General features: G+C 39.6%; 1 protein-coding gene across 6 annotated transcripts; it reads right to left on the reverse strand.

The window, feature by feature from the left end:
• Positions 1-10,914: 10,914 nt before the first annotated feature.
• LOC104018646 (transient receptor potential cation channel subfamily V member 6) lies at positions 10,915-43,613 on the reverse strand. 6 transcript variants are annotated; one of them, XR_015704859.1, is made up of 17 exons: positions 41,255-43,611; positions 31,411-31,508; positions 30,745-30,867; positions 29,659-29,799; positions 29,019-29,117; positions 28,622-28,797; positions 27,590-27,736; positions 22,914-23,126; positions 22,496-22,582; positions 21,288-21,364; positions 20,821-20,986; positions 20,470-20,536; positions 19,607-19,875; positions 18,564-18,670; positions 16,354-17,118; positions 12,682-12,759; positions 11,092-12,547 (listed from the first exon to the last, which is right to left on the reverse strand). XR_015704859.1 is itself a non-coding variant. In XM_087758188.1 (16 exons), the coding sequence occupies exons 1-16, from the start codon at positions 41,383-41,385 to the stop codon at positions 10,934-10,936; spliced, it is 2,235 nt and encodes a 744-aa protein (XP_087614314.1). In that variant the 5' UTR covers positions 41,386-43,613; the 3' UTR covers positions 10,915-10,933. The 6 variants fall into 6 exon arrangements, 5 of the variants coding, with proteins under 5 accessions (XP_087614314.1, XP_087614313.1, XP_087614311.1 ...); XM_087758188.1 differs by lacking the exons at positions 11,092-12,547; positions 12,682-12,759 and adding an exon at positions 10,915-11,034 and having other exon boundaries at positions 16,886-17,118; positions 41,255-43,613; XM_087758187.1 differs by lacking the exons at positions 11,092-12,547; positions 12,682-12,759 and adding an exon at positions 41,062-41,172 and having other exon boundaries at positions 13,582-17,118; positions 41,255-41,380.
• Between the last annotated feature and the right edge of the window lie 20,707 nt (positions 43,614-64,320).

Here is a 64,320-nt window from a genome sequence, read left to right on the forward strand (position 1 = left end):
GTGCAATACTCTCATCTAGTGGCTCTACTAACCCTCATTTTGTCCATTAAATGCTTGGCACCTTTCCTCTCTACAGCTTTAACAGAACAGATCCTCCTACTGCTTTTTTTACTTTTAGTATGTTACAAGCAGATGTTCAGTCATGGGAATAAATTCCCATGATACTATGCTAAAGTTCACTCTGAAGCAGACCAGACACTTCAAGATCATATAGGATGCTGATGAAAAGCTCAGTTTCAGCTTTCTTCCTTTGCTTATGCTTCCATCATCCATGGTAACCTGACTTTAATTCAGATGTGTGCTTCTATTAGATAAGGAGAAAGTAAGAACGCATTTTTGTGCTGAAGGAGGATGAAATGTGTACTCACCGATTAGTAACCAAGAAGAACAAAGTTACACACATGTACCATGATGACATTACAATTGCTGAAGGAGCATCTTTCAGATTTTGCTTTGTCAGTCAGGCCTGTGTTTGCTGTGGATAGATTAATACAGGATTTAAGGAAAAGATGAACATCATCCTATTTATCCCTACTTCCAGAGAAGGTGTGTCAGATAAACACCAATAATAACTGGGTCTGAGCTGCCTTCAGAGCATAAGGCTACCCATACTCAGACACAGACTTACTTCATTTGCATTCAGACTGTTTGCATAAAAGATCATGAACCAACAAGGATTTGGGCAAGGGGATAAGGACAGAGAACATAGACCCAAACATGGAATTGTTTAGAGTATGGAGAGGTCAGACACCTTCATTCCCCTTTAGTTAAAGTCTAGCACCAAGTACATCCCATAACATTTTGTCCTTGCTCAGCACTGGGTAATAAATAGGGCATGGCTTTGTGGATGCTCCCTTCTCGTTGCTGTATGCAGCAAAGAATGATGAGGTAAACAGGACAGCCTGAACTTAGCAAGGGCATGCTGTACTTCAGCACAGGTACATTGGCTTAGCTGGCTTTCCAAGGGATAAGCCACTCTTTAAGTCACCACACACAGCCAAGGTGGCCTATCAAAATGAACTTAGGAAACCCTCAGCTGCAATAAAATACACCTTTTTTCTTGACACTTTGCTTCTCTTGGTATAACCCCTAGTATACCTGATGGATGCATTCAGTATATTTTCATTATTATTATGGTACAATGCCTGAACGTCGGTGGATAAGAAGTTTCTTCTGAGAACACCGCTACATCATTCCTCTACTCTGACATGGGTAGTTTTTAGGGAGCATGGAAGAATACTGTTTGGAGGCAGAACAGAGAGATTACCGTCACGGTGTCTTGTCTCGTGTCAGTAACTTGTGTTGATTCATTTTGCTTGATATATCAACCCCCCGAATCACTTAGATAACTAAGTGCCCAATGTGTTACATATATTGTAGGATTACATTACAGATGACAGCATCTATTCTTAGGACTTACTTTGCACACCTTTTCCAACTGAAGGCACATTCATTCCAGCACAAAACATTTCACTCTTTTTGTCACTGTAGTGAGATGTTATCAAATAGAGAGTAACAAGTACTGACTAGGAAAGGATTTTCAAGGCTGCAAACATCTCCATGTACCCTAAGGAACACAAACCCTATTTATTATATAGATCAGTATAGGAATTTACATAAAGCCTGGCCCTGCAGGCTAACTGAGCAAAACCACATCCAGGAGCACAGGAAAACTGGGAGTGGAAGGGCTACCTAAGCCCAGTGCTGCCCACATGAAAAGAAAAAAAAAAGGCTATTGTTTTGTCATACTAAATCAGTGAATCTTCAGTTAAACTCTTGTTGAGTTATTATGCAGCTACAATGAAAGTATTCTCAGAAGGACTTGATAGGCAAGAAGAACTGGTTGCCGATGTGATAATCAGTGGCATCCTTGAAATAGGGGAATTCAAGATACTGAAGGCTGTGAGAGTGGCAGAGTACAGACCCTGGATTTCAGGTGAGCAGATTTCAATTTACCCAGGAAACTGGTGGGTGGGATTCCACAGGAGGAAGCTCTAAAGTGAACTCTAAAGGAGCTCAGGAAAACCTGTAGGTCTTTAGGGACAGTATCCTCCAAGTGCAAGAACAGTCCATCCCAGTACTCAGGAACACAAATTGATGTCTCAGGAGATTGGCTTGGCTAAGCAGGGAATTAATGATGGAGTTCCAATGCAAAAAAGCAGCATACAGAAGTGGAAGCAAGATCAGGTTACAAAGGAGAAATATTGCATAAACAGGTAGAAATGGTGTTAGGAAAGCTAAAGATCAACTAGAGTTGACGCAAGGGTATCAACATGAACAAAAAGAGCTTCTATTGCTATGTTAGTAGTAAAAGCCGGAACAAAGGAAATGATAGCCTATTGTTGAATAGGTGGGTAATTTAGAGTCAGTGGACATAGAAAAGGCTGAGGTACACAATGCCTTCTTTGCTCAGTCTTCACCAACAAACTCTCTTAGGCTTCTGTGCTTGGCAGGAGAACTCAATGAGAAGGAGAACTACCAGTGGAAGACTGAGTCAATGATCACAGGCTGGGGAACTTCAAGCTGAATAGCTTCATCTTAGTCACTGGACAAAATAATGGAGCAAGTCCTCTGATGACATGAGGAAAAGGTGATTTGGAACAGTCAGCATGGATTTGCCAAGGTTAAATCACACCTGACCAACCTAATTGCTTTCTATGATAAAATTATTTGATTTGTGGATAAGGGAGAACAACAGATGTTATTTGCATGAAATTTGGCAGAACCCTCAATGCTTTCTTGCTGAAGTATTCTTGTATTCAGTTTAGGGCATTGTGGTCTGGATGAGTGGACAACTACATGCATAAAAACTGTTTGAAAATCAGGCTCAGAAGGGACTGGTTAATTGATCAGTAGACTGTATTCTTCCTGGAGACCAGTAACCAGTGGGTTATGGCAGTGGTTATTCCTGCAGCCTGCCTTGTTCAACATCTTTATCAGTGACCTGGAGGAGGTGACAGAGTACTTGCTCATCAGCTTTACAGATTATGCCAAATTGAGAGGACCAGTTGATACATGTGGGAGCAGGACTGCCATCCAAAGGGATGTAGACAGGCTGGAAGAATGGACCAAAAAGAAGCTTCTGAAATTCAGCAAGTGTACATTCAAAGTCTGCATTGCTGAAGTGCAGGCTGGGAACTGATTGCTTGGGGAACAATTCTGCTGAAAAGGATCTGGGGAGTCTTGGTAAACAACAAGCTGAATATGAATCAACAGTGTACTCTGAGAGAAAAGGAGGCAAAAAATATCCTGGGCTGTATTCAAAGGCACATAACAAGTATATTGGGAGAAGTAATTATTCCCCTCTATGCAGCAATTCATCTAGAGTACTGCATCCAGTTTTTGGTACCCCAATATGAGGAAGACAAACTGAACGAGAGAGAGGGAGGCCACAAACATAGTCAGAGCAATGGAACATTTGCCCTGTGAGCAGATACTGGAGGAATTGATCTTGTTCAGCCCGGGCAAGGGAAGGCTTCAAGCAGACCTAACAGTAGGCTTCAAGTACATATGAAGAAGTTATTGAGAAGATGGAGCCAGGTTCTTCACAGCAGCACATGGCGGGAGGACAAGAGGCAAGAGACAAAGCTAAAACAAGAGGTTCCAACTGGATATAAGGAAAAAGCTTTTCACTATGAGGACAGTTCAACATTGGAACAGGTTTCTCAGAGGGCTTGTGCAGTTTCTTTCCTCAGAGGCTTTCAAGATCAGATTGGAGAAATGCCTGAGCAACCTTGTCAGACCTCATAGGTGACCCCACTTTGAGCAGGAGTATGGACAAAATAACCTCCTGATGTCCCTTCCAACCTGAATTATTTCATGATGTTATGATCCTAGCTCTCTACTCACAGGAACTTGCCCCAACAGAGACTATGTCAAACAAAATAGATTGTACCCTGATCTATCCATGTTCTGTATCAACTCCTAAAGGTACAGAATAAGATGGTTAGAGAGAAGTTCTACCCATAGGCTTCCCTGGCTAACTCTTGAAGACTCAAAGTCTCCTTTAAAAACTAAGTTGTCTCTTCTCTTGTAGCTGTATGATCCATATCATGAAATGAGGAGCTATTCCATGCTAAACAGCTCTACCTGGTTAGGTTTCTTTTCTTATGACTTTTCAGTGCCAAGACAATGGATGAGACATCACCCACAGAAAGGTTAAATAGTGGTTAATCACTTTTGGATTTGTTTCATGCATTTGCTTTCCTTCAAATCACTTTTTAAAAACTCTCGTGTCCTTAATAGATTTTGTTTTATTTAGTGACATGTAGAACAGGACTCTCACCATTGCTGACTTTATTTCTTTTTTATGTGTGACAGGGCTTTCCCATTCTCAAAGGTGAAATATATTAGTAGGCGGCAAATAAAAACATGAAAGGCTAACTTGTATGCATACTGAAGTTTGTAAGTGAAGAAAATGCTCAGTGGTTACAAACAAGCAATTCCCACTTGTGTGTATGTGGGTGTGTGTTTGATGTGATCAAAATGAATAGAAATAGACTAACCAAGTGTCCAAAGGTTCATAAATCTTATTTCAAAACGATGCAACTCATAAAACAAACATACTAACGTGAAAATGAAAGAAAGACGTAGAAATTGAAGATCAGTTCCAGATAATAGAACTAAACCAGCATGACTAAGGAGCACCCTGAAAACATGAACCTTAACTAATGGAGACAGTGAAGGTAAATGGAAACAAGGAGTGCATAATAATAAGCTACCTGAAATATTCAGAAGGAAAAAAAAAAAAAAAGCAAAGACTGCAGGAATTCAGATACCATTATTCAAGAGAACAAAAAACACTGAGCTGTCATATTGCACTTCTCTTTACTTGATCTCATAGTATTTTACAAATAATGATGAATTTAAGTAAAATCAGATCAGAGTACAAGTAAAACACTAGTAAATTTACTCTGAAGTTTGAGTTTTTAAGGCACTTACTTGGTGTTCAGAAGGTCAAACACACATCTGTTTGTCAATGACTAATTACAGAAAAGTTGAGTAGCTTCATAAGGATAGGCTGAAAGGGCCACAGCCTAGATGTAATGGTTGTGTATTGTGGCTTTGTATCTTGAAAATAAGTTGAACCATTTTTTAGACCCCTAAAAGTCCCCTAAGTCCAAGGAAGTTTTGAGAGCTGCTGACATATCTCCCTTTGATTTGACATTATCTGTCAAGAATATGTAGGACTGTCTGGTCATCTCTCCTCCCTTAAGCATTTCTTATTTGCTGACTCAGATGGTTTCTCAACCAAGTTTCTGTGAAGCATGAATTTCTTTTTTTCAGTGTTTCACTGTTGTGAGTTAACCCTGGTAGGCAGTTAAGGCCCACACAGATGCTTGCTCACTCCCCCCTAGCAGGATGGGGGAGAAAATTGGAAGGGTAAAAGCAAGAAGATGTGTGGCCTGAGATAAAGACAGCTTAATAGAAAAAAAAAAAAAAAAAAAAGCTGAATCCACAAGCAAAGCAAAATAAAAAATTAATTCACTACTTCCCATCGGCAGGTAGGTGTTTAGCCATTTCCAGGAAAGCAGGGCTTCATCACACGTAACAGTTTCTTGGGAAGACAAACGTTCCCCCCTTCCTCCTTCTTCCCCCAGCTTTTATTTCTGAGAACAACATCATACGGTATGGACTATCCCTTTGGTCAGTTGAGGTCAGCTGTCCCAGCTGTGTCCCCTCCCAGCTTCTTGGGCACCCTCAGCATACTTGCTGGTGGGGCAGTGTGAGAAACAGAAAAGGCCTTGATGGTGTGGAAGCACCGCTCAGCAATAACTAACACATCCCCGTGTTATCAACACTGTTTTAATCACAAATCTAAAACACAGCACCATACAAGCTACTATGAAGAAAATTAACTCTATTCCAAGCAAAACCAGTACATTCAATTAATTTTCTCTCTATATTATTGTGCAGGAAGCCTAGATGGCTGAATGACAGCAGAAGATACCAGTGTGGGACAAAACCCAAAATTAGTCAGTACAATAATGATATAAGGCAAGAGCCCAGCCCTCAGACCTCCAAACTCAGCCCAGATGTCTAATGAAGTAATATGCAGTCCCAGGAGAATGATTTAAAGCAATCCGCATTAAGTATCCAGTTATCTTATGTGCTTCTATATGCTATTTGCATATTCTTCAGGTAAGCCTACAGAAAAGAAAATACTATGGAAATTGCCTGAGCTTTTCTGTAAGTCCTATGTTACTCTGTAGTTCTCAAAATGCTTTTGAAGCTGCTATGCAATTACCATTAAAAATAAAGATTCTAATAACAATGTAGCATTTGTGTCTGACCGTAAAGACAAGTTCAAGAGTAAAAATCTGCAGTTCCTGAGAAGAAAATAAATATGCTTTGTATAAACAGAGGAGAACTTAGGTATAGGTGTCTTGCAAAAATAATGGTATGTACAGATAGACTTTTTAATGCATTTCAGCAATTAGGAGTCTGCAAAGATGATAATGAAAAACTGGTTTGTAAACGGGTAAGCTATCTCATTTCTGACCTTCAGCAATGTCACTCGGGATGACAAGTCCATTATGAGGAGGGACGTGGTAGCTTTTTTCACATTACTGGGGAAAATAAATGGTTATGCCTTTGTTCTCATCGGCCCCATCTTTTTAGTATATTATTATACACAGCACTACAACAGGTGCAGTTATGCTTCTCTTTATTTCATTTTTTTAAATTCAATTCCTTTGCTTTTTATTATGAGCCTATACTGAATGTACTAGTTTGCATACCTTTTGCATAGGGCTCAGTGCGTAAGTGGAGGTGCCCCACAAACAAATACAGTTCTAGGCTTCCTTGAATTGTTTGTTACTCCAGAAGAAGCTTGTGTCTGAAGTTGAAATGGATGGGATTAAGAGGTAGACAGAAGATTAGGAGAAGACCCAGGGGAAAGTATGTATGTGAGAAATATATCAGAGGGTTGAGATTTTTTCTGTATTTTAGCCCCAGGATAAGATCTTCCTACAAAATCTCATTTTCTAACAGGTTATGCACATTAGTTTCAGTATCAGGTTGCATGTGATATTAAAAAGGGAGCTTTTATTTGTCACAGACCTGCAAAACCCTCTAAAGCAGCTTGTAAGTCTATCACGTAATAAAACTAGGGAAAGTCTTGATCATATCTTTTCTTGTCAGGATGTGGCCCCAGTGCTACTGATCGACAAAAGGCATTTGGGATAAAAATAGCGGGTTTTAAAAGACAAGCTGGCAGATTGTTCCATACTCAATTATATGGAAGTATACAGGGAAGGAGCTGCTGGAGTAGTGAACAAAAGAAGGACAGAAACAGAAAAATACTTCTTCCTTTCTACTAAAGAAAATCGAGACATACAGGAAGTTAAAATATGAAGACAAATGCACATCTCGAGGAAGTATTTCTCAGCATAGACCATCAAAAGGGGTGTCAGAATCACTTATCACCACCAACACAGACACAACTGTTGTGAATTAAAGGATTTATTTAATTAGCTATTAGCAATATCCTCTGACCAGTCAATAGGAGAGCTAGTATCACATAAGCAGACACACTTAAATATAAAGACTTTATTACTTCAGCATTCAATCATATGCCTGAGTCTTTGGACTTACGTCTTTGGAAAGCATTGGTGGTGTAAGGTTTTAGAAAAGATCTTCCCAAGAAAATAGAGTTCCTGACTATATCACGTTACTCTTTTGCTTTTAATAGTGAAGAGTTGCGCTGTAGTTAGAAAGTGCCTTCACTTTTCAGCATTCATATATATTTGAGTTTAAATAGGTCACCTATTTTGTGTTGTGAGGAGGTGGTTCTGATACTAGATCATTTGGCCTGTATTGATTGTTCTGCCAATAAGAGAAGCACCATTGTGGCTGCATTTGTACTTTCCTAAGGGAATGCTCCCTCAGCTCTCCTAGCACCCAGCTCACCAACTACTGATACGGGAAAGCCCTCTTAAAAACACTCAAAAATCACTTCCAATGATGCTCGCTTTACCTAAGCAGTGTTCAAGGCTATGGATCAGATATTCATGAAGGAAAAATGTTGAACAAAGCCATAAATGGAAACTCCTGTTTGGAGTGATGAAGAAGGGGGAAATACATTGCTATCATAAGTAAAAAGCATTTCAAATTGTCCTATCTTTGATCTTCACAGAAAATAGGAGGACAACATCCAGGCTTGTTGTGAAAAGGTGGTGGCTAAAGATCTTAGCACAACCAAATAACCTGGACTGACCACATGCCTTCTTTCAGTATGGATTCCACCAGACCATGACTCTGATGAAACTGTTGTTCAAAGTCCAGCTAGGATCACCATCTGCAAGCTGATGAGCCACTCCTGCCATCAGCCCCTCCCTGGTGAATTAGTATTTGTTGAAGGTCTTTTGCTTTAGAATTATGACTGACACCCACATATGTGTGTGCAGGCTGTCCAAAGCCAGTGCCAGCTGTTGACACAATGCCATGAACATGACCTTTTGCATATTTATGATCCATTCCTGATTATTTCACATGTGGAATGTCATGTGGTCTTACCAATGGGAGTTGGTGAGGCCCATCCCAACCATTGAGACATAGGAGGAATAAGCATGCCAGTGTTCTCAAGCATCTTAGCTACATCCCCAGTGTATCACATTAGAGCGAGCCAGTCTCTGTTGCTTCAACAGTCCAGGGCAGTGTCCCTGGGAGACCAAGCAAGCTAACAGTACCATAAGCATAGCCTGAATAAAGAACTACTCTTATCTGAATCCATTAGATTCTGTTTCATATCTGTCATAAAGCATAATATGCGGAAGCAGTATGTACAGCTACGTGCAGAAGCAGCATAGATGGAGTTCTGGGAAAATTATGAGCAGCTGTAATCTCACTGCTTTGTAAAAATACATTAAAAAAGGAAACTTAGAATCATAGTTCAAATTCTTCTGCTTGCCTCTGCCTTGTACCTCCTTAAAACCTGTTCTTGTCATTTTATTATCTTTCAGTTCAAGTGCAAGAAAATTATTTATATCCCACTTCATCTTTTCATCTTTGAAATGTTTGGATTTGTCACATTTATTCAAGTTCTAGCATTTGCTGTGTAAATCATCATCATCTACAGCTAAAAGTTTATAGCGGTTTCTTCAGAAACCTAGTCAGAACTCACAGTTTATAACCAGTTTAAACAAATAGTTGGAGACAAAATTTTCAGCCTATAATGCATTTTTCTCATTGATTTAGTGTAAAAATTGCTTCAGGAATTGGATTTATGGGATTCTTTTCTCCTTTTCTGACTATAGCAGTACTAAAAAAAAAAAAGCTTTTAAGGAGATGTTTTTGTATAGGCAAAGTGGCCCTACTGTCATTTATTAAGAATGGATTTTGCCTTGGTCAGGTAACAGCATGTCAACTCAACTTCAGCACTTCAGATGAAAAAATAAGTCATATAGACCTCGCTTCCCCCACTTCCCTCCCTCTCTTTTCATCCTCCCTCCCTCCTTTCCTTTCTTCTTCCCTCTCTCTCACCTTCCCTCCCTCCTTCTCCTCTTCCTTCCTTCCCTACTTCCTTCCTCTCTCCTTCCCTCCTTCTCCCCTTCACTCCACCCCTACTTCTTTCCTCCCTCTCTCGTTCTTCCCTTCACTCCTTCCTACATTCCTCTCTCCCTTCTTTTTTCCCCTCCCATCCTTCCCCTCCTTCATCCCTCCTTCCTTCCTTCCTTCCTCCCATATGACTTGATCATATCACAAACAACCTGATATCTAAACACCCATGTCTGTTCCTTGTTAATCCCCAAATGTCTGCATTAGCACTTACTAAATTTTTATGATCACTAAATTCCAGTCTTATTTCTGCCAAAGGAGTGTTTCTGGGTTTTGGAATCTATCAGTTCAAAGTTATTAAAAATGTACCACAACATTCCAATATTATAAAGCTGTATTCCTGCTGTAAAGCAAAGTTTTAAAATGGTGAGCAACTTCGTCTGAAGTCAGGAGCTAAATAGTCATTCTTCAGTGTTTACCCATTTTATTGTCCCAAAGTTTGGAAACAATGTTTATAAAAAAATCAACTTTCCTGACTTATTCACAGGGGCACTACTCTGAAAACTGTGTGACAGTATGACACAGCAAGCAGTTTCTTCTACAGCATGTACAGGCCTAATCAACAGTACTGACACCTTTTCATTACTCTGAGCCCAGCCATGGCCAGCAAGCTTGAGTAGACCTTGGGGTAGTGTTTTAAATGTTACATGTATGTGCTGTAAGCTTGGTGAAACCAGGGAAAGGCTGAATCATGAAAAATTGCACTTGAACTACAATTGAAGAAAAAGGTGCCAAGCTAAGGTGGGGCGCAGATTCAGTGACTTAGGAGGAAACACTCATGCTTACTTTAATGACATGCCAAACTATTTATGTCACATAAACTGCGAACTTTGCAAAATACGGTGAGCTTAGCACTTCAGAAAGTCTTCTTTGAGGCTACAAAGCAAAAACAGCCTTCCATTGTCTTGTTCATGTGCCTTAAGCAAGACTCCCAGGGAGCACAGTTTTCAAAATTCTTGTTCTTGTCCTAATTATTAATATACGATGTTTTGTATGAAGCCTACTAGGAACTTTATGAAGACCCATAACCTCCAAATTACTTCCAGAGGCCTTTCAGTATGTTTTGGCTGATGTCCTTCAGCAGGTAAGGGCTTCACAACTTACTAGTTTGTAAGGTGACCCATAAGGCTATCTGAATGGCACTACCAAGTATATCCTTAAACCCAGGGGATGCAAGATTATTGTTCATACTGGGGATCAGAAAAACACCAAGACAAATGTGCCTATATAGGCACAAGACCAGATGGGAGAGGGAAAATTACAGAAGACAGTAAAGATGGACTTGCAATTTAATTTTATTTTAAATCTTCATTTTCTGGGGGGTGAGGATTCAAATAAAGAAGGCTATTAATGTCTGAATAATAAGGGACAATGATCAATTGTGACTTGAGAGGTTCAGGTTGGACAGTAGGAAAAGTATTCTCACCACAGGGGTAGTGCAGCACAGAAACACAAACACAGAGGAGTTCTGGATCTCTGTCTTTAAGATTTTCAAGACTCTGGAAGATAAAGTCATGGCAGACACGGTCTGATGTTGGATGATCTCAGATGTCCTGTACAACCAATTCTTCTATGAGCCAATGGATAAATCTTACTAGAAATCCACTAACCTCAAAGCTTTCATTCATTTTTTTAATCACTTGTTTTTCTTATATCTTCAAACCCAAGCGGACTTGTAAAATTGTCCCATAGAAAATGCCACTGGTTTGTGATCAGAATCACTGGTATTTATTTGTGGAAAGAATTAGTCCAGTCTATGTCACCTCTAGGTGAAACTCTAGAGCTTTTTTTGTCAAGCACTGAACACTAAAAGAAAGGGTGAAAGGTGAATGAGTTAAACTTACTCCCAGAAGGGTTTTTCTGGGCAAGCTAGTGAATTTTCTATTATTTATCAGAAGCATAATGGGAAAAGCCAGAGAACAGTTTACAATGTAGATGAGAATAGCACTGGGCAAGTACTTTTTTTAACTTACTCTTATTTCCTGAAAGGCAAGACTGTTTATTCTGCTCCATAGAATTTGCCATAAATTTTTTTTGATGCAGAATCAGATCTTGTCTTTTCCTATTTAAAGTTTTCCAAATGGAGATAATCTGAAACAGTGAGGAGGCTATAACTAATACCCTAAAATCTGGCTGGGTCTGTGGGAAGCCTGAAACCACAGCTACAAGAGGTGTTAAGTGCCTCCCTCATGTCAGTCAAAGCTTTAGCTGTTCTGTACTTCAGCAGCTGGGCAGTTTGAAAATTCCTTTCTCAAGATGCTACAGAAATCAGCACATCTGACAAGGAATCTGTAACTTTTTCCATCTGGTTGCTGACTTTTAATTTGCCCAGCTATCCCCTTGGGAATTCTAGGAAGATACCACTTTCTCTTCAACTTTCCCTCCATGTCCCAGACGGAAGTGGGGCTAGACTTTGCCAAGTGGCTGTCAGTCCAGTTTGACTATACCAATAATATAGTTGGTTTGTATGTGTTGCAGATATTGTCCCACTAGAAACTTTAATTTATTGGTATTTTATATTAAAATTCCTAGATCAACTTAGAACTTCTCAGGAGTTTTAAAAAATCATTCATTCTGATACTATAGGCTGGTTGAGCTTATGGAACACTGTAGTATTTTCTTCCGCAGTTCTGCTTCTTTCTGAGATACAGTCTCAATTAATTCGTTGTAACAAAAAGAGAACATCAGCCAACCAATGCATTTGAATAAAGAGGAGGAAGGTGTTCTAAGGACAAGGTTTTCATGTATACAGAAGGATGATGGTAAAGTGTGCTTCTGTTGGAGCAGCAGAGAGGAAAAAATAGCAGCAGATCCTACATACTTTGCAATTATCAACCCAGCATAAAACAGTAGCAAGACCAGAGACTTATCATATGACCCATCTCAGAGACGCTTGGTTACATCTTCACTAGTTTCTTGTCTTGGATTGCAGATTTCTCAAGGCAGGCCCAAAATTCTTGCCAAAGAGTTCTCTGTGCACAGTTGAGACCTTTTATTTCAGAAATAAAAATAGCCTTATTCTTAAAATCAATAGTTAATAGCTTTAAATATTACCATAATATTCTGTGAACTAATATTTGTTGAATTGGTTTATTCCCATTTAGAAAGCTTTCAAAAAATCACCTTAAAGTGTTGTTTCAACTTCTTTACTTCTATACACGACATAGATCAGGATGGCTTTGTTGTTGGATTTATAAAAATCTGAAAAAATAGCACATATTACTGCGGATGAGGTTAGATACTGCAAACAAGAGAAAAAACAAGTGCAAATACAAAGCCCAATTAAACTATTGTTTCAGTATATAAGCAATTTTAATGATATCTAATAAACAAGCAAGACCCTTTCTTTACAGCTGAGTTTCTCAAGAGTACAGAAGGCACTTCAATAGCAGTTTATGGAAATTCATTAATCAGGCTTCACCCCATTAGTCTGACTTGCAGTTTGCTTTGCTTTGTTTGCTTTAATGCATAATGTAAGATGAAGCCCTTAACCAGGCTAGAAAGGAAATCATAGTAGTCATTTAAGAAATGGTGTAAGTGTCAAATTCAGTGAGCCATAATTCTACATGCCAAACTGGGCTATCTGCATCTGTTTTGCATGTGCATTACTGAGAAAACTCATTGTACCTATGTGTATTTTATTGCAAGCAGCTATAGCAAGGACTATTGTCTCACCGTCCAAAATAGGTCATTCCACCAACATGAAAATTTGGTTTCTTCTCCAAAAAGCTTGTACTGCAGTTTTCACTAAACACTCAATGACTTTAAAAGATAAGCGCCTTGATAGTTCTTATTTTGAACTGGAAATCAGTATTTGAAACTCTATACAAATCTTGTATAAAGAAATTTCTGCAGTGGATTGCTATGAAAAAACAACTTTAATCCAAAATATTTAACATGGACCCAAACATGACAATCCAAACTACTTGTCAACTAATGTCCATGATGGCTGCTAGAGAAACAAACAGAAAAATTGTCCCATGATATTTATTTTAGATACAAAGAAGCAGAAAAAACACTACGTATATTTAGTATTTTTATTTTCAGCAAAATACTTCTCATTTTACTACAAGCAACTGGATCAAAACATTCATTCTTATCACATTATCATAAACTCAGAAGTTGCTTCAGTAACATAGAAGATAGTTTGAGGTTAGCAGTTTCAAGGAGGGGAGGAATGTCTGCTTTGAAATTACTGCAAAATTGTTAGGAGGGAGAGGAAAGGCACCTTGCAACAGCAAGGAGGAGCAATACTGTTTCAGAATTGTAGGGTATAACTCAAAATGCAAAAAATTGAAGCAAATCCTGAAGCAGCACATTCATGCAGAATATTACAGCAAAAGTGCTTTGCCTTTGTTTGACTGTAGTCATTGCTGTTTCCAAGTGTGAGCCAGTTTGCATTGAACCAGCTCAAATGTTAGTCTAGTGTCACCTATTACTTCATCATCTGAGATTCACATGGGCACAGCTCGTGTATATGTCCTAATGAAAGAGGGTAGGTATTCCACATTTACGTATTACATTTAGTATTTCCAGTGTCTGGTGTGGCCATTATATCTGCTGACTTTTCCCACCTCAAATTTTCGTCTATAGCTGTTTATCCTCCAGATTAAATAAATTATGCTAAAAACCACTCATCATCAACAAAAAGATTATGCAAAGTTGCCTGGGGAATCATTTACTATTGGTAAAATATTCTGCCCCCTTTTGTATAAGGACTTTTTCCAGGATTTTTTTTTAATGTGCAAGTCACCTCAGAAAACTGGAAGTCAAATTCCAATAGCAGTCAGGAAGACATTTTTTACAATGAGGGTGGTGAAACACTGGGACAGCTTGCCCAGAGAGGTGGCAGATGCCCTATCCCTGGAAACATTCAAGGTCAGGTTGGACCGGGCTCTGAGCAACCTGATCTAGTTGAAGATGTCCCTGCTCATTGCTGGGGGCTTGGACTAGATGACCTTCAAAGGTCCCTTCCAACCCAAAAAATCCTATGATTCTATGATTCTCTATCTTATTTGCATTAGGCAACTCCAAAGACAGGAAATAAATCACACAGTTCTGATGCTGTTCTGTGCATGGGTTCTGTGCAAGGAGTTTGAAAGCTAACTATTACAGAATGGAATCTTACAAGACAAGGCACTTTTTAAGGAAAAATGCCTGCTACCATCTTTTTTATTTTCTTTTTATGGAGAGCAGATACAGAAATCTATAAAGGCCTAGCACTGTTAACTGGGTTCTGTTCTGCCTCCTGCAATGTCAATATGTTTGACATTATTATTATTTGACAATTTATTATTATTATTATTATTATTATTATTATTATTATTATTATTATGTCATAAGGAGAAGTCCTTTTGTATAAATGGCTATATGTGGCTCCATCTTAATTGTATTTCTGCAGGTTTTCAAACTAGTTGAAAAGACTACTACAGTTGGGGGCAGGGGTAGAAGGGAGAAGCCATCAGTTCTCCCCTTCCTGCTATTTCCTATTCACTAGGAAAGAAAATTAATCTACTATTAGAGCAGCAATTCACAGTTCTGGTTAATGTGCCACATTGTTCCCATCTCCATAGACCACCAGTACAAACCCCAAAGATTTTGGGAAGGACTGACAATGCTTAAGTGAGCGAGAACAGGCAATGCTTTCAATTCAACAAAATGAGTCAACTCAAAAGTATGCAGTTGAATTCCAGAGAGACAGTCTTCTGGCAGCCTTCCATTGGATCATAAATACACATTCAAGTAAGAGAAAGAGGACATTTAAATAAACACACATAATTGCAAAGATCATGATGCTCATTATAGCACCTGCAAGACAGGAGATGTAGGAGATGTTTGCTGTGATATTTCAATACAATCAGAAATCCACTGGATTCAGCTTCTTCATTATCTGCTTTGTTTATCACAGGGTGATTTGGCTCAAAGTCTAATGCTAGATAATCATCCTTGGTTTCTTAAAAAACAAAGTTTCCGTTACTAGTCCTGTTGGAAGGAAATGTTAAGACCATGGATTGCTTTCCACTTACTTCTGCTATTGGAATGAAACTCCACACTCCTGATAATACAAAAAACCCTGAAATGACAGTCCATTTCTCTGAGAATTTCTCCATTTTTCTTGAAGTGGCCCTAGGCAGATGACAAACTGACAGACTGGCACAGCATCATGCCCGATAGAGAACTGTGTGGGATGACTCAGTTGTTCACTAGATAGTTTTAGACTTTCAGAGAGAGTGCACCAGTTTCTGAACTGCCTCTGCAATAGTTCTTATTCATCTAGCCAACATTTCCTCTCCATTTCTTTCAGTGCTATATTGTAGCTCACTACCCAACCTTGATGGCTCAGTAATAAGTTAGAGAACTATGGTTCAGAATCTTACGCTTCCACAGAAAACAAAAGACCATCTTCAGCTCATTTGGGACACTAATAGCTCTGCTGAAATTTCACACTGCTGAAAGTCGCCTAACCAAGTCATACATGCTCTTATTAGGAAAAGAAGTTCCCACTTCAGATCCTTCAGAATCCTCCCAGGAATAGCAATCACTTCAAAAGCTTAAAGTGCATTCATGTGACACCAAAATAAAACAAACAAACAAAAAACTCACCACCAAAAAACCCTCAAACAAGAAAAACCAAACCAAACCAAAACCAAAACCAAAACCAAAACAGTCCTGCTAAGATAGCAATATTGAAAATACAGCTAAGAGAGACTACCTTTCTTCAGAGGGCAAAATCTGTCAGGCCCTGAATGCCAGCTGAGTAAAGTCCTTTTAATCATCACAGTGTCAGCAACTTACCTTCATTCCTGAGTTTAGTTACAGGGTTTTTTTTTTCCAGTTCTGTACCAAATCATAAAACAGAACTTCAGTCAGCTCTCTTTGCTATGAAAGCATTGGGATTTTGTGTAACTGGAGGAAGAGATTATACTGTATGTAACAGTCTGGGAGAGCTTACTGATCACTTCTTGGTAAATGGATGAAATCCCATTGCTGGCTTCTTTTGCTCTTTCTGTAGGGCATTACAGAGCATAACAGACCACCACAGACCATAGCTCAACAAGCCCACCAGCTTGGTCAAGTATCAGTGCAACAGCAGGGACACTTAAAGGTAGGAGAGAAAAGACTGCATTCGTGTATCATAGCATAGATGCCATGAACTGTTCATGAACTGTTCATGAACTGTTCACCAGCAGAGTTCTTCAAGGCTGATGAATGTGTGCAGCATGCTGGAGTGTGTATGAACAGTTGGAGAAGACAGCAGTTGTGGCAAAACTGATCTGTGTTGTGGAGGCTTCCTAGACATCATAGACCTCCTCTTCCATGGCATGACCAGGCTCTCCACGAAGTTGGTGGAAGGTGTTGCGCCTCAGGATCTCCCAGCCACGGTGAGAACTAGTCCTGGATGTGCTCCGTGACAATGACAGAGAAGACAGTTCCTTCTTGTACAGGATGTTTCCATTGATTTCCAGCTTTTCCAAATCTTTGTCATAGTTATCCTGAGCCTTAAATGCTTCCGTGTACCGCATCATCTTGTGTTTGTTGGGATCAACCCTGTCTTCAACTCTGTAGGAGGATTAAAAAACATAAACTGAATGAAGTAGAAACGTGCCAGTTTATCAACAAAACCAAGCAGCCACAAGAAGCAAGCTCCTCCCAAAAATATGCCTACTGACACACACATTCCAGAAAATCTATGCAGAAACAGGAAACTGATTATAGGCATGGTGCTAGCAGCTGCTAGCACACAATTATCTCCTAGACCTTCACCCCTGTCATTGACCTCATCTGCCTGTGGTTTCCTGTCCTTTAACTCATTTCCCAGTCATGATTTGCCCTTTCCCTTTTGCCAGCTGTAAGCTATTGTCAGACCTACCCCACCTGACTCTAGCTCCGGATCCTTTGTACATATGCATATATTCATCCATTTCCTTTGTTCTTGTCTTTCCTCCTCTGATACTCCATGGTTGCTAGCCTCAGGATGTCACTTATCTTTTGCTGAACTTTTATTTAACTGCTCCACTTCCACCAACCCTTCTCTGTATTACTTATAACTTGTCTTCTGAAATACTATCCCACACTATATACAATGAACATACATGTAATTTGACAGAACTAGATCACACCAACACTCTTTTCTCATAGCATCCAATGAAGAATTGTTGCTGGGGTATTGCTCTTACAAAGTTACATTCTGCACCTTGGACTGAAGGTGTACATATTGGTACCACTTCATGTCTGCTTGTTCTGCTCAGCAAACCTGAAAATCCACAAGGTAAAACCTTCAGAAAGTCCTGTTTCATACAGCCACGCTCCCCCTTCTGGCTTTATCAGCAAAAGATGACACAGGTAGAAAAAACACATGCCCAAAGTTTAATCTTTGCTCACCCTGGTATAAATACTGATTAAAATCAGAAATAATGAGTTTTCTAGACTACAGATAGTTTGTTTGTTATTTCAGTGCCTAAACTGAAATCCTGGACCTAAGACTTTGCCACTTGATGCAGTCTTTGCGAAGTATAATATAATTAGTAGGTTCACACCAGAAAGAAATCTCACCTTTAATTATTCCTGTTCTGGTTTTGAATCATCTGCAGTGCAGTTCATTGCTGCTGAATGCCTATTTGATTGATTCTGCCTCTGCCATTTCATGTGTCTAATAGGTAGGAAGAGCCAACCAAGCACAGCAGTGAAGCTTTGTGATACTCGTTATAAGAAATTTGAAAGAAAAATTCAGGCCTTGTAACCCATGCAATTTCAGGGATCTGTCTCCCTTGACTACGGGGTAAGAAAACATCAGCTGATTTCACAAGGAACTGCACAGCAGAGCTTTCTGAGGGGATCAGTGCTTGTCTATCAATCACAGACAGAAAACATATTGGGGTCTGTATTGTGGAAGGGAAGGACTCCCAACAGTCATCCCCAGGCCACTGGAAAGGCTCCTTATTAATATCCATACACTGGATTCTTCTTCTGGGATCCTTACGTGCACACGCTAGAAGAGAACTCACCTGAGATACCACCGGTCCCCTAGCCCATACTCCCGCCCACAGATTCCAGAGCGAGGCCATAGACACCGTGGCAGTTTCCGCTCCAGCATGACAGTAGTAGCAACAACCTTTAGAATAAAAAAAAAAAAGAAAGAACTTGAATTAGAAAAAAATCAGACTCTCTTTCAAAAGTATCAGTTTCATGAGTACTGACCCATTACCATACTTCATTACAGCTCCATATCTAATGAAGAAAAATCAGAGTCAATACTCCGTTTATTGTAGGACAAGTCACTATTTTAGTCCTAACTGTGCCATGTTTTGAGGAAGCAATGGTGCTCTTAAAACAGTTATACCTTTTATACCTGATGGCAATGAGTTGGGTAATTAATGTGCAAGCTAGAGCAGAGGACAGTATTTATATATCTGCATTAGCTATCACCAGAATTTACCAATGTGGCCACACAACTACATTTAACCATTTGATTTGTTGCTTTCTCACAGAAAAATACTAGGAAATGGATTTCCTGTTGAGCAGCTATATAACTTATCTGGTTGAATTTTTTTGCCTTTTGAGCAAGAGAGTCGGACCAACTTCTCTTAATGGATCTAAAGATGTTACTGACCTACTTGTAATCATTACCTTGCATTCTATCTCCCCTCAGTCAATCCCTATAATTATAACTTAACTCGCAGTTACACAGAAATGTGATTTGTAAAAAAAGATGCAACTTTAATTCTATTTAACAAGAGATTCCATGCATAAGGAACAAATAGCTAAGGAGACACAGGATGGACAAGAAAGGCTGGATGGGGCTTCTAGCTGCTATTTGAAATAAGGTAGGAATACCCGCATAGCGGCTGGTGTACAGAAGCTGTAAAACAGAATTAAAAGGACATGGCTTATTGTATTAGCCCCTGAGAAAAGTGAAGGCCAGGGAAAAGTTTTATAGTACCTCCTTTAGAGCATGGTTGGCAGAGTAAGTAATTGCACTGTCTAGCACATTTTCCCTGAACAACTTTTCCCCTTCTTTATTCAAAGCAAACCACCTAAATTAGATTACCTGGGCTCTCCAGAGCTCATCCTGCTCATGGGCCACTCTCCAGTGGGTGTCACCCATCATGGCAATTAACAAGTTGAGCATAAGGAGGGTGGCAATGATGGCGAAGGCAAAGTATACCACGCTGTACATAAAAGGCAGGTCCACATCGTAGTTTGCAGGGCCATCAATGATAGTAAGGAACAGCTCAAAGGTGGTGAACAAGGACATGGGATAGTTGTAGAATTGCCCAAGGTTTTCAGGGTTCTCTGTCTGGAAGATGATGTAAAAAGCTAGAGGAGAGCAATGGGGGGGAAAAGAGAGAGAGAGTTTAGCAACAGGAATCACATTCCAAGAGCAACAACAGGGTCCCATAAGAAATGCTGACAACACAAAGTGGTTGGGAAGGAGCTGCATGTGTTTCTATGCTAGTGCAGTACCCAGCATAACAAGGACAAATCCCTGACTAGAATCACTGGTCTCCATTATACAATGACTCAGAATGACTTTGATTATTATTTGTTCTCAAAATGAGTGATCTTTTCTTCTTCAAGGATATACTAAAGCTATATGTGTTAATCTCATTTTCCAAAGAAAAACTTCATAAATGCAGTATGTTTTTAAGCCTTGACTTACATATATGTGGAATTATCTGGATAGTCCTAATTTCTATTACCCTGGAAAGAGCAAGAATTGAAAATCAAACTCATGAGAACAGAAATTAGTACTGTAAAGTGGCCATGCTCAAAGAAATAGAAGCTATACCTCATCACCACCTTTGCCAGGTGCAAAGGGCAACCTGAGAATAAATCAAAACCCACGCACTTAATTCATACTAAAGAAGCTGGCAGGGGTAAGATAATGCTGTTTTCCTTTTGGAGACTCACCTGATGCAAAGCCTAGTATCACCACAGCCATGAGCCAGCAAAAGCGCATAAGATCTCCAAATATCATCTGTAGAGCAAAGACAGAGCCACCATAAGGCCCAACTGTCCCACCAAGCCACAATGCAAGCCTATGTAAATGATTTTCCAGATTCTAAGACCATGAGTGGACTAAAGGAAACTTCTGCACTAAAGAGAGAATGTGAAAGTCCCAAACCTTCTGTGCAGACAAGAACTTGTCCATTTGCCATTAATGCTAGTCCTGAGGGAGAAAAAGTATCCTTTCAGGTCTCCCTATCTGCAAAGAGGTGTCAGGATGTGTGTAACAAGCCCATATTTGTTTGTGTCTTATACCTTCTGGATCATGATGGTAAAGGGTCCAAGCATCTGGAAGCCTCGTGCGAAGTACATGACATTGCACCATCCTAGCACCAGGGCAAAGGACATGGGCACCACCTCACCAGTTGTGCTGGTGAGACGCATCACCATGGTCACTAGAATCATGCAAGCATATGTGATGCTGCAAAGGAAGAAGAGACAGTAGAAAAAGTTCAGTAAAGGAATCTTACCCTCCTTTTCTTTTCAAAAATTCCAAGACAGGCACATACAGCCACCAGCCCCATAGGCAGAGACCTCTCAGCACTATCAACTCTATCTGTCCACTTGCCTGGCTTCCTACACACCAGTCGAGCCAGTAAGAGAAGTAAATCAAGAGAAGGAATACTCTAAAAGAATGCAGAAAGTGACTCATCTGGCAAAAGAAAGCAGTGGGGAAAATGAGAGACAACATATTTTTTAGACTTAAAAAGTGATGTACTTACACAATTATGTGAAAAGGTCCTCCTAGGATAGTTTGTCCAAAATATTTTGCTGCTCCAACTCTAAGGATATCTGGGATCTAAGAGAGACATCCTTTTGACTTTAGGACTTAGACGGATTCCATTATACTATTAAATGTCATGGTAACCACCAATATTGGCAAGATCTTGGGACCAGCCGCATCTGCTTTGTGTACTGCTTCACACTTTGATTTCTATATTACTTTAAAAACTGAATGATTGAGTCAGGCAGGCCCCTCTTGGGATGTGACAGAGATTGCTGGAAAATCTAAGAATGCTTGGGCAGATTAAGAGACTTTGGTATGTGGCAGACAGATGTCGCACAGAGCTGTGAACCTGAAGTTCATATAGATTACTGAGAAGAGACCAGACAAACAGCTGAGTCTCAGAAGTGAAGACTAAAAAGACCTTCTTGGGGAATCAAAGGAGTTTGTTATAATTCAGACTGACTGTGTTAGGTGCAGTGTAGCCCCAGAGTCCTGATCAAACAGAGGAAGAAGAACCTGTCCTTCTGGGCAGAGATAAAGCTGTTTACAAGCCCCATTTTACTTCGGTTCACCCTGGCATCGTCATTTGAGTTCTCTCATATAAAAGTTTCAGTCCTCTATTTCATGTTATAATAAAATCAAGTGGAGGATGTATTTGTTTTAATTTAAAGAACTTTTGCTTTTTTTTGAGAGAGAGTTCACGGTAAGGAGAACACCTGAACATGTCCACCTCAGAACTCTGGTTGAGTAAGGTTCCTTTTATAGGCTCATACAGTCATTGATCTCCAATTAAATATAAACTTCTCTGTGTACACACAGAAATCACTTCAGCCAGCACCCCTAAACACATGAGTATTTAGGGGTGCTGGGTGAAGAATCTCTAAGAATCTCATGCAAGAGTTTGGATTCAGCTGGACCACAGATAGTCCTAAAGGGAACTGTGGCATTACCCTGCAGATAGTATTTGATAGCTCAGCCAGTCTTTCTAATTGCTTATTCTACACCTGGAGTCTTACTAGTACGTTGTCACAGTTTGTTTCACCCAATAGATACTGTTGACAGTGTCTATTGTCATAGGTGCATATCAAAGCACTAACTAAGCAAATAACCCCTACCAAGCTGTGAGTGCAAACTCACGTTTGTCTAGTAAGTAAAATCTGTCTTGATTAATCTCGAGACTATACAGCTCACTGTTTCCCTTACCTCAAGGATCAAAATTACTACAGCTCCAATGACTGTGATCAGCTCCCCCACCAGCCTCAGCTCGTCCTCATATGTCATATATGATTCCTGAAGAAAAGAAAGAGTGAAAGGAAATTAAAATTGAATTTTAAAGGGATTGAAAGGAAATTAAAAAAGAGGATGGGGGGAAAGAAGGCCCACTGTCAGTGTAATAAACATGACTAGGCCTGAGAAGGTCACAGGAACCAGCCCAGCCCCAGAAACGGAGAACGGCCCATACTCCTTGTTTCTCACTGACAAAGGTCAGCTGGCAGAAAGCGAGAAGGAGGACAGCTGCAATAGTTGGCAACTGGAGAAGACATGGACTTTCCAGTTAAGTAGGTTAGATTAGAATTGCCCAATGCTGCCTATGGGGCCCTGACTCCTATAGACACAGTACCTGCAGCATTTTCTGGACATAGACTGTATTGTCTCTGCTGCTTGTTTTGTTGCCTGTTCGGGGTTTCAGTGGTCGGTAGACGCAGCACATAGTAAAGCAGACCATGTAAAGTATATAGAATAAAGCCAGGAAACAGAAATAGGGACGACCATACATATTCCACTTCAGGCTGACCAGCTCCTTCACAGGTGTTAGGTCCAAGATCTGGCGTGCCTGCAAAACATAGGAAGAAGGAATTAATTGCCATAAAGACATTTGTTTATAAGCATCGTTCACACTGTTTCCTGGGAGAATGTTAACAAACTATTCTCACCTACTCTATTCAGCATTAGAAAGCTGAATTTATTTTGCAAAAATGGAATGCTCAAGTGGGTTTGGATTTGTTCAGTTTGCCAGTAAAGAGCTTTGAAAAAAAGTAAAAAATACATCCTGCAGAGAACAGGTTTTCAGTACCAGTGGGAAGTGCAAGAGAAGCATGGAATAAGTTTGGAATAGTGGAATAAGTCTGTTGTCTGTGTAGGCCTGGAAGCATATAAACAGTTGAGACAGACCTATGATCTAGGCAAATATATGAGGATGTGTTACATAAAATTAATTAATTAATAATAATATATTTTATTATTATTGTTGTTATTATTTTAAGATATACACATATTAGGCGTGGGCTAACTTTACAGTATCAGAAAGTTTATAAATCCTGTGAACTCTAGGGATTCAAATATGTACAAAACTACTTCAATTCATGAATTGTCTTTTACTGTAACTGGAATCAAGTTTGAAGAACATTTTGTGTTAAGCAAGACAGCACTTTACAGCAGACAGATATTCTCCTCTCTGCAAAATAGACATCATTATTAGAACACAGAACTGAAACTAAGATAATTTGGATTCTATTTTCAGCTACATAAAACAGTTTCTGTGCAACCTTGTGAAATTCACTTAGATTTTTTTCTCCAAATTGGAGTTCTGCAATGTAAGTTAACATTGGTTTCAACACCTATTTCTATCAACTTCAGTAGCATTTGTGGAACCTCTTAATCTCTAGGAAACATATCAAAAGGTCCTTTAGATCATTGGCTGTCTTTGAAAAACTGACACTGATATTACCTTGATTTAGCAGGCAACTAAGAGGACTTTGGAAAGATTTCCAAAGTTCCTTTATTTCTGTCTAAATGCAGCCTGTTAATGGACTGGATGTTCAAAAGTTTTCACCATTCAGCTATGATGACAAAAACTGCAGTATATCTGCAGTGATATACACAGTGGGGGGAAAAAAAAGGCTCTATCAACTTACTTTCTTTAGATTATTTATATTATAGTCAACGTTTGAGTCCTTCTTTTTAGAATCTCAATGGTTCAGCTCAAATATATCTGGAAGACCACATAGATTTCCCAGAATAAACAGAAGCTTCAGTGAGCGTCTTGCATGATACAAAAAATAGTGCTGCTGCGTAAGATGGGGCTGTGTTTCTGTCAAAGATCTGCATATATCCATACATATCATGTAGCTGAGGAATTCTATACAAAAAGAAAGCTTCATCAAAAAAAGTAGACCATAGTTTTAGAAGTGACAGAGAGGCTCTATAAAAAGTAAGAGGAGTGAAATTGTGAGCACTGGAGAGAACAATTGTCTCCTACCATACATTTTGAAATTCCATTTCAAAAGCTAACAGGAAGAATCCAGAAATTTTCTTAAGTGTGTTCATGGTCTATCTGGTTGATTTGCACACATGCATATAAACGACAAAGAAAATACAGTGAGATGATATGGGAAAAAAAATTCAACATCTTTTCCTCTGTTGAACATTGCTAATCTGTGTCTCTGAGTGAATCTATGGATTTGCTGCTGGGATGACAACTATAAAACTTAGAAAGATCAATGTCACTCCACTCTTTTTAACTTTTCCTAGGACAAGATAAGATGAAATACTGTGTACAGTTCTGGTCCCCATTATACAAAAAAGATGTGGATAGGCTGGAGTGGTCCAGAGAAGGGCCACCAAGATGATCAAGGGTCTGGGAAGCCTGCCATATGAGGACAGGCTGAGAGAGCTGGGTTTGTTCAGCCTTGAGAAAAGGAGGCTCAGAGGTGATCTCATCACCACGTACCAGTACTTAAAGGGGAGCTACAAAGAAGATGGAGACTCCCTTTTTACAAGGAGTCACATGGTGAGGACAAGGGGTAACGGGTACAAGTTACTCCCAGGGAGATTCCAATTGGACACTAGAGGTAAATTTTTCACAATGAGAACAGTCAACCGTTGGAATAATCCCCCCAGGAAAGTGGTTGACTCCGCTATGCTGAACACATTTAAGACTCAGCTGGACTTGGTGCTAGGGCATCTCATCTAGATTGTGCTAGAAAGGTTGGACCAGATGATCCTTGAGGTCCCTTCCAACCTGGTATTCTATGATTCTATGAAATTGTGGCTACATGAACTACCTAATAAATGTCGTTACTTCTTCCTACAAACTTTGCCTCATCTATGTCCTTAGAGTATCACTGCTACAAGTAACCCCATCACACAACTTTAGGCACCTAAAGGACATATCTTCATTAGTGATGTGGTTATCCTAAGATTTCTCTCCTTGTAGGCAATAGGGTCCTGCAGACTGCCATTGAGCTCACCTAAGGTCTAAATTGCTCTCTGGAGATACTTAGTTACTTGCATTTCTCTATCATCAACCACATGTAAAACTTACGGAATCTCTATTCCTTAATTAAACACCTCCCTTGGTGACGAAAATTAGATAGGATGAATTTAGGCCAAGTGCACTTCTTTAGCTTAATTTGTCCAATATGAACACACAATATTGTGTCAAATAAGTAATCGCTCTCAAGCCCACCCAAAACTAGACACTCTGCTTAGTAAACTCATCTGTGAAGAAAGAATGAACCACATGGGAAAGATGTTAATTTTAGTATGTAATGCACATTGGGATGCATTCAACATCATAGTGACAAGAGCACTATACTGATATGAATAAACTAGAAGAGAGAATATTAGGGTCTTTTCATACTGAGTTAACTTCTTATTGCACTCTAGATATTTTTCTTGTTTTGCTACATTGCCCTGTTTCCTCTAAGTTAGCCGAAGACAGATATCGCAATGTGCAAGGAATATGTATGTTTCAGTAAATGGACATGACTCGTGAATGGCCTAAGAAATATCCTAAAGGATCAAAAGGAAGTGAGAGATAATGAACCTAGCCTTAGGTGTTCTGTTTTGTGTGGAAATCAGTGTTCTAGAATTCTTTGCATAGGAGAGTAAATTTCATTTTCAAAAGGATGAGATATGTTTAGAAGCTTTACTATAATCTTTCTATAGCTTAGTTCTCTTCTATTTTTGCCACTTTTCATCCACTTAAGGGTCAGAAAATATATCTTAGTACCTATTTGTGTATGCATCTCCCTTAATACAAGAGGAACCTCCTTCTGATCGGGGCCTAAAAATGCTACTCTAGTACAATACTGGACTGGGAGGGTATGATAGGATGGGGTGACACATTGCATTCTTTTAGAGGAGACAGCAAACATTTTGGACCAAACATATATCAACTACAAAAAAAGAATTACTATTTATGCATGCAAAAATTGCAATTACTCATATTTAAGAGAATTCCGGAAAATAAAGAAATCATAATATCTGATGGTATTTGAGGACATCTTATCCTCTGAAATTAGGAATCTTGGATTTGCATGCACTATATGTTTTGGGAGAAGACAGAGGCACAATATTATTCTTTTTTTTAGGATCATGGTTTAGTCTTCTGGACAACTTCTAAGGTTCTATTTTTTTAACATCGACTTCTTTCCCTGAATTTCTGTATGTATTGTTCCACACGAAATTTAGAGGATTTTAAATAAAAGCAAATGAGAGTTTTGCAGACTTCCTCCACATTGTGCAAATCTCTCTGGTAGATGAAATGTTGGTTAGAGAAGTTTGACTAAAATTTTGATAGATGGAATTAATACAGGATGGGTAGAATTGTGCTAATTAAAGTGTCTTCTGATTCATTTCCTGTCCTATTAGGATTATTTAAGGTGATTACAACTGATAGGGTAGTGTACTTTCAAAGTCTTAAGCAGATCTGTCTAAGCTTGTCATTACATTCTGCTATTTTTATCTTAGTGATCCCCTTACAAGTTTTTAAGCCTACAGCAGAGATAATTCACCTACTTTGTTTTAAGTCAAAACCTGGACAAGCAATGTCGTTAAATGAAAGGAAGAATATTAATGAGTGGTTTTAAAATACATTCCAGTTCAGGATTTCTGAACATAGTTGTGTCTCACAGGGACATGGTCAGAGTTAATCAGTATCACAGTTATAGAAAGCTACTTGCTAGAGCTACTCTAGAGCTACTTGTTACTGATATCTTTGAGCCTGGTGAAAGAGAGAGAACCCTTTACTGAATCACACAATGTCATTTCCTGTAGCTTGCTCATACTAAGTTCTTTCAATCATCTGCAAGTTTCACACCTCAGAAGAAACTGTGTGTAAAGCATCAGATGTAGCCAGATCATTAAAAAGCTGCTACATTTCATTTATTCCCTGCAGCATGAAGTCCTTGTTCTATGGATAATATAAAAGAGCTTCAACCTTCAAACTCATAATTTTTCTCCTTTTATAATCACCATGGTCTGCACATAGAAAGCATGTGGTCACCACAGTACCTCTCTCTTTTTGGTTGAGACAATGAGCTCAAGGAATGACTGATCTTCAGCCCAGGAGTCAATCTCTGTGAGATCATAGAGCACAGTGGTCAAGGGGCCAAAGGACCAGAGATTGTGCTTCCGCTTCTGCATAAGGTATTGAAACATCTGAGGAGAAAAGAAGGGGGTGGAGGATATCAGAAGCTTTCCATTATATAGTATATTTGCAATGAAAACAAATAAAGTTGTAAAAACCCTTAATGACAATGTATTTTCCTTGCACTTAGTTGTTGGTGTGGTTCTCATATCTCTCAGGAACAATTATAGCAGGTAAAGAAGTGGAAGAACTTTTTCTGACTCCCATTTGATGGGAGTTCATGCTTGAGTTAAAGGATGAGCGATTTTTATTCTAAATTCTAATCAAATTGCTAAAAGTTATTTGACACAGTTATACATCTTGACAGTAGATTTCATATGGAATTATATGTTGATTAGAAAAAACCCCTCTTTTGTACTCTTCTACAGGTTATCAGGAAAGAGGTGTGGCAAGGGAAATGATCCTGTCCTTTGTGGATCTACAGAAGAAACACTAACGATCTTTGTCTTTTTGTTAAGGGGAAGGATGAAAGTTTACATTAAATATTGAGTTCTTGACTATGAATAAATGTCTGTGGATACCTGAAGAAGTTTCCTGTATGCCACATTTAGGGTAATGAAATCTAGACAACAAAGACAATAATTTCAGTCAGACTTTTAAAAAATTACTTGGAGTGGATCTTTCTGTTAATACCTGTTTAACTCAAATGCTTCAAAAATTGGGTCAAAAGATCTATTCTTTAAGCATTCGTTTCTTCCATTAGGATAAAGAAATTTCTTATACTGGTTTTCTGGTCCTACATGAGACTGCTGGCAAAAAAAAAAGAAGGACTTCTTATGTATCTTCTACCCACTAAGAACATGCACAAACTCGCCTGGTCTGGAAGATGTTATTTCAAGTTCTCCATTTCTGAATAACCTCTTTTGTATGGAGGCAACTCTGTCACTTAAACTCACCACAGTGTTGCCCTCAACTCCAGCCAGTTTGAATGGAGTAAGCCCCTCATTGTTAGGAATCAATTCAAGTGATCCTGGTCCCTCTTTGTTCCTGTCATAGGAAAGTATCAGGCTGTACATGTGGCAGGCAAATGTCTTATTAGGTTGGAGAACCAGGATGTGAAGAACAGTGTTACCTATGAAGGAAGCAGACCAGATAAAGTATATGGAATAGCCCAGCCCTGTGCAAAGACTGGCAATTGGCTGATGCCATTAACGGTGGCTTTCATTTTCCTCACATCCCTCATCCCACAGCTGTTTGTAATGAGAGAAAAATATGTGCATGCACAGATGACAGAGTCTGATTTAAAGTGTCCAGATCCACTGTATGCAATTCACTAGGCCCCACAGCACATACCCAGATAGTCTTGAGCTCTAATGTCAGCTCCATTTTCAATGAGCAACTGTACAATTTCCTCATTTCCCACACAGGCAGCAAATGATAAAACATGCTCTCCTGCAGAGAAAGGAATGGGGAGAAACAACATTAAGACCCCAGGAGGCAGGAGAGGTGGAAGCACACTCAGGGAAAGATATCCATGTTATGAAACCAGAGGTTATGAAAGGAAGAATTACTTCAGGTAACCTGTAAATTTCCTGCCCCACTCCTCATCCTACTCAGAAAGGAAAAGAAGACCTGCCCACACAAAATTAAAAAGAAGAAGTATTCTTTTGAGATTATCTTCATAAGGTTGACAAGTAAGTTGCAGTATATACTGCTAGGAAGAAATTAAATTATAATTCTTATTCAACAGATATATTTTTGTACACATGCAAATATATAAAATGTGTATAATTTATATATTTATATTTATGTAGTATTTACATACTCAGATGGAGTCTTGCTGTCTGATAAAAGGCGTATGACTGATGACACTTGGAGACAGGAGACTCTGCCTATCCAGTTTAGATGGGGACTAAAGCAAGCCTCCCTTATATTCCCTCATCACTCTGCTGGTTCCCTCCCATAGCAGCAAGGGAAGAAGATAAGGCTGTACCAAAATAGAGAAGATTCTGGGAACTGCGCCTGAAGAAGTGCCCAGTGGCCTGTGCTGTGCAGGCATTGGCCCCTCTCTTGAGTAAAGCCTTCACCAAAGTGATGTTCTGGTTCACTGCTGCAATGTGGAGAGCTGTCTGCCCTGTAAGACACAGAAATAAAACTTGCCTTCCAAGAAAGCAACTTCAGGTGGATCAGTATCCTGCAGTTCACATTTCATTCATGGTAAATCTGTTTTTTGGAACTGTGTCCATAGTGGCTATATGATTTAGGTCTGAAGTTAACCCTGTTGTGTGCAGAAGGTTGGACTACAGATTTTCAAGAGGTCTCATTCTATTTAAAAATTTTATGAATTCATGAAAACTGACTTTACAACCTGCCAAAAAAACCAACAGGATGCACTTTCTAGATTTTTTCTGGGGGAAAACAAGACATGCCACACTCTTCCAGGAAGCACACTGAGAGTTCATGTTTCTCAGAAAGGACTATGCCTTCTTTCATGGGGCATGAAGGCCAGGTCAAGGCAAAGCTCCTAAAGAAGACTTGCTCTAATCCATCAAACTAGGTGTTAGAATTTTTAAAACCCCATCGTTATTATTTTAGTGGTTTCAGGATTCTGCCTGGCATTTCTGTGTAGTCAATGAGAACCGTTCTTTAAAAACCTGGCTCAGAGTCTAGACTCAAAAGCAGAGGCCACATTTGCTTTCATTCCCTATTCCTTGTCAACCAAAGAACCATTTTTGCTCCTTTCAGAGGAGATCAGGTAGATGTCCCCTTTGTTACATGTGACTATGGCAGAAAGCAAACTGTACATATCCTTGTACTCCCACTATAGCCAACAGGCCCACCAGTGGTTAAGGGTTTGTCAATTACGCGTTTGCATGTTTGCATACATATGTACTTGGGTTTAATATAATTCCACCTTCCACAAATGGTCAGGAGCCATTTGGATGTTGGTTTTGCTATGTAACAGTTTAGCAATATATTGAACCAGGAACAGTATAAGCCACTTTCCTAAACATACAGGTAGTACTTCCTCCCTCCCCCTGCAGACAATCCTGCCCATCCTCATTCCCTCAGATGTTACCTTCATAGAGCTCTGATGTCATCGTCTCATTGACAAGCTCGGGAGCTGCTTCCATCAGAGTCACTGCAGCCTCCACATTACCATACAAGGCAGCTACATGAAGGGCGGTCTCCCCAACTGCACCTAAAAACAGTAGGAGAAGCATGTGAGTCATCTAGACATCCAATTATATGTGACAAAGGCAGAAATGGATTTATTGAGGTAGAGAATTATGGGAGTGCTAGGTCCTCCCTTGAGTACTGCCAGGTGCTGCCTCATCATATGACATGGTAACAGCCACATAACTGCATAGGCTCTGTCCTTCACCCCATCAAAATCTGAAAGCTGAACAGAGACTTCAGGTGTTTGTAAGTGACAGAGCACTTAGGCGTGAAGTAAATGAGCACACAGCCCTTCCACTGACCACCTTCCACAGTAAACCACCTCCCTCAGTCCCTCTAGAAACAAGGCCCATTCAAGCTGTAAACCTCTAATCTTCACCGTTCAATGTTCGATGAGTTCTCCAAGTTAGAAAACTCATTTTGTTGCAAAGCTTCTGACATACAGTTAAGCAGTTTGAGTCTGCTAATGCAAATGTTTTAGCAAACTAACAAACATACTACTCTACTCGTTTTAGCAGGCTCTTGCCTTCCACAGAAAACCATTTGTTGAAAATAATTGACTTACCTCTCTGATAGATATCGCATGTTCCGTCAGTGAGAAGTTTCCTAATGGCTGCTAGGTTGTTCTCTTTGGCAGCCTGGAGGAGTGGGGATTCCCAGATCCTGTAGTCAAGAAAAATTGGCTGATAAGAAACACGGTCAAACACGTGGTGCCTCTCTCCAGAGCTAGCATGGCCTTTGCTTGAGTATGTATCTTTAACGTTTTCACTGAAAGATCGGTAATGCACACCTACCATCTGAGGTATTTTTTGAATGCAAAAAAAAGAAGCGGCTAAAGCAGACAAATGCAGTGCTAAAAACGCAGGTAGTTCATCATCTCTTGACTTGCTGATGCTTAACCATAAGGTGGCAGCAGAGGGAAAGATAGGAGAAGTTAATAACCAACTTCAAAATGTTTCTGGTTTATATAGCCCAGATTTTCAGGCACAGAAGGTAGCGAACGATGGGTTATTTGATACCCCTCCCCTCCTGCCAGTAGACTAGTTATCTCAGGAGTCAGAAAAATCCAGTAGTGTTTTTTTTTTTTACACAGCACAATAAATTAAAAAAGGGTCAGCATCTGAATTACTCCCATAATGGATGGAAAAGAAAAAGTACAAACAAGAATGCCCCCTGTGTCATAGCAATGCTTTCTATGGTATAGTTAAAAGAATGAGCTCTGAAATGTAGTTCCTCATCATACAAAGTTATGAGGAAAAATTTGAAAGCTTAGCCATACTATTTTTTTTCTCTGATGTTGAGAAAATTGAGGAAATTGTTGAGAACTGAAATGTATGCCTGTCCTGGGAAAGAGCATGCCATCAAACAAGTTCCAGACTGAATGGTTCACTTATAGTTGAAGAATGTCCTTGGGTCTCCCATGAGGCTCTGGGTTACTTCGGTAGATCCTTTGGGGCTGATGAAGAATGTACAAGTACAGTCACCAAACTTCACTACAGCAAGGTCCTTTGATGCAAACAGCAGGTCAAGGGAGATGATCCTCCCGCTCTACTCAGCTCTGGTAAGGCCATAGCTAGAGTCCTGTGTCCAGTTCTAGGATCCTCAGTACAAAGGAGCTACTTGACAGAGTTCAGTGAAGGGCCACAAAGATCATTATGGGACTGGAGCATCTCTCATCTGAGGAAAGGCTGAGGGAGCTGGAACTGTTTAGCCTGGAGAGGAGAAGGCTCGGGCGGGGTTCTTATCAATGTGCCTAAGCAACTGAAGGGAGGGTGCAAAGAGTTACCTGCGATACCTGCTTGCTCAGCATCCAAATAAGCTTTGCTAATGTTCAAAATAATGAGTTGGGCACTCAAAAATCACAAAAAATAGAACAAAATCTACTTATCTGGTGTAAATATTTCTGTTATCCTCAAATATTTTCAGATTTATCTTTTAATTCATAAAAAGTGTTTTGGGGTGTGTTTTTTGATTTTTGTTTTTATACAAATAAAGAATTCTAAGTAGCCCAAGTTCAGGAGCTAAATATTTAAGGCCAAGAAAGACCCTCAAACCCAAAGAAACAGCCTACATCTCAAGAATTTTCCATATGAAATAGAAAGACATTCCTCTCTCCAAATAGTTCAGTTTTAAATCTCTGTTCAGATGCAAATTTTGTGCTTTTATCTCACCTCTGCTTTCTTGTAGTGCAGATGTTTAATTTGTTCTTAATTATCTAGCATAGCTCAGGTCAAGCTGTAATGTGTGATGTGGAGTAAGTCTAAGGAACACAGTAGAACAATGACAAATTCAAGCTGATATGAACAAGGAGAACATCATCTCTCATTTTCCTACCAGCCCCAGTCTGTCCTTTTACTACAATCTAACAGCTGTCAATAGACTGGATATTAGTCTCACACACACACAAAAAAAAAAGCATGTGGGAAAAATACATTAGTCAGACCATATACCTGGAGATAGATTCAATGCTTTCTCCTTGTGATGTTCCGGATTTCTTCCTTGCATTCTGGTATTGTTTAGTTACAAGATTTTAGGGATGTAGTTGATAGGGCAAATACTGTATAAATCAATAGGTATTTTGCATTAAGTCATAACACTGATGTTAGAATGCATTATCTATGAACATAACTCTATTGCAAGCCACAAGAAAACCCACATCAGAGAAAGAAAGAAAGAAAGAGAGAATATAAATGGTCCATTGCACAAAATGTTTTCTCAGAACTTGTGCTTATTAGGTATAGGATAATTTGTGCTTATTAGGTATAGGATAATTTAACAATAAAACCATAGGATAACAGGCAACATAAATTCTGTGGCTGAAATATACATTTCTTGCTTTAAATTTTTCTTTTACAAACAACAGAATCTTGAAGCAAAAAAAAAATTATTTGATATGCCATTATCTCTGGATTTAATCCACCTGACATGTGTGAGTTCTGCACACCTTTATAGCAGAAAGATACTGATACACTTGAGAGAACTTGGGGGATAAAGCAAAACAAAGAGAAGTATCAGAATTACACAGACAAATAGGAATCGGTTGAATAAGTGTAAATTAATGGGCACGGGCTACAAGTAATAAAAGCATAAATGAACATTATATTTATCATTCCATAAAAGGAGCACTTCCTGTCACCAACAGCACCCCATTATCTAAGTCACTAGAAACTAGAGTAGAAAAACACTGAAGAACAGAGGAGAAATAAAAACATTCAGAATATAAAGAACTATCCTGAACAAACCAGGGAGCCATCATCAGATATTTTTGTGTGTCCTTCAAACTCTCAGCCTTGCTGCTTTGAGAAGTATTCCTTCTTCAGCTTACTCGTGCGTCAGTTGCATTAGTTGCTAATTACAAGATGATTCGATGCAAACATTGCATCTAGGATCAGACAAATAGGAACAAAATAAAGAGGCACTCTGGGCAAAAGTTGTGAGATTCAATATCAGTGAAGCAAGCTTGCCACCTCTGCCATTATTTTGGCTGAGAAAGACTCTCTGTTCCTGGAGAATGTAAGTTTCAGAGGCAGGAAGTGGGAAGGAGGCAGGGCTCCAATAGTACAAACAATGCTACAATTAATATGTTGATGCTTTACTGGGTAGGCCTTTATCCCTCAAATGACCTCAGAGAGAAGGAAGGATTGGGCAAGAGACAATGTGGGAGGACACAAACACAATACCTTTCTCACAAATTCTCCAAAGCGCTTGTAAACAACTAATTAAATTACAAGCCTGCTAAGAGGGAGACACCTAATAACTACTATACTCAGCTTTCAGAAATTTAGGGCAAAATTGTCAAACCTTTCTACTTATTTTAGGAACCTCCAACTGGGCTTAAAGAACCAGAGATCCCAGGCCAAACAGCAAGCTGTTGAAGAACCCAGAAGCGTTGGGAAATGTAATGGCACACTGCCTCTGGTGCCTCAAAGGTCCATGACTTACATGTTTATACCATATGCTTTTACTCTCATTTCATTTTCTGTCACATAATTGGGGGAACATTTTACTCTCATTTAAAACATACCATTATAATTACCAACTAATTTTTAATACATTACAGCAAAGTGCTGAGCCTATAAATGTCAAATACTAGGTGACCCAAATTCACTAATATAAAAAATAAAACAGTCACTTGAATCTAGAACCTTCAAAACATTTTAATTTCTTTAAGTTCTACATATTTAATCAATTTTCTTCCTGATCAATCAAACGCAGCAGGAATTTTACATTTTACAACTCTAGTTCCTGTGTGTCAAAGCAGAGCAGGTAAAATCTCTAACAGTCTCTTAATAGAGCTACCTACAGTAGATACTTAGTTTCTGTAAAGTACCATTATGTCACTGGATGGAGAGGGTGGCGTTCAGAGAATGATTCAGCAGAGACCTATTTAGACACTCTGAGAAGATAATTCAGCACATCCAAGTTAAACTTCTGTTATAAATCATTCTCTTCATCGGCTGTGGAGCCAAGGGACACTAAGCTCCTAATTTAGCCAGCTAAGTTAGGTTTGTAACAGTAGGCAGTACTGATGTTGCTTTATAGGATCAGTTTAGGATAAGCACAGCTATCCAGTAGTTCTGATCCATAGCTAACCAGTAGTTCTGATGGGCAATGAAAACCACAACAGTATCCACCTGGAAGTGCTCCTGGGTTCTCCTTACTGAGCTAAGCAATGTAGCTGTGTTGAGGCACTTAGTAAGCCTTGATCATGCATTACTATCAGTCAGTTTTCTTAACAGATGCTTCAACGATATGGTCAGGAAGCCGAGAGCTGTTTTTCAATATAGGTGAGGACAAAAATCAGGAACACCCGAAAATCCATTGTGCAACAAAGTGAAGATAGAATGCAGGTCAGATTCTGACTGAGGGAGTCATGTAAAATAGTTTTAAACAAGGTTAAGGATTTCACAAGCACTTTCTGCTGGTAATATATACCCTTTGGGATTTACAGCTTCTTAAGCACTTCTTTTGGAGTGCATCCTGCTCCTTACACGTATGAAGAGATAAAGAATGCAAGGACAAGTCCATAAGTCTTAACTTTGTTATAAAAAGAAGAATTTGGATTTATAGGGTTATTCTTTTAAAACAAGGAAATATGTTAAATATGTGAACTGTCTGGACAAAAAACAATCTGAAGCTTCTTTTTCAAGACTGAGCTGAGAGGTGCAATAGAGCATCTCTTTCTCCTCTTTCCTTCCCTTCTCAGATTCTACTACTTGAGTCATTCACTGTATGGAATTTTCCTATTGTTTGCTCTAGTTTAAGTTTGGCATCTGCTAGCTTCATGCTTTATTCCCACAGCTATGTCAGTGACTGAGGGTCTAAACCAATTCTTTCTAACTGAGCTACAAATACATCAGCAGGATATTATTTCAGCTTTCTTTTCTTTCCCTGTTGTGCTGCTCAGAATAGCCATGCTCAGCACTCCATCATGAAATTGCCAAAGGAGATTCATCTTCTCCCTTCCTTCCACTAGTATGTTTATGTAAATGTGTGCAAGACTTCAGGATAGCAGAGGAGCGCTCAGAGGAAGCTAACCAGCCAGAAAGAGGATCAATGCAATCATCTGACAAGATGCTAAAGAATGACTTAGGAAGTAATAGCACAAAATGAAAAGGAGACAGATAACAGGGGCTTGGACAATCAAGACAGGGACAGGGTTAGCAAATTTCTTCAGCACTGACAGCAAGACTCAGCGAATTAACTGGAACCTCTTGTATGAGTGTGTCGAAAGCCCTTCAGCTGACAGTAAACAGAGCTTCTCTGGAAATAAATTAAACTGGTTACTAATTGCCAATGCTACTAGACAAGAAACTGATAGACTCTAAGTCTTATCCCTTCAGATATTTAGCTGTCTGTCACACTAAGAAATCTTGCTCAGTCACTTCCAGCAGGGCAATGTCTGCATCTGAGACCATCCTAAGAATAATCTCATGCTAGAACTGGATAAACAGTTCAGCAGACATTAGTTATTATTTATTATCACTGAGTTATTCATAAAACAAGTTTGTTCTCTGAAGCATAGCCTCATGCTGTGTCAAAACTTCCAACCCTCTTCAATAGGGATTTTCTTGCAGTTTTATTCTAGGTTGTGTTCCTCACCCCGTGCCTAATTACTTTTCTCTAACAGCTTTTTAATTTGGGGTGGGTTTTTTTCAGAGCACAGATTTCATGTTTACTTCTTCACAAGGAAACCTATAGCCAAGTTTAAGAAGGCAAATAGCTTCCTAAACCTATGAGCCTAAGTCATGTCTCAGACATGGAGGTCAGATGTTTGTATGTTTGTGCATTGTTGGGGAAATGTGAGTCCTGGAGGACCTTTACACTTCTGAAATTAAGCAGGATTGTTTTCCATCATTAGACTCAAAACTTCCATTAGGATGAAGGTGTAACAGCATAAGAAAAGACTAAAAATGCTGCCAGTGGTGCCTTTGACTTTATTTTATATGCAGCAGCAGAGTTTCCAACAGGCTCTTCTTTTCATCTTGACTACTCAGAAGCACGGTTATTGAAACATATTACAAATGAAGTGGTGAACTGGGAGCTAGCATCTTTATATCACTGTCACCTTTGGGAGCAAAGGAACCAATTAATACTGACAGGCATTGTGGATTTTAAGACAGGACAGTCCTATGTTAATTTGTGCACTGAAAACTCAGTAATATTGTTTAGACAAATGAACAGCAAAACTATGGTGACATCTCTCATTCACTACCACTTGAGAAAGACTTGTCTAGAAGCTGAAGGCTCTCTGTGTCCCTGTACAGCTCTTAAGCACCTTGGTTTAATAGTTTTAGGCTGAGCTACTTTTTATTTGTGCCATGTTTTTTTTCAGAGTAAGCAAAGCACTTCACTAATATGTCTGTGAGACTAAAGAGCCACAAAATAATTGGCAGCTAAAGGGAATATAAAGTTTTTATTGCAATGTTTGGAATGACCACAGCTCTCTGCAAGTTATGCAAATTGTCCCAAGCACCTCTAATGCATTATTTCTCATAGCACAGATTTCTATAGTTAATTAATGTGTAAAAATGTTTTGGTTTGGTTTGTTTGTTTGTTTGTTTGTTTGTTTGTTTGTTTGTTTTTTAAAATGTACTACACAAGTTAAATGTTTTCTTGTCATTAGAATAACTAAGCCTCAGAGCATCCCACAAAGGCCAGGTGATACCACTAATCCCTAAACTGCAGCTGTGAGAGAGAAGAGACACACAGAAGATAGATTATTTGTCAGTCAAAGTTATAGAGGCAGGCAATAGCAGAAAGAAAAATATAACATAATTGTCCTGGATCCATGTACTCACTTGCTTTAACTTATTTATTAGTTATTTTTTATGAACAGTGCAATTCTCCTATGTTGGAATTTCTAAAATTACATGCTAGGGAGATTTTGTTCACATTTCCTTAGAACCTCTTACACTGAAAGCCAGACTAAAAAAAATAAATCAAGCAATGGCTCTCATAATTTCTGGAAGATCTATTAGACTATGACAGGCACGTGATTCCTCTTCACCTCTATTACGCCTGCACTTTCATAAGTATTTATCTCTTTGTTCCCCGTGATTATGAACTATGTTGGGTTTTTATGTTCATATGTTCTAGGCTATGCAGATCCCAGAGTTCACTTCCAAAGGTAATTCTAGAAGGACATATGAGATATGACTACTGTCCCTGGGACTCCAAACTGAGCTGCAGGCTGTTTAAAAGGGAGAGTCTTGAACAGAAAGAAAACAGCAGAGTAAGGCAAAATAAACTCAAAGTCCTTTTTAATATTAGGAGATTGTATCACATTTCCTGAACTTGGATATCCCTTTGAGAGATGTTAGACAGTGCAGGATTAAGCCAAAGAAAACTCTCACTGTGAATAATGCTGAGATCAACCGCCAAAAAGATTCAAAGAACTATTACACAGGAAGAAAGAGAATGAACAGCAATTCCAGTGAAGGTGAGAACTACAGAACAGTTAGCTTTCAGGTATTATCATCCCCAGTTGTAGGATAGGAAAAAGCATTGTTCTTCTCTCTGTACACAGTCAGAGCATACTAGTTAAATAGTAACATATTTACCACAGGCTTTCAACAAGATAATAGTAGAATTTAATTGCTGCTTATTACTGTATGTATTCCAGCACCATTAACACTACGAAGAACTCAAGGTGAAGCCACAACACTGCAATTCCACACAACAAAATGACAGGATGAATTAAAAACCCTCTTGGCTTACAACAGTTTTTCCACAACAGCAAGGTTTTATGAGAGTAATTCCTATACACAAGTCACCACAGAAAGTTTTACTGTTGTGTTTTTCTGTCTGTACACAACTAAGAATATGAAAGCAATAAACCTGATTCCAGTCCTCTGCAAAATGTTCATTTTCTTTCTCCTCAAACTCTGAGCATCTCTGAGGACAAGAAAGGAAAGGAAAGAGTAGGATAAGAGGGAGAAACGGTCCTGTCCCTCATTAGCAAAAGAGTATCCCGATATTGGCACCATGTAATTTCTGACCAAATAGCAGAAGGCTAATTTATGTTAGTTGAAAGCTGTGGGAAACATACAGACCCAAAATGGAAGGGAACAACTGTGTCCCCATGCAACTCTGATTTCACAGGCAATGACATCATATGCACTACATGTGTTGTTACGCAGGTTTATAAAGAAACACAGAAATGGTAGTTTTGGGGACCACTAGGGTTGCACTGTAGTGATCTAAGAGAAGTTTATGAAGAAGGGTTTATATGCCTAACAGTTTTTCCATTTTCCTCTGTCAGTAGCAACACACAGGATGTTCATGGGCCTGCAGCACATGACTGATGAGGATTGTCAAGCAAAGAGAAGGTTGAATGGCAATCTAATAGCAGACTATGTGAAAGGGGCCAACAACAACAACAAAAAGGGACCAAACCCTCCTTGGGAACAGCAGATAATAAAACAAGGGGCTACACCATCAAATGATGATTTTGGAGATTTAGGTTGCACATTAGGAAAAAAACCTTTTTCACTAAGAGATTACTACAACACTGTAACAGGTACCTAAAGATATGGTGGAATCTCTGTCCTGGGAGGCTTTCAAGACTGAGCTAGACAAAGCCAAAGCAACGTGATCTGTTGCTGGCAATAATCCAGCTTCAAGTGAGAGGTTAGATAGAGACCTCCAGAGATCACTTCCACATCTCTATGACTTAAAAATGTGAAGATAATGTTATAATTATAAAAATATTGATATATTTAGACTTTTCTTTTGCAAACATTCATTTGGCTATTACAGAATCTGCTGAGAACTAGTTTTTCAGTTACCTGTGATGCTTTTCATGAACATACCAAAATGTAAACACTTCAACATTCTATGGAAGCACTATTGTTCCCACTGTCCCTCCTGTTTTAAGTATATTTAAGTGCTACTGCTCTGAAGTAAAATAGAACAGGCTTTTGTTATTTGATCAGAAGATAGATGATGATATACATAAGTTCTTTCCCTAAAGACAGATATGTACATTTGTCCCTCTTAAGATACTATCCTACTTATTTCTATACATATATGTCTGTATACATACATACATATGTACAGATGGATAGATAGATTTTGTCCAACACAGCCACTTTTTTGTCCCCAGAGATGTTCAGGGTTTTGTGAGGAATGAAAAAACAAATTTTACAAGGGACTGGAAGCAATTTGTTATTTGAATACTAAAGTGTTTGTGCATGCAGAAATGACAAGGAACAATGAAAAACAGAGTCAGCTGGATTTCCATGAATACTCTTGCTTTTCTGTGTGTGGAGGGAGCAACCCTGCACAGCAGTTACAAACAGCCTTGATTCAGTATTTACATGTGAAGACACAGGCAATCTTCTTGACAATGTAAGGTCTAAGAGGGGTCACTGTACATGTTGACACCCAGGCCATGGGGGCGAGAAACAGCAGTCTGACCCAGGAAGGGACTGACCACCAGCATGTGGAACAACGTTAAGTCCACTCCATCCCACAGCAAGGGCAACTTTGAGAGAGACAAAGCAGAATCCTTGCAAAAAAACCACATCATTTCAGCTGACTGCAGCATATACGTCACACATACTCTTAATAATAATTTTAAAAAAACAAACAAACCCTCATGCATTTTCTTGTGAGCTTTACCAATGAAGCAGGAAAGACAGCAGTATACGTTATTAATTTGTGACTGAAGTCCTGCACTCAGGGTAATTCAATTTCGACCTAGTAAACCCACCTGTGAAAGCAGATAAGATTGGAACTCCAGAAGCATTCCACCTTGAAAGAAGAAATCTGATAGAGAAAAGTGCTCCAGGGTTGTTTAAAGTTTATCTACTGGCAGAAAAGCCTAAGGGAAAAGAGTTGAGAATCAGCTACAGGGAGAGGGCAGCAGAAGAAAGGGAAGACAAGAAGGCTGAAATGCACTGTACCTTTTCTGCTGGAGTAAGTAGATTTCATCCAGATGTTTATCCCAGGATTTTTTGCCTTGCAACTTCTGACTTAGTCCATTCCACATCCGGAAATAGAAGGGCTTGCTATCCCCAAATAAAGGTACACCCATAGCACGTCCCTTTTTCTCTCTTGCCTAGCTGCCTGAAAGCCAGCAATCCCCACTTTGAAAAAAGTCAGGGAAGGCTCACTACAGGTCACCACTCCTCCGCCCCCAGTCTGTTACTACCAAAGGAGACTGTCCGTCAGCTGCATCAGCTGATCAAAGTACATGTAAAAACACAAAATAAAATCACTTGTCTCTAGCAGACCATACCTTGAGCCTCATCAAGTATTTAGTTTTCAAAATAGCCCAACCCAAAGGTGTGTCTGATTTAGAAGTAGCTCGCCAGCAGCCTTACCCCTCACAAAGACCCTATACAGCACTGAAGAATTCATACAGCATCAATGTCCTAGGCTTCTAGTATTTCATTTCTGAAGTCTAGAATTTAGAAATAATTATCCTCCTTATGTATCTCTGAATTCCTCTGGAAAACAACATCTAAGCAATTTTGAAATAGACAGCCGAACATGTCAGGCGAAACACCTTTTAGGTGAGTGAACATGTGGGAACCTGCCCTAAAAGACACTGTGCTCTGGGAAGGTAGTACAGAGGAGGACACACCTCCCACTCCAACCATCTGCAAATCCCATTAAAGAAATTATCATTATAGACTCCACCTTCTCGGAGTCAAACAAAGTCACTTTACTTCACAAGTTGGAAGAAGAGTTTATGTAGATTAATTGTAAACTTTGTATATTTGATTTTCCTTTAATGTTCTACAATCTCTCACTGCTTCTTCACATTTCTTCCAGAAAAGCTTATTTAGGAAAGGGATGAAAATTTCTGTTTAACAAAAACTAGTTTTTGATATAGAAAAACATCATCAGGGTTGGGGGGGTGTCTGCAAAGCAGAAGACAAAATATCAAAAGGAAGAGAGGAGACATCCTTCTTCTTGTGAAGAAGCTGAAAGCTAAATGGGAGAAAGAAAGAAAAGACAAAAAAAAAAAAAAAACCAACCAAAAAAAACCCCACAACTCCTAGTTTTTAATCTTCTTTCCCTAAAAGCTTGTCCTACTGTCCTTGCATCTTGAATCAACAGAAATGTCCCTTCATTCTTATTCTTGCTGTAGTGGAAAAGGATTCTGTTCAGGGTGCCTGCACTTACGCAGAATCAGTAGGTAAGGGAGAAAAGTGTGTAAAGCAATAGGGCTGAGTCATCTCTTTGAAACTCCTGGTTTAGAGGTAACTCCACTCAAAGTTGAGAAAGATATTTAGACACTGAAGTGTTAAGTGACTATGATAGACAAACACAATCTCTATTTTCCTGGGCTGTTCTCCCAAGCAGAGAATACTTTCTACTGTCTCTCCAAGGAGTAAAAGCCCTAGAAGACTGGTATCAGCAGGACAAGCAAGCAGTGACACATTCCTCCCTCTTCTGGGCAGCAGTGCTACTGCCATCCAGACAGCAGCTCTAAGGTGCAAGAAGTGAATAACGGTCAGACAGAAAGTTGAGAGAGAGTTGTCAGCTAGCCATGAAGGCAACAGCTGCAGCAGCCAGGGCAGTTCAAACAACTGTAAACCAGTATCTCAGGTGGACTCCCTGCATTATCATGGGGGGCTCATTATAGCTCTCATTATAGCTTCAGATTGCAGTAAATCTGACTCAGTAGTTTTCCTTTACCCACTTGTATGGATATAAAGTCTTAATACTGCAAAAGAGTGTTTTCTTTTAATTCATGATACAGGTCATTTTCAAAGGTAATAGACTACAGAGATGAAAGATGGATGAAATATGTAAGAATATTGTATGGACCAAAGTCTCTTTAGCAGATCATGGCCATACCTCTTAAGCACTGCTGGTCTTTCAGTCTAGCAGGAGGCTGTAAACAATTTTTCAAAAACTAAGGTCCTGATAAAGCCTAGTAGTTGAGGGATGGATTGTAAGTCTGTACAGTTTTGGTGTATGTGGTTTCTCACATACATGGTATCTACTTTTAGCTCTTTATATCCCTTTCCACAGCTCCTGAATCATACAGTGATTCTGGCTCCTAGCCCTCAATCTCAAGGCCTGCCTTTAGCTCCTGACATTATTCTAGCTCTGCCTGTTCCTTGTTGCAGGCTTCTACTGCAAATGGGGTCTTTATCCTGACTGCCAGTGATGCCCTTTCCTGGTGTGTGTCTTGACTTCTCTTGTTTCTGAGTTGGGCTGATTCTGACTGACCTGATTCCTGGAATCTCTTGATTCCAGCTTGGCCCTAACAAATATGATAGACGATCTCCTCACACGCTGTTTCCCTCCTATGTCCCTAGGCCATGAGTAACAATGTAAGCATGAAGCATGACCTGGCCAAATGTGTTCCTCACACCACAATGTCTAACAACACAAAATTAGGAGCAGACTAGCAATGATAGGATGATGTTAGTACCCCATGGTTCTAGTGGATCTATCAATATTGCATATGGCACAGTTAGGATTTGCTGCCCTTTGTAGAGCTATAAGAAACTGTGTAAGTAAGCCAATATGTGGAAATACTTCAGCAACAACCAAGGAATTCCTATTTTCACATACCTGCTACAAATACAAGGAACAAGAAAGCCATTTTTGCCACTGGGGTTTGTGATTTTTCCAGAGATGCTACTCTACACTTTTTTATAGTGCATTGCATTTCTTTTAGATCAGCCTAGATTTAAAAAAAAAAATATATGTATAGCATAAATCTGAATAGCTGAGTATGAATGAACTGACTTTTGGTGACCTTGAAACTTAAGTTAGCCTTTTCCAGCAACATGTCTGAAAAGGAAAAATTATTACAGAAAAATTATAGAAAAGAACTACAGGAAAATTTTCTACGTAGTCTCCAGTTTTCTCTTCTTTCCAGTCACCTCTTCAGTTCCTTCCTTCTTTCAAACATAAATCAAAATGGCCATTACCTGGCCTATTATAGAAGTAATTTCAGTGCTAATGTAGAGACAGACATAATTTGCACAGTACATGGCATGGATTCCTTTCTTTCTGAATGGCCCTGACCCTTACATTCCATGTTCTCACAAAACTGTTAACCTTCCTAGAAATGTTGAGTGCTGAAGGTATGTAGGATCGAATCCAATGTGCTTAGCTGGTGACAAATCAAGATGGGACTGCATGTTCTTTTTCACTCTTTCTCTATTTTTCTCTTACAGTTTCTTTAGACGGGGGGAAAATGCAAGAGCTGCATGATATTTTAAAGTTACTACAAAGATATAAGTGTAATTCTAGTCTTTCACAAAATCCATGAGAATGTGAACTGTGATTAGCAGGAAAGAGAGAAGATAAAGGGCATTGTAAAAGTAAGGAAGCCTGTTGAACCTAAAGGAGAAACAATATAAGCTGGACATGGTAGAAGTCCCCCATTTTTATCTTCTGAAAAGATTTTAAAGGTTTCTGTTAAAAAAATACGTAATGAATGGTATCAGGAAAACGTACACAAAGTGGCTTTTGAAGAGAAAGGAAAGAAAGGGAAGTCAACTTATTCATTATGATTAATTTAAATTCTCTTCTACATTTGCCTTCCAAATTTGTCCCCCAAATCCATGTTAAGCATCTGGTAGACAAATAAAGTAGTATAACCAGATGGGTAACACATCTTCAGAGCACTGTACAGCCATTGAGTAGCCAAGTTGTCTTGGCTAGCCTATAGCCAACCCAAGTTGTCTATATCAGAGATAAGTATTGCCCCAACCTGCCTGGACAAATTTCAGCACAAAGATTTGCCTGTTTTGCTGTCTTAGGAACAGCATCAGAGCCACAGGCTGCCAGGCCATTTCAGAAGCTCTTATCCTTCCACTGCATATTTCTCCTTGTCTTGTTCCATATATTCTTTCTGAATCACATATATGTTCAAACCTTAAAAATAAAATTACATTTTCTATTTTTTGCCCCAATTCACAAAAATCTTTCACTTCACCTCTCATAAAAATTTGCTCTTAAAAAAATCCCACTTCGGAAATCACAAAAGAAATTCTGTCATTTCAGCAATGGCAAAAACAAGGTGCATGGACTCCATACCCAAGTTTAGGCTACCATCTTAAGAGCAAGAATGGAAGTGCAGCCTACAACCAGACTTCAGTCTTTCAACATCGCCCCTGTACATTTCTGGTTGTACTTCAATTCTTTGTCTGAAATAACAGCATCTAATAAAAGCTCCAAAGATGTGAGTTGTGAGAGACAAGAATGAGAGAAGCAGAAGTACAGGAAAAAGCAACGAAAAATAACAGTTTCTGCGTACGGACAGAACACAGAACAGAAAGTCAAGAACTCGCTAAGTCAGCAATAAGCAGTGATGTAGTTTCTCCCTGTGTATAATGGATAATCTTCCATCTGAGAAGGTTGTAATAATGCCAACGAGTGCTTGATGTATTACAGATATGTTAGGGAATCCTGTTGGACTGTGACATTTCCAGTCATTCAAGTTATAGTATCTTATTTGTGTAGCATAGGAAAACAAAGTTGTGGATGACTGTATACAAATACACAGTATTAGATACAGTTTCATATCACACAACAGAGTGGTGATATGTATCAAAAAACAAAACCAAGTAACAGAGGAAAATAACTAGATATTCCAGAAGCAGCATACTAGTAGTATTATCTCCACCAGCCTTGAGAAACTCTTATCTTCACAAGATCCAGAGGAGGGCCACAAAGATGATCAGAGGGTTGGAACGCCTCTCTTATGAAGACAGGCTGAGAGTTGGGGTTGTTCAGCCTGGGGAAGAGAAGGCTCCAGGAAGACCTTATAGCAGCCTTCCAGTACCTGAAGGGGGCCTACAAGAAAGCTGGAGAGGGACTTTTGACAAGGGAATGTAGTGGTAGGACAAGGGGTAATGGCTTTAAACTGAAAGAGGGTGGATTTAGATTAGATATAAGGAAGAAATTCTTCACTATGAGGGTGATGAGGCACTGGAACAGGTTGCCCAGGAAGTTGTGGATGCCGCATCCCTGGAGTGTTCAAGGTCAGGTTGGATGGGGCTTTGAGCAACCTAGTCTAGTGGAAGATGTCCCTGCCCATGGCAGAGGGGTTGGAACTAGATGATCTTTAAGGTCCCTTCCAACCCAAAGCATTCTGTGATTCTATGATTCTATGATCTCATCTACTGTGTAAATACGAATTACATGACCACCAATAAATCACAGATAACTCAGAAACAGAAGTAACTTAACAATGCATTATAAACTATATCAGGGCATAGGTGTCTTTGAAGGATCTACTATATATTATGCAACTAATCCTGATGTGTAATTCCATGAATCCATCTCCTGGCCTGAAGGAGTGCAAAAGGCTGGAGGCAAGCTTGTTTTAAATAAAATATTACTCTGAATTATCTTAATTAATAATGTGTGTTTGTTGTGTGTGAATGTGCTTGTGTAGTAAGCCTGGTTAAGAAGAGACTTAAAGTGGAGTGGGTCTCCACTTCTTGACTTGGAGTAACACAAGCAAGGCCAGCTACTTGTGGTGGAGAAAGGCAGCAGAGGCACAGACTCCTCTGAAACAGGCATTCTCAAGGTGCTGGTGAGTTGGATGAGGGATCAGCAATAGTTCCATTGACTGTTACTGAAAATCCTGGTGCAGCAGCACAAAGATCGCTAGACTTCATAAAACTGACCCCACCAACATTTGCAGCACACTTTGTAGCATTTCCAGGAAAAGCCGATAGACAAGAGCAAGAACTGAAGACGTCTGGTGAGTGCAGCTATACTGGCAACTTAGAGAGCTCTTAGTGAAACAGGATCACCAAGAAACTTCCTCATTCATAAATAACCTTGAATGAGTGGGTCAGTAGGATTCTACCTCACTGAGGAAGCCCAGGCAAGTGTCCTGGATGTTTTCCTACTGTTGTGGTTTGAGTTATTAGCTTACATCAGAAAACTTTCTGTTGGTGAGTTGGGAAGCTTACTGTTGCTTTAGGTAAGAGACCAATCCCCCAGCCTCCTGTCGAGGGAGAGTGTCTCAGGGACTCATGTAGTCAATAAAAGTAGAAGCATTTTCCTTTGGAAAAGATAGAATGAGTGAACGTGAAACAGATATTCTAGTACTGCACATAGGGAACTGGTAGTGAGTCCTAACATAAAAATAGGTAACGTAGAAAAAGTTGAAAAGGGCTTGGAACCTCACCTGGACTGTAGACTAACATAAAAATTGTGACAGTAGGATCTGAAGCTATAAGATATTGAAATCAAGCCATGAGAACCTTCTCATTTGGATTTCCTCAACGGAGGTCTGGAATCTTAAGCTAGCACAAGGTTTAATTCAGTAACTGTAAAGTTCTGTGTATGAGTCTTGGAATTGGTAGACACTGCTTTTTTAGTAGTTCTCCTTGCTCCTAAAGATAAACAAAAGGGTGAAAGTATATATCTGGGATGCATCCATGGGAATGTTAACCCCCAAATCTGTGGCTAGCAACATTTTTGCAGTTTGGAAAAAGGAAGAAATTAGTGTGACAGCTGCTTGATGTTCATGCCTTATAGTGTTGAATTAAGACTGAATGTGAGTAGGTTGACTCCCAATTTCATAGTTGTCATCAGGCTTTAAAGATTTTCAGAAACCTCTGAAAAATTAATCCATTCTGATTTGAGTTTTTTGAGTCTTAGCCTGTAGTAATTGTGCTACTATGTCAGAATAGCAGACAGGAAATCAAACTTGGATTGTGACTGGTTTATTTGTGTGACAACAGGTGACACCACTTAGTACTTGGAACACACAGCTCTGAGTTATGCTGTTGTCCAAAGCATCATTAGGGAGTCATTCCTCCTGAATACACGTTTCAGTGGAAGAGGAAGAATTTTGAAGGTAATTGCTGATGACAAGGGTTCAGCTTTGGTCCTGGCTAACACGGGAAATCTGGGCCCTGTTAAATGTTTGTCTTTAAGAACATTGCTTGCTTTTGGCTTGGTAGAGCCATTCAACCATACATCACAGATTACAGAGCATCCTACAAACATCTGTAACCTGTGAAATCCCAGAGCAGAGTCAAAGTATTTCACTTCTTTTTATTCCCCCCTCCCACCTTGGTCAGGTCCCTGAATGTACTAAAAGCCTTTAATGGCCCTGACCAGCCTCACATGGGCTCTCCACCATCACCTCAAAGCCTCTGCAGCCTCCCACATTTCCTAGGGGTAGTTTGAACCCTTCTCCCTGCCCTGCCCCACCCCCAAAGCTTGTCAGGGATAGAGTGAATTTCTGCCCCCCTCATCCCTCCTTGCCTCTCAAGCCCACCGAGTCTTTGGGGACCTCATAGGCGTCCTGAGCTCTGTTACCCAGCCCCAAGTCTCCCATGCCTTCTCTCTTTCTCAGTAACCTGTCCTTGGCTCTGTGTTCCTGGCTCTGTGTCCCCTGAAATAGACTTATGAAAAGCCACAACAATTAAATCACTCTACAAACACTCCTTTCTGACCCCAGATCCCTGTAAGGTGTGAGGACACATGGTGCTGGGAGGGGACACTATTGTTAGGTTCCTGAGTGCACTAATGGGCTTTGATGGCCCTGACCAGTCTAACCCAGGGCCTTCACAAACAAACACACACACACACACATATACGCCCTGCCCATGAGGATAGAATCCCCATTTAAGATCTGTCGGGCCTTCAGTTCTTGCCTGAGTGTTTTTCAGGAGCATAAATTTTTAGCTCAGCTGCAGCTATGCTTGTGTTTGGCCATGGGCTCCAATGAGCTGGACCCTGATCTGCTGGCTGACTTCTAGCTTGATTTCAAACTTGCCTTGTCCTAGTGGACCTACCTAGTGCTAAGTGGACCTTAGTTACCATCACTGGACATCATTCTGATCAATGGATTAACTTCCTGGCTTGATCTGAGACCTGCCTTATCACCACAAAATCGCCTGACAATCTAGGCTCTTGCTTGAACCTGGCTACCATCTCCAGGTCTGCCTGCTCACCTTGCTCAAATAGTATGGGGCTGTACCCTAGCTGATGAGTCCCCTGTACTGTCTGGTATGATGTCATTCTCAGTCTCCTATCCCTTCGAGTGCAGCCAGCCCCTGCTGCTTCCTAACATTTCACTCACAATTTAAACGGTCCTATAAATACCTCTGCACTTATTACTCTTCAAATTGCAGTAGCGAAGATTGTCCCAGTGAGTCTTGATCTGTTCTGAAAGTTTTGGCTGTAGCAAGAGGTCATGGGAAGAGGCCAGATCTGACCAGTTTTTCTGCAAAATTAACTCCGTCAACCCAGTGTTCTAAAAGTAGTATTAAAGTAGAAACAAATATCTCTGCTTATGTGAACTTGTTGCTTTCAACAACAGAAAAGAAATAATCACTGAGTAGAGTCCGCTTACAGCATTTGAAGAGCTGCTTATAGAATTTTCCTGGTAGAGAAGTGACAAAGGAGCCGGTGGTTTCTTGCATTAACTATTGGAAGGTCTTTCGTTAGGTGAGTATATAAGAACTTGATCCCAAGCAGACAGAGTTTAAAAAGGTCCCCTCTGAAAAAGAGCAGAGAAGCCAGAAATGTTCCTCTTAAGCAAGTTATCCTGAAGAAGGATATTCACCAAAGGACTTGCCCATAGACAGAGGAAGTATTTGTCTATTGATCATCTTTGATTAGCTAACCTAGGGAAGGTTCAGGTTACTGTGTTACTGTGTGAGTTATCCTGTTCATTCTCTGGAGATACGGTATTACAATAGTTAAGAAAGATACTCAAAGGCTGTAGCACTCATTGTCCTGAGCTTCTGGGAAAAGGACTGTTATACACCTCATGGAAAATTTTATGGTAGAAGCTGAAGCGTGCTGTACGCAAAGTGGAACTGATTCAGGGAGAAGGCAGTGAACTAAACTTTAAATGAAATTTTAACAGCACTGAGAAAGGAAATGACAAATCGCTTGTAAAATGGAACTGATTGTTTTCTATTTAATGCATTTATTAAAGTAACTACTAAAGCTAAAATAATTTATTTGTAAATTTAGTTAGTTATTAGCAATTAGTTATTTTACCCTCTATTTCTGCTGGAAAAGTTGTTGGTTGAGATTTTTTTGTTGTTTGGATTTTTGTTTTTCCTCAAATTCTGTTGTTTTCACCCTATTTGATAATGCTAAATTCTTCTTTTTTGTGCCTGCCATAATGCTGTGCTGGATCAAAGAGTTTCATGTCATTATCATTCTTTTGCACCTTTTGTAATATGTTGAGGTTTTCTTCACATTCATGTTATCCAATTAGACTTCATCAGCTAATGAATTTTGAGCCTGATATACCATGACACCCAAAGAGCTACAAGAGCGGTATTTGCATTGGTGACTTGTTCCCCCCATTCCCACCAAGAAGCTGAGAGAAGTTTTACTCCATAGCAGAAACAGATTTGTCATTACAACCACATAATTAAGAACACAATGAATGATCAAAATTAAACATTACCCTCTCTTCCCCCGTGAGACAGTTGAATATACAAGAAAGCTGTTTCCTAAAACAGACCTGCACTGATTAAAAACTGAGGACAGAACAAAAGTTATTCTGAGAAATCAGGTCTTCAGGCACTTGTACATACTCCAGGCACTGCCTGGGCTGAGCCAAAGTGATGAGCCTGTTGTCTCTGGGTCTTTCCTTTTTTTTTTTTTTTTTTGCCAGGAACAGTTGAATTTTTCTATTATGAACAGTCTTCTGAAGCATATGAAGCACACGTTTGCAGTGACTACTAACTAGGTTCTTAAGGGGAAAGAAGTTCTATCGACTTACATAACTCTGAGTAGGACAGACATTTAGACAACAAACTATTAGAGCAAGCGTTCTATCTTTCTGAGGGTTTCTGAGAATAAAACTTGAAATAAAAATTTACCTTTCCCTCTGCAAGTATGATTCATGACATTTTCCAGGCAGAGGCTCATTTATAGCCTCCCTGAAGTCTCTTACTGTCAGTGGCCACAGACCAAACAATTAAATATGTTTAAATCTTCCTTAAACAACTTCTTAACCAAGAATTTCTTTCTGTTGTTGTTTAGGTGATCCAAAATCACACTTTTTCCTTGAGTGAGCAACAAAAATATCACTCCTGCTGCTGAAGGGAGTATAGGTAATGTGACTCAAAGATCACAACTTGACAAAGAAACACAAATTTGATATCATAAAATGGCATTAGGAAATGACTCAGTAGTAACCTCACTTCTCCCTGATTCAGTTCTTATGTCCCAATATGGAGGTGTGGTCACGGTACATCCACTATCACTAAACACAAGCTTAAGGCTCAATGTAGTGCCCAACAATTGAATAACAAACATAAATGCATATTTTATTTTAGTTATTCCCAAGGGTCTCCATAGTAGGTGTCCTAGTTTTTAACCTACTTATCTATGAAACACAACAAGAGCTGGTGTAGGGGTGGTACGTATGCTTTGATATTCCTCTCTGCTCTGTGTGTTAATTAACAGAGACTGACTGCCCTCTACTGGATTGATGGAAGTTCGTTCACGTTGTTAATGGTACACATTCAAAGTACAAAGGGCACCTTCGATAAGTTTGCAGACGACACCAAAGTGTGGGGAGTGGTTGCTGTGCTGGAGGGCAGGGCTGCCATTCAGAGACTACTTGATAAAATGAAGTAACAGGTCAACATGAAGCCCATGGCATTCAACAAAGACAAATACCCAGCCCTGGGTCTGGGATAGAAAAACCTCTACACGTCAGTACAGGCTAGGGAAAGATTGACTGGGAGCATCTCTGCAGAAAAGAGTCTGCAAGTTGAACATAAGCCAGCAGTGTGCCCTTGCAGCAATGAAGGTCAACCACATGCTAGACTGCATTAGCAATACTGTAGGCAGTATGTCAAGAGAAATTATTATTGCCTTCCATTTCAGAGGGGTTACGCTGCATATAAGAGACTGCATCCAGGACTGGGCCCTCCAGTGCAGGAGAGTTACTGGCAAACTGGAGCATGTCAGACAGAGGGCTGCTAAAATGGACAACACTGTTCGAGGAGAGACTGAGGGAGCTGGGTGTGTTTGTCAAGGAGATAACTAAGGGGGAGAGGGAGGAGGGGAGGGGAGGGGAGGGGAGGGGAGGGGAGGGGAGGGGAGGGGAGGGGAGGGGAAGGCACAGTCTAAATGCAGTGTCTACCTACCTTAAACAGGGTCATGGAGAAGACAGAGCCAGACTCTTCTCAGAGGTACCAAGGACAAAAAGCAACAACTTTCGAACACTACAGTGAGGATGGTTCAGCAGTGGAACAGGTTGTTAAGAAGGGCTGTGAACTCTTCAGTCTTTGAGCTTTTCAAAACTCACTTGAACAAGACTCTGAGCAAGCTGATCTAATTTTGATGTTGGCACTGCTTTGAGCAAAGAGGGAGTACAGCCTTTTTAAAGGCTATGAATCTACAGAAGTGTTTTTAAGAACTAAAAATTTGACAACTCTCTAAAATTTATATTTTGTTAATGAACATATGAACTTCCTGTATCTGATCATTACCTGTTCACTGATGTTAGTGCATGCTAGGGCTGTACAGCCATCAAAATTACGTCACTGTCATCTTCTTCAAGCATTAGCCAAAGCAGATACTAGAGGTGAACAACTACCCAATACATGTGACTCTGTTGTCCTTCAGGTTTTTTTGTGTGAACCATCTCTATTTGTATTTTCAGCACTTGATGAGACCAGAATACTGCTTACAAACACACTTCAATTTGTGATATAGTCATGAGTTGTTGTAACTAAACCAACCAATTGCACTTACAAGTAGCAAAGAGCTAAAGCTGCATTTCTTATTTCTGCTGAAAAATAATTTTTAAAGGCTGACTTTAGGAAACAAGAGACAATTCACTTTGTAGTATTAATTTTTAAATTATTTTCTGGACTGAGACATATGAGGTTTGGAGGATTTGAATTTTGCTAAAATAAACTTGCAAGATCTCAATTTGCAGGGAAAAAAGAATTTGCCTTTCATAAAACACATGGAACACAACTGTCTTCCCAAGATATACCCTCTACCAAATAATTTTAACCTTGACCTATTTGGAATACATACACAACAAGGGTACAACCACACTGTAGTCACCATGGTATCTCTGTGTATTAGCTAAAGGATTTTGGATGAGAACCTGCCACAAAGCAGCCACAGCAGCTCAGAATTCAGTGTAAACTGATACTGCTGCCACCAACCAAGTTAGCTAATTTAGAGCTAGCTCCAATATCTCACCACTACAGATTGCAGGGTAAACCTGCTTCAACGAAGACCCTTTTGGCTTTCTCTGCACGCAAGAGTCCCCTGTGAACCATTCTGCTGCTTAGTCTGGTTTCTCTTGAAACATGTATGATCTTTGCATTTATAGTTAGGAAGAAGTGACTTCTCATCTGTTCCTTGTGATTTCAGAGTCAAGTTGCTGGAGGTTCAAGGCCACCATTCTCCAAAAAAAAAAAAATAAATAGTAGCATCATGGTTTGGGGGAAGAGACCTCCTGAGGTATGCTGTGTAACCTCTCACTTAGAGTGGGACCTTCACAAACACTAAATCAGATCAGCTAGAGCTCTTAAGTAGATGATTTCCCCTTAATATAGTAGAGTAACCAGCATTAGGGCCCAAGTCTTTGCCCATCTTCTGATTTTAAGCCTGTAAGATCAGAGGTCACTGCTGTAAGAACACTGTATCTGGGTGACCTTCAGCCAAACCCTGGGGAAAAGACCACAAAGTATTTTTCCGCCTGAACATCCCCTGTGCACCCACGGCATTTTTCCATAATTTGCCCTTTGGAGTCACCAAGTTTACTGAAAAAGAAATGCTAACCAAATTGTTATGTATTAAAGCCTTCTTTACCTCGTAAGTTCCTTCTGAAGTCAACTGTAAATATTGAATCCCAATCTATTTTCACATGATGCCATATACAAATTTTATTTGAAAACTGATTATTTCTATTGCAGACCAGATCATCAGTTTAGTGTTTTGGTTCCAGTCTTTAAAAAGTGTAATGTCGCTTCTTGCTCTTTTCTTATCTAGGCTATGTAGTGTTTTAATCTTTCCTTATTTGGAAATTTCCTTTTCCCAACAGTTTGAGACATTTTCATTTCCACCACCCAGTAACAAAACTCTGATACCTCTTTCTTCTTCAGAAACAATGTAATCTGAGTATGGGAAGCATGTACATATAATCAATACACTAATGCTTATAAAACCTGTAGGAATTATTTTGCCAGCTCATTTCCACAGTTCACAAAACACTGCTGACTGGCAGACCCATGAGTGCTCTGCAGCTCTGCAACTACTTCGTGGACACTTTTAGCTCCATAATATTTTTGCTTAAAAGTGCCTTTGAAAAGGGTGCGTTATTGTCAAGGAGAATTTGAGGACTGATAGTTACTTATTATTTTTAGAAAGAATTGGAAGCAACAATACTGACAATATAAATTTAAATTGTATTACTAAACTTCTTATCTGAACTGGTAGTTCCTTCAGCTATTGCAGCTATGTCTGAAACTACCTATACTCATTTCTTTGCCATGATATGATGAACACAAACTCTTAGCTGCATTTTTAGTTCACGTGCTGCCATATAGTGAGTGTTTCATAAAGATATCTTGGTGATGACTCTATAAAGTGGGACAGTCATTCAGCTACTTTTTTGCATTACCTGTGGGAGATAAATTTTTTAATAATAGAGAAATGGTAATCCGATAATAAATTATAAGCTAATTTAACATTAAATAATTTAAATTGTCAGTTTTTTCCACAGCTGTCTACCCTAGGGGAGTGATATACATTGAAACCTTACCCAAATGAACAAATGACTTTAAAACCAGGAGTAACCAACTACAGGGCTAATAAAAGATAATTTTGCAATTTTAAGAATACTTCTCACTACCAGGAAGCAAGTATAATTCCTACCATTTTATCTTTTGTGTCAGTTCTTTAATATTGCCTACGCTCTCTGTAATATTATCCTTTCCTACGAAGCGATATAAAATATTTTTTATATTAATATCGTATTGATTATGTTACATAGAAACAGCAAACATTCCAAGCCATGACTAGGACGTCATGGGGAGAAAACCCTAAGAATATACCTTTTAACTATGTCATTTCACATGAAGAGGTGCTCAGAAGGCAGTCACATAAGTTACTAAACATAAGGCATTTGAACTTCCCCACCTTTGGGCTTTATCTTTGCAAAAACACTTGTGAATCTGCTATCTTTGGAAAGAAGGAGGAACAACAACAAAAAAATCTTCAAAACAACTTCTGCTATTTGTTTCCCAGGGCTAAACTACAAGACACACACAGAGAAACTCGATATGAAGCTGAGCTCAGGTGCTGCAGTGGTGGGCACTGTTCACATTCCAAAACATACAGATCAGATTACAGATTGGGCATCCCATTATCAAGAGTATTATGGGAAGAATGTACATTCTGACAACTTCTGCCCTCTGTTGCAATTCTGAGAAAGTACGACAGTATTATGGTACTAGGGAGTACTTCTGCCACAACTACACTTTCAGAGCATGTTCACTTGCATTACAAACAGGAAATGTCATTTGTTGGCTGTATCAATGTATTCCCATTTTGGAAGGAATATCTGTAAAAGGGAGGGCCCCAGGTTTAAAAGAGCTTTATCTAATAGATAAAGAGAAGGTCAAGCACATTACAGAAGATGTAGGTAATGCAAAGCATCTAAGATCATATCTCTGCAGCTGCAGCCATTACTTGTCCAGTCTGTCCTGCGACACAGTCCTCTCAGTCCAAATGCTTCACAGTGGGACACAAATACTTCTCTCTCCCTCTCCAGACAACTCTGTTTACACAATTCAAATAATTTACCAAGAAATGACATTGAAACATTCAATTTTGGGTTGACTGGTTTTGTTTCAGCAAACTGAAAGAAAAAACAAAACAAAACAAAACACCACTCTCAAACTTCTAGAGTACTGTATTGTGTAACTACCTACGTCAGCCACCTTGAAGACTATTTGTAATACTCCCACTTAGCTAGTACACATGCAGATACTACTTAAGCAAAATCTTGGCTCCAAATGAAGCCATTTCTATTTTGCAACTGGCTTCTTTTCAAAATCTGAATACAGTTACATTTAAAGGGGCAGTGCAATCTCTTACATCTGCCTGTTCCATTGCAGCAAGTATTGCAAACCCAGGCTTATAAATACCAAAGGAAAAACAGTGAGACTGGAAGACTAAAACTTCTCTGAACAAGAATTATATCTATCCCATGGGAAATTCACAAGTGAAATCACTGAGGTTAACATACAGTGTTCCACGGCTATTTAGAAAACACAATTAGAATGATAAGAATGAAATAAGACGCATTTTCTTAATAATCGTACTTAATTGTTTAAACACAGATTTATTTATTTAGTTCTTTTAATATTCAATATTCTTCCTTGCTAGTAAGAATGACTGAAATATATTGCATAACACAGACTGTGCAGCTTTAGGGGCAGTTCATAGTAACACCTCTGACAGCAGTGAACTATCACAGTCTTTCTTACAAACTACCTAATTATCTCGGATCTCCATCTTATCATTGTACTGCCCTCATTTACCCCAAACCAAATTACACCCTGGAAGGAGACTGCAGCAGTGATTTGTGTACCTTATCTCATGAATAGTTACATCACGTGGTCAACTCTGGAACAGGTTTAAGAGAAATTAAGACAGAACCTTGTATAATTGCCCATTCATAAAGAAAACATGTCAGAACAATGTCACTGATGTTTTGCCTGGGGAGAAAGGGAATCAAGGCCCTGACAATGCACCTAATGACTTTTGCATTCCCATGGTAGCTATACCATTCCTCTTCTCTGTACTTTCGATAAGCGCATGGAGAGTTGCCTCACATTATCTTTTATAAAAACCCTGGCCATATGTAGCCTCCACCCGTTTGGAGGCCTCATTCTATTGCCATAATGGTATATATTCATTTATTAAACAATAATGACTAATTATATTTATTAATTTAACTAAATAATAATGAAATTGTATCTTTTCCCACATAGGCCTTAGATCACTTCAGAAATTAAGAAAAACATTAATATCTACATCATAAAAGCTGAATAAAAAACAGAGGGATGGATATATGCAGATTCCATGGGAAATTAACATAACTTGCATTGTACAAGCACTACAATGCCTTCTGCAGAAAGATCTTCGAAGCCTACAGTGCATATTGGACTGAGTCCTTGAATTTTGCCAGCTTTTTAAAAAGCTACTTCCTAGATTTCATTACTAAAAAAAGAACCCTGAAAATATTAAGCAAGCATATTCAGAGAGCAGAAGGCAAACAAAATTTCCCATATTGTCTTTCTTATAATCTCAAAGATAGGTAGTTTATTATTTTTCTTAAGAACTTGCTTAACAACTGTGACTTTCTGAACTAATAAGTATAAGAAGCTGAAACTCTTTTGAAGTCATGTATGTTTTATCTTGTGTCTAAATTTAGCCAGGGTAGCCTGAAGTAAATTAGAGAAAAAAACGTAAGAATGTTTTAAAACAGACATAATAAGACCATTGTAAAGGAGATTCCAACATTTATTGAACGCACAGGGAGGTGATTGATGATTGCCATGAAGATATTTGGATAAATGATGTGAGTGTTGACAGGCCAGACAGAAAGGTGCTTCAACAGTTAAAACTGCTTCTCTCTACACTAAGCTGACTCCTCTGCTGCTGCTGAAGGCATCAGGTTCTTCATGCATTTAAAAGAAGGGGCCTGGCAATGGAGTAGTCTGATTTAGGAGCTCCTAGCTGTGAACTTACTCTTTTATCTGAATTCACTTTCTTCAAAATTACAAGCAGGGGTGCTTATCTCACATAAATCTAGATATTTAAAAATTAATTAAGTCTAAGTTAGTGTATAAAGTAATTTATATTGTCCTAGTACAGCTGTTTCAGCTGGTTGGGAAGGATTGCCTCCTGGAGATGACTCTTTCTCTTGCTGTTAAAGACTGGGTTTAATACAGGTTTGAACAACTAACAATTAAGCATCTAAATTTCAGTAACAGGGCTTAAGGCCCTACAGCCCACCATTTGTCTTAAGCATGTAAAATCCGAAGTCCAATTATCTGAATATCTTTTGAACATATTTCTAAATCCGCGAGTCACTTTTGACTTAGCATCTTCCATAACATCCAAACTACTTTTCTTCAGCACATATCATAAATGCTATAAACTTTCAAAGTTGTTACCACTATTAAGAGGCAGACCCAAGTCTGAAGCTGTGTAGACAGTCTGATTTCCTTTTCCAAAATTCACACTATGTAACTTACATGTGCTACAACTGTTATTATTTTAAATAATTAATAGCAATCAAGACAAGGGCAGATGCAAACAGAAATGTCACAAGCAGAGAATGAGAAGAGAAAGTGGCAATACAGCCCATGCTTTGGTGGAAATCCAATTCACACTGTTTTTTTAGATAATCATCAGCCATTGTCACCATCATTCCCAGCTCAGGAGCTTTTCATTTCTTGTTACTGTGTCATGGTGAGATAGATGAAACCTATGGGATAAGGATGTTATCTTCAGCTCTTACATGGGATGATACCACCTCACTGCTGGTATTTGCTATTAGAAGAACCAAGATATTTTCATTTTCAGGATCCAATATTAGTGGTGGAAAAATGGCCACATTTTGAAACCCCAGACAGGTTTCTGCTCTTTTTCACCCCTCTTTCTAAGTTTTCTATGTACTGATGACCTTAGAAGCTGTGAATTCTGCATGAGAAAGCAAGGAGGAAGAGTGCCTTGCTGTGTAATGCATGTGACAGTCATGAAAACCAGATTGCAGCAGACTACTCAGTGTTCTGGTAATAAGCATGACAGAAAAATGAAAAGAACTGTCTACCAGAGGAGAACTAGTTTCTCAGAATTTGCAGTGCACTTTTTGACTCCCTGCAACAGCAGATCACTAGCCATAATATAGAACTGTCTGCAGCCACTTCACCACCCACCTCCACTCACAACTGTTTGTGGTCTCATCTGCAGCAGTTCATTCATCTCAAACCCAGAACTTCCAACATCCATCATTCCTGTCTTGCAGCTGCCCAGTCATTCCCACCCTACAGTCCCAAAAAAACTCTGCCAATTCCCTCTGTCCTGCCCTGCATCTCTCCCCTTATTTTTGTTTTGGGATCTTCACACAGTTCTTGTGCCATTCACCACTACTCTATTCCTTGACTTCTCTAGTTCTGGGCACTCCCAAGGGGATCTGCTCTCAGTCATGTTCTAGAGTCCCCCATTACAGACTGGAGTATCCCCAAGTTCTCCATCTCTATCAGTTTTCTGATCGTGGCATCAAAATCAGCCAGTGGGTGTGCCTTTAGTTGCCTGGCACTATCCTGTTCTCTGAGGAATACAGCCTTGGGGTAGGATGCAGAAATTCACTGATTATAATCTTTCGGTCCATTTCCTTTCCTCCCTCCATTGGCTCCGTTTTGCCTCAAGGCCCTCACTGCTCCATCTTGGGAATGACTTTACAGCCTCCTCCACCTCCTCATTACAAATCCAATGGGGTTTTGACCTCACATAGGAGAGTCATCTGATGCAGACAGTGATAACCTTCCCGGTGCTGCCAATTGTCCTGTGCTTCACTGGACCGGAGAGCTGCTTTACTAGATTTCATGCACCAGCTCTTTCAACCTGAGGAGGGAGAAAACATACATTAACTAGTTTGTCTTATCCCCCTCCCCCAGCCCAATCTGGGAGCAGTGGCCAATGTGCTGTACTGGCTTGGATATTTCAATTGTCTTTGCACCTTACACTGGGCCATGTTACAGAATTAGCTAAGAGAGGAAAACAGGAAATATTGAGTCAAAATCCCTAGAAAGAGAAATTATTGCTATGACTCTGGTTTATCCAATTGTTTCAATTTATTCATCTCTCTCATAGGCTGGTCATTCCCCACCACTCTGGCTGGATCCACCATATGGACAGAGGAATCCATATCCACTGTTCTTTTCTACCTTGGAGCCACTACTTCAGAGGAGTCCAAGGGCAGTCCTTTGGACTTGACTAAGAATCCACTCCATTGGCTACAGAAATGCACCTGTATCTCTTGATCTGCTTAGAAAAGCACAGCCTTAGGCAGGAATCTGTTGTCCAGCGCAGTCAGTGTGACAATAAGCAGAAATGGCCATGAGGAGTCCAGAAAAGGACAAGGCCATGTGGAGTGAGATTTTTAAAAGGAAGTCAGTCCTCTTCAGAAGCAGGAAGTGATGTTAACCTACTAGTGTGCAGGCCAGAGGAGCCCAAGCCCAAAAAGACTCAGTTCAAAATATGTCCAACTTTGGCACAATATCCAACAACTTTCTAAACAAATCAGTTTAATTAATCTATTGGAGACAGATTGCTATAATGTAGAGCAATCTTTGCCTCCACATGGGGTGGCAGTCCTGACACAGTGTGATTTAATTCTGGGAACTGAGATGAAGTGGAAAAAAAAAGTCAGTATTACTTTAATTCTTTCAACATTTTTTTTGCTCTATCTTTCTTGTGCTGAATGCATACAAATTGAAATTTTCACACATACTTGCACCCACACATGCAAAACACTGTAACAGGGAACATCCAGAGAAATATGCATAGAAGGTCTGAGATAAACACCTGAATATCCTACTACTGTTTTACTGAGTAAAAACCCATTTTCTAGACTGGTTCTGTTCTCCATATTTTTTCTTTTTTAAAAAAAGAATTGTACATTTTGATTTTATGAACTCTTCAGCCATGAAATCGTGTTTAAGGAGAACTGCTATTAGCTTAAATCTATCTCATTTCACATTTCATCTTAGTATATCCCTTTGCTATTTTCATTACACAGATTCTTTGCTGGTGAACATATATATAACTGAAAATGAAGGAAAAGAAGTGTCAGAACTCTCTAAATTCAGGCAATTATTGCATAGTCACCTTGTCTCTTTCTAAGGCTTCTATTGAATTTGTAGTGTCCGGCACTCAGTGTTTCTGTTGCCTAGCCACAGACTAGCATTTGTGTGACTGCACACAGTTAACTAGATCCAAAACTCACCCATTAGAAAAGTGACCTAATAAAACCTGTATTTAAAAGGGTTTTGCCACCTAATATGCCTCCTTAACTGAGCCACACCAACACTAGTGTCAGCACAGGAAAAGATGTAAGAGCAAGCATCCTGTGGCAGGATCCCTTGCTGAGGCAGAAGCCTGGACTTATGCCAGAATGAATATATCACCATGACCTCAGTGGTAGTATGAGTTTCCACATCTGGCATCTATTTACTTACCTACTTTGGTTAAATAAAGAATTTCAGAGGTGCAGGTGAGGACTTGAAAGTATTCCACATTCCCTGTGAGGAATGCAGAACATCTTTGATATACAATCTTACACTGAATGGCGTACAGATTCCTTTAGATCCAGAGATCTCTGTAGGGAACATGCCCCTTGAAGTTGCTTTACTAGTAGCACTGCAGGACTGAAAATTCTATGTTCCAGTCCCTCTTACTCTGTCCGATGCATACTGTCTTCAGAACTGTTGAAACTTCTGTCCTCCTGTGTTAGAGTATATAGCTACTGATATTTGGCATATTGATCTCACTTCTTATTACACACCATTCAATAGGAGATAGTATATAAGAAATTTATACAGCCATGTAATATGCAACCATTCAACTTAATGAATATTTCTGGAAAACTGATCTTCGAAGTTCCTGAAGTCTGGTTCTAATCAGCACTTTCTGGGCCGAGTGTAAAATCTTCTGAAGACTAGCTGGAAAAAAATCCTTTAATGTTTTGGACAGCAAGCTGAAGCTGACCCAAGACCACCACCTGGTGTAGAAATCTCAGTGTCTATAAATCAGAATGTATAGATCCTTGCATGTGCTTACTTCTGTAGTGACTTCTGTAGGCCTGGAATAATTATTATCTTGATCTGACAAGCTAAATTCCTGACCTGCCTAAAGTCCAGACAGGTTTTTGCACATGTCAGAAAAAACATGAAGAACTTGAATAAAAAAAAACATTACTAATAGTAGAAAAAAACAAACAAACAACAACAAACGAAACCAACAAAAAACAAAGGAAAAGGGAAAGCCAATGGTAACATAAAACTGTATGTAAATTCAGGAAATGTGGAAGATATTTGGTACAGCAAATGATAGTTGGGGTTAAATGTGAGTTTGAAAATAATTAGAAAATTGTCTCCCAGGTTACATGGTTGAAAGTCGTCATCAGGGTGCTAAAATGTAGTCTGGACAGAGACTCAATTAGAGTGGGCCATTTGGTCTGGCAAAGTGAACGGCAAGGGTTAATAAGACATGAGATTTTTTTTTCCCTGTAGAATAGATGCTTTGTAAGACATGCTGTTTCTGCATTGATGTTAGATCACCATCTAGAGGACATTTAAAAACATGCTTGTCATGCTACTGTTGTTTTTTTTTAAATTTATTCCTATTCACAGAGGCTGTGTGAGCCAAACAGCACAAAATACTAATAATTGTTTAAGCACTGAAGTGGGAAAGGCATTACATTTTCCTTTCCCCTCCACTTGCACCAGTCTTATACAACATTTTTGTCCAGTTTCAGTCAGTTACTTGCGAGCACTACTTTTAAGGAGGAGCTACAGAAATGTTCAGGATTAAGCACGACTTTTCACATCACGTGGTGTTCTATTGTTATGATCCTATCCCTTTCATTCTATTTCTTTTTAACTTTGAGCAGAAACATACTCCTACTGATTCCTAAGGTCTTTCACACTCTTTTCATGCTTTAGGGTGTTAGCTACTTATGATGCAAAGTCCACAGTGTTTCTGCCTAACAGCGTATGACACCTTTGTATGTCAGAAGAGCCCAGTGATGTCACAATGCGCCCCGAGTAAGACTATGGTGCTAGGGAAATCCTGACTCCATCAGCTGAAAAGGGGTGAGGAGCAAAAGTGTCTTGTGCTGGACAGGAGAATTGGATGGGGGGTAATCCAGCCCTGATAGTTTCCCTGGGATTTACCATCTCTTTGGTGGCTATGTGCCCGGGCACTTACTGCCTAGTCTTCTCTAATGCCTTCATACCACTGAAAAGCCAGACCATGATTCACGCAGCCAAGAATGGACAGCAAGAGGGAAACAGTTCATCAGCAGGTGAGAAGATGGGTTGAAGTGAGAGGATGAGAAAGAGAAGGCTTGGGGAGCAAATAAAGGCGGAAAATGAGATGGGGTATGGACACGGAAGTTGGGTTTTGCAAAGACAAAAGCAGAAGAGGAATGAAAATGTATGTGTCAAGGGGCAGTGGGTGTCAGATAGTCCCTAAGGAATAGGGAGCCAGCAACTGAGTACAAGCAGGACAGGCCTGGGGCCCTGTCAGTGTCTAGTCAGGGTCAGACAAGAGATCACCAGGGAAGTCCATGATGATGAAACAGCTCCAAGTTCAAGGAGGAATATCAGTCAGTGTCAGGATCAGATGCAGTGACGGTAACCAGGGTCAGACACAGCACAGGGACTGCCCAGCCCTACACTTAAATGGGGCAGAGAATGTGGGAGGAGGCACAAGTTCAGGCTGGTCAGGGTCATTAAAGGCCTCTTAGTTCACTCATGGCCCTGACTGAAGCCTCCCCTCTTAGCGGGTCCCCCTCACACCCTACAGAGATCTGGGTTCAGAATGGACATGCTGTAGAGTGATTTAATTGCTATGGGATGCCACAGGGCAAATTCTGAGGGTAAAAAGCCAGGAAAGGGGTGAGAAACTGGGAAATGGGAATGGCATATGAGGGGCTTAAAGCCTGGGGAAGGGGGTGGGGTGTGGATCAGGCTGCCCTTGAGGAGCTTTGGAGGCTCAGTGGGCTTGAAAAAGACAGGCCCAGGCCACCCCTGGGGAGCACTAGAGGCTGGGCAGCCAGGAGGGCAGGGAGCTTCACTCAGAATTCTGGGGGCAGCACCCAGGGCCAGGCTGGTCCCTCAGAAAGAATCATAGACCCTGCTCAGTGGTGGGCCCATTTCCATGGTGTTCACCTCAGTCCTCAAGAAAGCCCAAGCTAACTTTCAGGGAGCACCAAGGTCCAGCT

Source organism: Nipponia nippon, unplaced genomic scaffold (assembly GCF_047370975.1).
Source record: "Nipponia nippon isolate SJK-2023a ecotype South Korea unplaced genomic scaffold, ASM4737097v1 scaffold_2, whole genome shotgun sequence".
NCBI lineage: Eukaryota > Metazoa > Chordata > Aves > Pelecaniformes > Threskiornithidae > Nipponia > Nipponia nippon.

Coding starts and splice junctions, on each gene's coding strand:
- LOC104018646 (XM_087758188.1), bottom strand. CDS start 41,385: ATGGGTGTACCTTTATTTGGGGATAGCAAGCCCTTCTATTTCCGGATG. Junction 20,537..20,820: donor TTACCATCATGATCCAGAAG/GTATAAGACACA, acceptor TTTGCTCTACAG/ATGATATTTGGAGATCTTAT. Junction 17,119..18,563: donor GGGGACCGGTGGTATCTCAG/GTGAGTTCTCTT, acceptor ATCCTCCTACAG/AGTTGAAGACAGGGTTGATC.